Source organism: Salmo trutta, chromosome 27 (genome assembly GCF_901001165.1).
Source record: "Salmo trutta chromosome 27, fSalTru1.1, whole genome shotgun sequence".
NCBI classification, from domain to species: domain Eukaryota; kingdom Metazoa; phylum Chordata; class Actinopteri; order Salmoniformes; family Salmonidae; genus Salmo; species Salmo trutta.
In genome coordinates this window covers 21,654,343-21,723,695 of record NC_042983.1, presented here as the reverse complement: position 1 = coordinate 21,723,695, position 69,353 = coordinate 21,654,343, and the positions used below count along the sequence as shown (strand labels likewise).

At 42.0% G+C, this 69,353-nt stretch overlaps 2 protein-coding genes and 1 non-coding gene across 5 annotated transcripts; 1 reads left to right on the top strand and 2 right to left on the bottom strand.

Moving 5' to 3' along the window:
• The first annotated feature begins 23,216 nt into the window (after nucleotides 1-23,216).
• LOC115164589 (uncharacterized) lies at nucleotides 23,217-24,921 on the top strand. The gene is made up of 2 exons (XM_029717239.1): nucleotides 23,217-23,461; nucleotides 23,673-24,921. Exon 2 carries the CDS (start codon nucleotides 23,673-23,675, stop codon nucleotides 24,468-24,470), a length of 798 nt encoding a protein of 265 aa, XP_029573099.1. The 5' UTR covers nucleotides 23,217-23,461; the 3' UTR covers nucleotides 24,471-24,921.
• A 5,593-nt stretch (nucleotides 24,922-30,514) lies between these two features.
• LOC115164587 (zinc finger and BTB domain-containing protein 34-like) lies at nucleotides 30,515-45,900 on the bottom strand. 3 transcript variants are annotated; one of them, XM_029717237.1, is made up of 2 exons: nucleotides 45,702-45,900; nucleotides 30,515-34,801 (listed from the first exon to the last, which is right to left on the bottom strand). In XM_029717237.1, exon 2 carries the CDS (start codon nucleotides 34,766-34,768, stop codon nucleotides 33,245-33,247), a length of 1,524 nt encoding a protein of 507 aa, XP_029573097.1. In that variant the 5' UTR covers nucleotides 34,769-34,801; nucleotides 45,702-45,900; the 3' UTR covers nucleotides 30,515-33,244. The 3 variants fall into 3 exon arrangements, with proteins under 3 accessions (XP_029573097.1, XP_029573096.1, XP_029573098.1); XM_029717236.1 differs by lacking the exon at nucleotides 45,702-45,900 and adding an exon at nucleotides 45,250-45,695; XM_029717238.1 differs by lacking the exon at nucleotides 45,702-45,900 and adding an exon at nucleotides 45,022-45,181.
• A 13,751-nt stretch (nucleotides 45,901-59,651) lies between these two features.
• On the bottom strand, nucleotides 59,652-59,727 carry trnastop-uca (transfer RNA opal suppressor (anticodon UCA)). The gene has a single exon. It is a non-coding gene; the product is annotated as a tRNA-Sec (tRNA).
• Between the last annotated feature and the right edge of the window lie 9,626 nt (nucleotides 59,728-69,353).

Below are 69,353 nucleotides of genomic sequence, written 5' to 3'. Positions count from 1 at the left end.
TTTAGATCATTCCACTAAACATACTGCTGGCGTGGCAGAGTGCAAGGTACAGGGAATAATGACAACTGACTTAATCATACAGTGCATTCGGAAAATATTCAAACCCCTTGACTTTTTCCACATGTTGTTACGTTACAGACTTATTCTAAAATTAATTAAATAGTTTTCCGCTCTCGTCAATCTACACACAATACCCCATAATGACAAAACAAAAACTGGTTTTTAGAAAGTTTTGCAAATGTATGAAAATTTTTAAAAATGAAATATCACATTTACATAAGTATTCAGACCCTTTACTCAGTACTTTGTTGAAGCACCTTTGGCAGTGATTACAGCCTCGAGTCTTCTTTGGTTTGATGCTACAAGCTTGGAACACCTGTATTTGGGGAGTTTCTCCCATTCTTCTCTGCAGATCCTCTCAAGCTCTGTCATGTTTGGATGGGGAGCGTTGCTGCACAGCTATTTTCAGGTCTCTCCAGAGATGTTCGATCAGGTTCAAGTCCAGGCTCTGGCTGGGCCACTCAAGGACATACAGAGACTTGTCCCGAAGCCACTCCTCCGTTGTCTTGGCTGTGTGCTTAGGGTCATTGTCCTGTTGGAAGGTGAACCTTCGCCCCAGTCTGAGGTCCTGAGCGCTCTGGAGCAGGTTTTCATCAAAGATCTCTCTGTACTTTGCTCTGTTCATCTTTCCCTTGATCCTGACTAGTCTCCCAGTCCCTTCCGCTGAAAACATCCCCAAAGCATGCCACCACCATGCTTCACTGTAGGGATGGTGCCAGGTTTCCTCCAGACATGACGCTTGGCATTCAGGCCAAAGAGTTCAATCTTGGTTTCATCAGACAAGAGAATCTTGTTTCTTTAGGTGTCTTTTGGAGTGGCTTTCGTCTGGCCACTCTACCATAAAAGCCTGATTGGTGGAGTGCTGCAGAGACGGTTGTCCTTCTGGAAGGTTCTCCCATCTTCCCAGAGGAACTCTGGTTTCTTGGTCACCTCCCTGACCAAGGCCCTTGTCCCCTGATTGCTCAGTTTAGCCGGGCGGCTAACTGGTTCCAAACTTCTTCCATTTAAGAACGATGGAGGCCACACCTTCAATGCTGCAGACATTTTTTGGTACCCATCCCCAGATTTGTGCCTCGACATAATCCTGTCTCAGAGCTCTACAGACAATTCCTTCGACCTCGTTGCTTGGTTTTTGCTCTAACATGCATTGTCAACTGTGGGACCTTATATAGAGAGATGTGTGCCTTTCCAAATCATGTCCAATCAATTGAATTTACCACAGGTGGACTGCAATCAAGTTGTAGAAACATCTCTTTGGATGATCAATGGGAACAGGATGCACCTGAGCTCAATTTTGAGTCTCATAGCAAAGGGTTTGAATACTTACGTAAATAAGGTATTTTATTTTTTTATTTTTTATACATTTGCAAAAATTCCCAAAAACAGTTTTTGCTTTGTCATTATGGGGTATTGTGTGTAGATTGATGCGGAACACAAAACATTTAATCCATTTAGAATAAGGCTGTAACGTAACAAAATGTGGAAAAAGTCAAGGGGCATGAAATCTTTCCGAATGCACTGGAAGTCTAGATGGTAGAGTGATATTCTATAAAATATAATGGTTACCTGCAGCAGTCATATTTTAATATTACTTTATGACATGAAACCTCAAATGTAAGGCCAGGTATTCATTTGCTTGTAACAAAGCAACCAAGCAATGATGTACTGTATAAATTAATTGTTGGTGTAAATTGAGCCAACACATTTTGTCTGTACATAAAATATATTTGTAATATAACGTAACAAAGCTAACATGTATCACTATACAGTTGCAATAAACAAGGTGCAGCTTCTTTGAGAGTTTTTCTGTATGTACAGACACAACTGTAAATGTATATTCTGTTGTATTACCTTGTATATGTTCACGTGTCTTGGATGTAGTATTATAGGCCATACACACACATACAGAGAGAGAGAAAGAGAGAGAGAGAGATACAGAGAGAGAGAGAGATTGTAAGTCTGAGAGTCCAAGCCAAGCAGGGCCTGGGTTCACAGGAGCCATGGAGATTAGGATAATTACAGGCAGTCTGCGATGAAGATGTCAGCTATCAGCTCTCCTCTCCTGTGTACAATGTGTGATTGAGGAGATAGAGACAGTCTTTGATATAGCATTTATCAACATGGAACATGGGATGACGAATGAAACATGACAGCCTGTAAAACCTCTGGCATGCCATAGTCCCTTCCCCTCACAGGGCTTTTATTCGACTGCACCAGTGATTTCCAATCCATGGTGAAAAATGGAGAGAGATTGAAGGGGAGAGAGAAAAATGTCATTTGTATTGCAGTCTGAAAATATTCCCCATCAAAGGTGTAATGTGCAAAACTTGCGCCGCCATTTCCTGGTTGCTAGAATTCTAATAGTTCAGCTAATTTTATGTAATAAAACAAGTATAGAGAATCATTGTATTTTCAGCTGTTTGAAGCTGGTGTACAAAACTGAATGTACAAGTTGTTAAAACTAAACTTAAGAATGGGAAGCATAGAAATAGTGCACATACAACATATTTACTGCTTCTTAGATTTGCTTTCCATGCGAATGACAGATCTATAACTCACATTTCTATGCGAATTTGGTCAGGTTTCCCAAAAAGTTACATATTGCAGCTTTAAGATGTATGACAGAGGACATTTAATGCATTAAGACATTTAAGTGGTATAACAAACTTTGTAGTTGGATATTGCCTGTCTGTAGAGAAAGGAAAAGCATGTTAACACTGCAATGAATCTAGTTCCATCAGATGTTTTTCATCTGAACATCCTTTTGCAACCACTCGATTAAATGTATCCAAAAATAACCAATGAGACGTGTCTAAAACAAAAGCTTGTTGAGAGTGCTGAGAGTGTATATTTGGAACAGCTCTTTAAAGATCTAGTCCACATTTCTTTTTCTGATGAAACGGAGAGGAGCGTCCGGCATCACCGTAACAAAACCAAAACAACTCTCTTCGTTGTTTGTAATAGGGCGGCAGGTAGCCTAACGTTTAAGCGCATTGGGCCAGTAAGCGAAAGGTCGCTGGATCGAATCCCCGAGCCGACTAGATGAAACATCTGTTGATGTGCCCTTGAGCAAGGCAACCCTAATTGCTCTTGTAAGTCGCTCTGGATAAAAGTGTCTGCTAAATTACTAAAATGTAATATCGCAAACGGACATGACAGTTTCACTTAATAAGGATTCTAGTTTTAAAGCTAGAATCCTTATCGGTGAAACTGCCACGCCGGTTTGCGATATAATAATAACAAATAAGTTACTGCGAAGCCAATGTTAGTCATGTTTGTAACAATGTTTCCCCCCCTCAGATATCATTGCATGCGCAATAGAACAGCAGCATATGTACTGCACTTTTCCCCCCCCCACGATGTGCAACGCTCCTCATCTCTGCTTCGTCAACAAAACTAAAACAAAAACAATAACAACGGCCGTGGGGCAGACAGTGGCCCGGTTTCCCCTATTGCGGATTCCATCTTTAATAATAAAATAATCTAAAAGTATTAGGCACTGCCAGATAGCATGCTAATGGATGCTACAGAAAGAGGGAGCAGCTGTGCTTTTTTTCCTGGCTAGAAGACCATGAAAAAAGAAAAAGATTCAGCAGTGAGTGTCACTGAACTGGCTCTCAAATCTGCAGCTTTGATGCCTTATTCCAATAGAAAATTGGTTTTGGATCAGCTGTGTGCTCACAGGAAATGAATGGGACAGCAAACCATGCATGCTGCACCAGATCCTACTCATGTTGTTAAGAGAGGAGCTATACACATAAAGCAATGTAAGTCACATACATTTTTCTGCCTTTTTTGAGTCTCCATTTCTGTCGAATTCAAATACACATCTAGATTATAGGCATTTAGGAAAAGTGGAAAAGCCATTCCCCTGTGCTGTATTCACTCTCTACATTGTCACGCCCTCTGTTGGAGGTGAATAAACCTGGGAAAAAGAAAGACAGTCCGCTCAAACTGACCCATATCTATAACCATACACTTAAAAAATAACTGAAGTAAAGTCTCAAGTAAGCTCTAGAGCCATACAGAATAAAGTAGACAAAGACATATTGTTTGGTTTTATAGGCAAATAATACATCTGAAACTTATGAAAGATGACTCACTTGCGAAGCTTTTTGAATTCCTGGCCTTCCCCCCCCTCAGTGTCCTCCAGACAATCATTAAGGAATTTTAGGGAGTTCTCTTTTGATCATTACTCACAGACATGACTAACATTAGCTTCAGGAATGCTAACACATTATATTAATTATGAAACAAAAATCAGTTAAGCACATCTCACGATGACTCAAATTCAGACTGTCATGGGCGTCGTAAGGATTGGACCAAGGCGCAGCGGGTAAAGTGCTCATCTTCTTAATTTATTAAAGAAAACACTTAAACAAAATAAACAGACGATGAAAACAGTTCCATAAGGCACACAGGCTATACAGAAAATAACCACCCACAAAACACAAGTGAAAACCAACCCAACTAAATATGGCCTCCAATTAGAGACAACGACAATCAGCTTCCTCTAATTGGAGGTCATTGCCAAAAACCCAACATAGAAAACTAGATAAACACATAGAAATAGATAACATAGAACATAAACCAAAAACACAGAAACACACAAAACAAACCCCCCCTGCCACGCCCTGACCAAACTACAATGACAAATAACCCCTTTTACTGGTCAGGACGTGACAGTACCCCAACCCCCCCCCCCCCCCCCCCCCCCTAAAGGGAGGGAGGGTGGCCACCGTCAACAACGGTCCCTGTGCTACACCCCCCCCCCAATCCTCCCACTACGGAGGTGGCTCTGGCTCTGGGTGTAGCTCCCGTTCCGTAGACTCCAGGCTGGGAGCGTCGCTGGAGACTCCGGGCTGGGGAGCGTCGCTGGAGACTCCGGGCTGGGGAGCGTCGCTGGAGACTCCGGGCTGGGGAGCGTCGCTGGAGACTCCGGGCTGGAGAGCGTCGCTGGAGACTCCGGGCTGGAGAGCGTCGCTGGAGGCTTCAGACTGGAGAGCTTCGCTGGAGGCTGCAGACTTGAGAGCGTCGCTGGAGGCCGAGTGCTCACAGCAGGCACTGGCCTGTACCTGGTTATGGAGGCGCACTGGAGGATGAGTGCAGGGAACAGGAACAGGACGTACTAATGGCAGAGTGCTCACAGCAGGCACTGGCTGTACCGGGTTATGGAGGCGCACTGGAGGGTGAGTGCGCGGAGCAGGAACAGGACGTACTGGACTGGGCAGGCGCACTGGAAGCCTGATGCGTGGGGCTGGCTTTGGAGGCACCAGACTAGTAACACGCACCTCATGGCTAATACGGGGAGCAGGAACAGGACGTACTGGACTGGGCAGGCGGACTAGAGGCCTGATGCGTGGGGCTGGCTTAAGAGGCGCCAGACTAGTGACACGCACATCAGGGCTAGTGCGAGGAGCAGGAACAGGATGTACTGGACTGGGCAGGCGCACTAGAGGCCTGATGCGTGGGGCTGGCTTTGGAGCCCTTATTGACCGCACCGGACTGTGCACGCGTATGGGCGACACAGTGCGTATCTCCGCATAACAAGATGCTTGCTTGATCCGTCGCTCCCCATAATAAGCACGGGGAGTTGGCTCAGGTCTCCATCCTGACTCTGCCCAACTCCCCGTGTGCCCCCCCCCCAAAAAATTGTTTTGGGGGGGATGCCTCTCGGCCTCATCTAGCTCCCTTAGTTTCCTCTCCCAGAAACGTCGTTCTGCCTCCCACGTCCATCCTTCTCTTCGGTGCTCCAATTCCTGCTGCTTGGTCCTTGTTTGGTGCTCCAATCCCCGCTGCTTGGTCCTTGTTTGGTGGGTGGTTCTGTCATGGGCGTCGTAAGGATTGGACCAAGGCGCAGCGGGTAAAGTGCTCATCTTCTCAATTTATTAAAGAAAACACTTAAACAAAATAAACAGACGACGAAAAGAGTTCCATAAGGCACACGGGCAATACAGAAAATAACCACCCACAAAACACAAGTGAAAACCAACCCAACTAAATATGGCCTCCAATTAGAGACAACGACAACCAGCTGCCTCTAATTGGAGGTCATTGCCAAAAACCCAACATAGAAATAGAAAACTAGATAAACACATAGAAATAGATAACATAGAACATAAACCAAAAACACCGAAAGACACAAAACAAACACCCCCTGCCACGCCCCGACCAAACTACAATGACAAATAACCCCTTTTACTGGTCAGGACGTGACACAGACACACATTTCAGTAGTCATTTATCAACAGAGATGGGTCATTCGACGAAAAGAGTGCCTTATGGCATCCGTTTGATATTTGAACTAAACTGTGCACCAATATTGAATGACGTGCCATTTAATTCAATAAAACAAGCTTCAATTCCCCGTCAAAAGGAGAGTTATTGCTGATTTAAGAAGAAATCGTCAACGCTGTTAGGGTCAACCCTGTTAGGGTCAACCCTTTTACTTTATTTGTCACTTAATATGCACTTACTATAGTAATTTCTTTATTTAACCTCTTTAGATGGGAAAACATGTTATTTTATTAAGTTGAACATGTGCTCTTTATGAATGTTACAATTAGGTGAATTACATTTTTCTTTTTACCAGGTTATACTTCTCAAAAGGCACCGAATTGGTAGAACGACCCAGATGCCATTCTGGGATTCCTTGATTGCAGCCACTGAGAATAAACTGTGTGATCCTCCTGTATGGCTTTTCTTTGTGAGGAGTTCCTGTATGTTTTAGCAGTCATCAACTAAAATGTTTTCCCTTTGGAATTTTCATTCCTCTTCATCATTTCAAATCCATCAGAACAGAATTTCCACAAATGGAAGTTGGATGTTCAGAATGAAAGGGGTTATGCTTGAAATGTAGGCCTACACTACATTCCAGTGTATTTTGACATTTCATTTCCTTCAGAAAGTTGTTTTAAGGAAAGATTTCTACCATGCAGCTACAGCAAAAGTTAAAAACCTTTCAATAGTGGATAACGTATTGTTGGAATAAACACAATGGATCCCAATTCACCAGATCATCAGTGATAATCAGACAATCTGTGTGGATTTAGCAGGCTCTATTTCTGAACCATTAAATTCCTAGTGGTGTCACCTCTATCAAGGCATATCACATACAGTAGCCTACATAGATCAGCATAGAGAGAAATGACAGGACAATTTAAGAAGAGCTCATCCTTTCATTTTCAGGTCTCTGCCAGAAGAGCACAAATCCAATTTCTTATGTAACAGCCTATTTCTACAATTACACCCAGGTCTGTGCTTTGTTCAAGGTGGAGTGGAAAGCTTCTCTGACAGTGGGCTGGCTCTCAATCAGCTGCTCACTCACACAGAGTTGAGCAGCCACAGTCAGTCCTAGCCAGCCTGGTGAAGAACCAACCAACATACTCGGCCAAGAATCTACCAGAGTGGCTCTCAGAACTAAATACATACATTTTCCTCAACCGTTAGCACAAACTCATATGCTCAGGTCACTGCAGGTCTGTTCATCCTCACATCCTTGTGTCTCATGGAGAGAGCATACTACTCGCCAATGTCCACTCTCTTGACAAAAAGGTAGACGAAATCCGAGCAAGGGTAGCATTCCAGAGAGACATCCGAGACTGTAACGTTCTTTGTTTCACGGAAACATGGCTCACTCGAGACACGCTATCTGAGTCGGTACAGCCACCTGGTTTCTTCACGCATCGCGCCGACAGAAACAAGCATCTCTCTGGTAAGAAGAAGGGCGGGGGTGTATGCCTTATGATTAACGAGACGTGGTGTGATCATAACAACAAACAGGAACTCAAGTCATTTTGTTCACCTGACTTAGAATTCCTCACAATCAAATGCCGACCGCATTATCTACCAAGACTCATTGGACTCTATGTAAACTGGAAACCACATATCCTGAGGCTGCATTTATTGTAGCCGGGGATTTTAACAAGGCTAATCTGAAAACAAGGCTCCCCAAATTCTAGCAGCATATTGGTTGTGCTACCAGGGCGGGCAAAAGCCTAGACCACTGTTATTCTAACTTCCGCGACACATAAGGCCCTCCCCCGCCCTCCCTTTGGAAAAGCTGACCACGACTCCATTTTGTTGCTCCCAGCCTATAGACAGAAACTAAAACAGGAAGCTCCCGCCCTCAGGTCTGTTCAACGCTGGTCCGACCAATCGGATTCCACGCTTCAAGATTGCTTCGATCACGTGGACTGGGATATGTTCTGCATTGCTGCGAACAACAACATTGACGAATACGCTGACTCGGTGTGCGAGTTTATTAGCAAGTGCCTCGGTGATGTCGTACCAACAGCGTCTATTAAAACATTCCCCAACCAGAAACCGTGGATTGATGGCAGCATTCGCGCAAAACTGAACGTGCAAACCACTGCTTTTAATCAGGGCAAAGTGACCGGAAACATGACCGAATACAAACAGTGTAGCTATTCCCTCCGCAAGGCAATCAAACAAGCTAAGCGTCAGTACAGAGACAAAGTGGAGTCGCAATTCAACGGCTCAGACACGAGAGGTATGTGGCAGGGTCAACAGTCAATCACGGACTACAAAACAAAAAACAGCCCCGTCGCGGATCACGATGCCTTGCTCCCAGACAGACTAAACAACTTTTTTGCTCGCTTTGAGGACAATACAGTGCCACTAACACGGCCCGCTACCAAAACCTGCGGGCTTTCCTTTACTGCAGCCAACGTGAGTAAAACATTTAAACGTGTTAACCCTCGCAAGGCTGCAGGCCCAGACAGCATCCCCGCTGCGTCCTCAGAGCATGCGCAGACCAGCTGGCTGGTGTGTTTACAGACATATTCAATCAATCCTTATCCCAGTCTGTTGTCACCACATGCTTCAAGAGGGCCACCATTGTTCCTGTTCCCAAGAAAGCTAAGGTAACTGAGCTAAATTACTACCGACCTGTAGCACTCACTTCCGTCATCATGAAGTGCTTTGAGAGACTAGTCAAGGATCATATCACCTCCACCCTACCTGACACCCTAGACCCACTCCAATTTGCTTACCGACCCAATAGGTCCACAGACGACGCAATCGCCATCACACTGCACACTGCCCTAACCCATCTGGACAAGAGGAATAACTATGTAAGAATGCTGTTCATCGATTACAGCTCAGCATTTAACACCATAGTACCCTCCAAACTCGTCATTAAGCTCGAGACCCCCGCCCTGTGCAACTGGGTCCTGGACTTCCTGACGGACCGCCCCCAGGTGGTGAGGGTAGGTAACAACATCTCCACCCCGCTGATCCTCAACACTGGGTCCCCACAAGGGTGCGTTCTCAGCCCTCTCCTGTACTCCCTGTTCACCCATGACTGCGTGGCCATGCACGCATCCAACTCAATCATCAAGTTTGCAGACGACACTACAGTGGTAGGCTTGATTACCAACAACGACGAGACGGCCTACAGGGAGGTGGTGAGGGCCCTCGGAGTGTGGTGTCAGGAAAATAACCTCGCACTCAATGTCAACAAAACAAAAGAGATGATCGTGGACTTCAGGAAACAGCAAAGGGAGCAGCCACCTGTCTATATTGACGGGACAGTAGTGGAGAGGGTGGAGAGTTTTAAGTTCCTCGGCGTACACATCCCGGACAAACTGAAATGGTCCACCCACACAGACAGCGTGGTGAAGAAGGCGCAGCAGTGCCTCTTCAACCTCAGGAGGCAGAAGAAATTCGGCTTGTCACCAAAAACACTCACAAACTTTTACAGATGCACAATCGAGAGCATCCTGTCGGGTTGTATCACCGCCTGGTACGGCAGCTGCTCCGCCCATAACAGGAAGATGTGTCGGCATCGAGTAATTGTCTCTGGCCCCCTCCCAGTTAGGGGGAGTGATGAGCTCTACAGCAGAGTCTCACAACTCAATCGCTGGATGAAAACTGTGTTCTGCCCCTCCCAAAAGATAGAATTTGTAGATAACTGGCCCTCTTTCTGGGACTCACCCACAAACAGGACCAAGCCTGGCCTGTTGAGGAGTGACGGACTCCATCCTAGCTGGAGGGGTGCTCTCATCTTATCTACGAACATAGACAGGGCTCTAACTCCTCTAGCTCCAGAATGAAATAGGGTGCAGGCCAGGCAGCAGGCTGTTAGCCAGCCTGCCAGCTTAGTGGAGTCTGCCATTAGCACAGTCAGCGTAGTCAGCTCAGCTTTCCCCATTGAGACCGTGTCTGTGCCTCGATCTAGGTTGGGCAAAATTAAAAATGGCGGTGTTCGCTTTAGTAATCTCACTAGTATAAAGACCTCCTCCATTCCTGCCATTATTGAAAGAGATTGTGATACTTCACATCTCAAAATTGGGTTACTTAATGTTAGATCCCTCACTTCCAAGGCAGTTATAGTCAATGAACTAATCACTGATCATAATCTTGATGTGATTGGCCTGACTGAAACATGGCTTAAGCCTGATGAATTTACTGTGTTAAATGAGGCCTCACCCCCTGGTTACACTAGTGACCATACCCCCCGTGCATCCGGCAAAGGCGGAGGTGTTGCTAACATCTACGATAGCAAATTTCAATTTACAAAAAAAAAAACAATGACGTTTTCGTCTTTTGAGCTTCTAGTCATGAAATCTATGCAGCCTACTCACTCACTTTTTATAGCTACTGTTTACAGGCCTCCTGGGCCATATGCAGTGTTCCTCACTGAGTTCCCTGAATTCCTATCGGATCTTGTAGTCATAGCAGATAATATTCTAATTTTTGGTGACTTTAACATTCACATGGAAAAGTCCACAGACCCACTCCAAAAGGCTTTCGGAGCCATCATCGACTCAGTGGGTTTTGTCCAACATGTCTCTGGACCTACTCACTGCCACAGTCATACTCTGGACCTAGTTTTGTCCCATGGAATAAATGTTGTGGATCTTAATGTTTTTCCTCATAATCCTGGATTATCGGACCACCATTTTATTGCGTCTACAATTGCAACAAATAATCTGCTCAGACCCCAACCAAGGAGCATTAAAAGTCGTGCTATAAATTCTCAGACAACCCAAAGATTCCTTGATGCCCTTCCAGACTCCCTCTGCCTACCCAAGGACGTCAGAGGACAAAAATCAGTTAACCACCTAACCGAGGAACTCAATTTAACCTTGCGCAATACCCTAGATGCAGTTGCACCCCTAAAAATTAAAAACATCTGTCATAAGAAACTAGCTCCCTGGTATACAGAAAATACACGAGCTCTGAAGCAAGCTTCCAGAAAATTGGAACGGAAATGGCGCCACACCAAACTGGAAGTCTTCCGACTAGCTTGGAAAGACAGTACCGTGCAGTATCGAAGAGCCCTCACTGCTGCTCGATCATCCTATTTTTCCAACTTAATTGAGGAAAATAAGAACAATCCGAAATTTATTTTTGATACTGTCGCAAAGCTAACTAAAAAGCAGCATTCGCAAATGGAGGATGGCTTTCACTTCAGCAGTAATACATTTATGAACTTCTTTGAGGAAAAGATCATGATCATTAGAAAGCAAATTACGGACTCCTCTTTAAATCTGGGTATTCCTCCAAAGCTCCATTGTCCTGAGTCTGCACAACTCTGCCAGGACCTTGGCTCAAGGGAGATACTAAAGTGTTTTAGTACTATATCTCTTGACACAATGATGAAAATAATCATGGCCTCCAAACCCTCAAGCTGCATACTGGACCCTATTCCAACTAAACTACTGAAAGAGCTGCTTCCTGTGCTTGGCCCTCCTATGTTGAACATAATAAACGGCTCTCTATCCACCGGATGTGTACCAAGCTCACTAAAAGTGGCAGTAATAAAGCCTCTCTTGAAAAAGCCGAATCTTGACCCAGAAATTATAAAAAACTATCGGCCTATATCGAATCTTCCATTCCTCTCAAAAATTTTAGAAAAAGCTGTTGCACAGCAACTCACTGCCTTCCTGAAGACAAACAATGTATACGAAACGCTTCAGTCTGGTTTTAGACCCCATCATAGCACTGAGACTGCACTTGTGAAGGTGGTAAATGACCTTTTAATGACGTCAGACCGAGGCTCTGCATCTGTCCTCGTGCTCCTAGATCTTAGTGCCGCTTTTGATACCATCGATCACCACATTCTTTTGGAGAGATTGGAAACCCAAATTGGTCTACATGGACAAGTTCTGGCCTGGTTTAGATCTTATCTGTCGGAAAGATATCAGTTTGTCTCTGTGAATGGTTTGTCCTCTGACAAATCAATTGTAAATTTCGGTGTTCCTCAAGGTTCCGTTTTAGGACCACTATTGTTTTCACTATATATTTTACCTCTTGGGGATGTCATTCGAAAACATAATGTTAAATTTCACTGCTATGCGGATGACACACAGCTGTACATTTCAATGAAACATGGTGAAGCTCCAAAATTGCCCTCGCTAGAAGCCTGTGTTTCAGACATAAGGAAGTGGATGGCTGCAAACTTTCTACTTTTAAACTCGGACAAAACAGAGATGCTTGTTCTAGGTCCCAAGAAACAAAGAGATCTTCTGTTCAATCTGACAATTAATCTGGATGGTTGTACAGTCGTCTCAAATAAAACTGTGAAGGACCTCGGTGTTACTCTGGACCCTGATCTCTCTTTTGAAGAACATATCAAGACTGTTTCAAGGACAGCTTTTTTCCATCTACGTAACATTGCAAAAATCAGAAACTTTCTGTCCAAAAATGACGCAGAAAAATTAATCCATGCTTTTGTTACTTCTAGGCTGGACTACTGCAATGCTCTACTTTCCGGCTACCCTGATAAAGCACTAAACAAACTTCAGTTAGTGCTAAATACGGCTGCTAGAATCCTGACTAGAACCAAAAAAATTGATCATATTACTCCAGTGCTAGCCTCCCTACACTGGCTTCCTGTTAAGGCAAGGGCTGATTTCAAGGTTTTACTGCTAACCTACAAAGCATTACATGGGCTTGCTCCTACCTATCTTTCCGATTTGGTCCTGCCGTACATACCTACACGTACGCTACGGTCACAAGACGCAGGCCTCCTAATTGTCCCTAGAATTTCTAAGCAAACGGCTGGAGGTAGGGCTTTCTCCTATAGAGCTCCATTTTTATGGAATAGTCTGCCTACCCATGTGAGAGACGCAGACTCAGTCTCAACCTTTAAGTCTTTACTGAAGACTTATCTCTTCAGTAGGTCCTATGATTAAGTGTAGTCTGGCCCAGGAGTGTGAAGGTGAACGGAAAGGCTGGAGCAACGAACCGCCCTTGCTGTCTCTGCCTTGCCGGTTCCCCTCTTTCCACTGGGATTCTCTGCCTCTAACCCTATTACAGGGGCTGAGTCACTGTGCTTTGGCAAAGTGGGTGGGGTTATATCCTGCCTGTTTGGCCCTGTCCGGGGGTATCATCGGATGGGGCCACAGTGTCTTCTGATCCCTCCTGTCTCAGCCTCCAGTATTTATGCTGCAGTAGTTTATGTGCCGGGGGGCTAGGGTCAGTCTGTTTCATCTGGATATTCTCTTGTCTTATCCGGTGTCCTGTGTGAATTTAAATATGCTCTCTCTAATTCTCTCTTTCTCTCTTTCTTTCTTTCTCTCGGAGGACCTGAGCCCTAGGACCATGCCTCGGGACTACCTGGCATGATGACTCCTTGCTGTCCTCAGTCCACCTGGCCATGCTGCTGCTCCAGTTTCAACTGTTCTGCCTGCGGCTACGGAACCCTGACCTGTTCACCGGACGTGCTTGTTGCACCCTCGATAACTACAATGATTATTATTATTTGACCATGCTGGTCATTTATGAACATTTTAACATCTTGACCATGTTCTGTTATAATATCCACCCGGCACAGCCAGAAGAGGACTGGCCACCCCTCATAGCCTGGTTCCTCTCTAGGTTTCTTCCTAGGTTTTTGGCCTTTCTAGGGAGTTTTTCCTAGGGAGTTTTTCCTAGCCACCGTGCCTCTTTCACATGCATTGCTTGCTGTTTGGGGTTTTAGGCTGGGTTTCTGTACAGCACTTTGAGATTTCAGCTGATATACGAAGGGCTATATAAATACATTTGATTTGATTTGATTTGAAGGCTCTCCAGAGCCTCCAGGTAGTGAGGTCTGCACAACGCATTACCGGGTGCAAACTACCTGCCCTCCAGGACAGCTACACCACCCGATGTCACAGGAAGGCCAAAAAGATCATCAAGGACAGCAACCACCCGAGCCACTGCCTGTTCACCCCGCTAACATCCAGAAGGCGAGGTCAGTACAGGTGCATCAAAGCTGGAACCGAGAGACTGAAAAACAGCTTCTATCTGAAGGCCATCAGACTGTTAAACAGCCATCACTAACATTGAGTGGCTGCTGACAACATACTGACTCAACTCTAGCCACTTTAATAATGGAAAAATTGATGTAATCAATTTATCACTTGACACTTTATATTATTTATATTAGATAATGTTTACATAACATACATTACTCATCTCATATGTATATACTGTACGCTATACCATCTACTGCATCTTGCCATCTTGATGTATTTGATGTATCACTAACCACTTTAAACAATGCCGCTTTATATGTTTTCATACCCTACAATACTCATCTCATATGTATATACTGTACTCCATACCATCTATTACATCTTGCCTACGCCGTTCGGCCATCACTCATTTATATATTTTTATGTACATATTCGTATTCATTCCTTTACACTTGTGTGTACAAGGTAGTTGATGTGGAATTGGTAAATTACTTGATAGATATTGCTGCATGGTCGGAACTAGAAGCGCAAGCATTTCGATACACTTGCATTAACACCTGCTAACCATTTGTGTGACAAATAAATTTGATTTGATTTGAAATCATATGTAACAAAGTTCCATTTATGGATCTGTAAATCTGAGGAGCAAGGTACATGTAGATGTATCAATCATGGACATGAATGTGAGTGTAGCCTGACTGCCAGTGAGCTGTCCCCGCCGCATAAGTCTAATGAACCACCACAATGGAAAAGCCCATTCAAATGTGGCTGACAGAGCCCCGAACTCCACCTCCTCCCCACCAGACAAAGCCGTGTTGAATTTGCACACATACACATTCTGAGCAGAGAAACGCTGAGAGAATCAGTTCAAATGCCTCATCTTTTGAATAATGACGGCTCGGCTGATCGACTCGTATTGCGGTGCAGACTCATTGAGGGCAGTCAAGGTTCCAAGACATCTTAATACCTCATACATCAAAGGCTGTGGCAGGGAATTAATAAGATGGATCCCTGCAGTTAGTCTTTGTGGCTTGGGGCCTAACGGCTATGTAGCAGGTGTGTGTCAGTGCACTACTCTCTGTAGGACAGTGTACATGTAGTAAAGATAAGGAGTGGAAACAGGACAATGTAATATAGTTCTAAAGGCATTTGACTCCATACACTGCACAAATCTGCCAGCAGTAGTATATCATCTAACTTTGTTATAGCACCCTCCTCTCTCTTTATCGCTCTCTCCATCTTTATCTATATCGTTCTCTCCATCTCCCTCTTGCTCCCTCTCCCCTCCACCTGATGAGCATCACTCCACAATGAGCTCGCCCTCCTTCTTCATTTACACAAAATCGACAGGCGGTCAGACGGACCTTGATTAAAGGGTCATGTTTATCTACTGGCATCTGGATTAACCCTCACCTTTAATTCTCCTATCTTTCCATCTATTCCACTCTTAATTGTACCATGTGAAGAACATTCCTCAGACATAGTCTGGTAATATTACAGACTGTTCTATTTCTTCGACCTTTATTTCCATATATAGCCAAATAGACCTATAATGTACATCAGCCTGGGAAAAGGAGACTGGCTTTGACATGGAGCAGAGCTTTTCCCATAGAGGTGGCATATAGCATGTCGCTGAATAGTGAGCAGAATGGTACACTTCACTGACTTATTGCAAGTCAGCAAAAACACAATTTAAAACAACATGGATGGAATAATTATAATAATAGATTGTGATTGCAATAAAAACCTAACCAATATATTGTTCCGTATGTATATCCAAACCAAACCAAATTATTGTCACAGAAGTATTATCATCAATGTGGTAGTCATTGGAAACATTTAGAAACAGAGAGTCACACATAGTATATAGGCTAATACAGTATCGCTGGTTGAAGATGAAATATCCTTAGTTGTTTATTGCATTCTTTGGTATCAAATGTGGAATAATTCAGCATTCCCTAAGACCAAAACCATGGAACTAAGCTTCAAATTGTGGTGATGTGTAGATCTACTAATAGCTTTTAAGCCTGGGGTAAAAACTGATGCCATGACCACTGTTTCAAGTTCTTCCAACCCACTTCTGTGCACTTTTCTGTGTATAAACTCTGTCCCGGGTTTAATTCAATCATATACTTCTTCTAAAAGTTAGAGCAGGGTGTGATGCAGAAAGCAACCTCTTACAGTCCTACCATGTCTTGCTATCCAAGTCTGTCGGACTCTGGAGATCTAAATGACAGAGATTAAAGAGAGCATAGGTCATTCACTTCCAGGAAAAGTATGAACCTTTCAGAACGAGACAGCTATTAATGCATTATAAGGCTTCGTATAAGCATTCACAATAAAATATGACAAGTTTAAAGTGCATTTAATTCTAATACTGAGACTCTGCTTTCATCCCACTTCCTTACATCCTCAATAAACTCAATGATTTATTGACCTCTGTGCAGCTCCCATCTTCAGTTGTTTGTTCCCTTCCAGATTTTGGGGGTGTATGACGTCCTTATTTTTCCACGTTTTTAACTTCCACAGGGTGACCCGTCTGTAGCACTGTGCTGGCTTTCCCTGTATTAGAAAAGTCAGAAGGAACTCTTTGTTTTTGTCATCAGTGTGCCTGCTTTAGCTATTACCTTTAGCCCAATCATGCTAACTGACACCTGATGACCAAAAGGAGAAGAGGTTAGGATGCAGATATAGTGTACACTGTTGTTGTACCCTTTAGAGGTGACTTTTCAATGGTATACCGACATGTTACAGATAAAAAAAATATTTGGAACAAGAATTTGCAATCACCTCTTAGTCCGTTGCTAACATTGAGCACATTGTTGTACTAAATCCCATTTTCACAAGTGTTCCCATGACAGCTACAAGTCATATAAAACGCATGAATTACATCTCTCTCAAAATGGAAATAACACTTGAAAAATGATCACATGAATTCCAGGAATGTGGAAAAAGAGAGGATACAAGATCTACAGTGTAAGACCATGTATGGAACCCTTTTCTTGACCTATTTCAATGTCCAAAGTATCAGTTAAGAGCAGAAAGTGCTGCTGTTTTCTGTCACACTGTAACCCAGCAGGTTGCATGCAGCTAATAGGGACTGAAACAACATGAATGTGCTATGGGTCATGACAGCAGTGCCACACGGCTGAAGGTCTGCGGGTTTACTGGAAGTGTTGGAAACTTACGCGCAGCCCATGGTTCTCTCCATCCCAGCCTGTACAGAGTCAGGAGGGCTGTAGCTTTTACGACACCCAGTCGCTGAGGTAATGCAGACAGTGTTCGAGCAACTCATAAACGTCAGACTGGATCAGATTTATGGGACTACATTTATAATTTGACAAGGGCAAATGCTCTGACCTGGACAAGTCCAGTGAGGACTAATACTGTAGGGTCATACTGTTAGGGGACTGTGGGTCGTACTATCTGACACAATTTTTAAAAAACTCATATGCCTTACTGGAAACATCTAAGCACACCATTACAAACCTAGCACAAATGTAGCAGGAAGTAACTCACCTTGGTGGTTTTAAGAGATTACTCATTATTTATTTTCGCATTTTGTTGTAAATATGTCTCTCATCAGCCATAAACTGACTTGCAGGAAATGGAATAGCCTATGCATGAAATTAAGACGACAAATCGACAAGTCACACATTCATTGATTCACTAGCCATCATCACTATACGCATCTACAGGAAGAGATGCTGTAGAAGCCAAAAATCAGTCCATTGGTCAAAGTGTTTCTATTACAGTATAATACAGTTGTAAATTAGGCCTACCTGATGGAATGTGAGGGAGAGATGGAGGCTCAACAAGACACCTAGGTCTCCATCTTACCCTCTTATTCTGTCATGTACAAATTATAAGTCGTCTGAAATGCACTCTTACGAAAGCAAGTGAGGTCATCCACCCTTCTACACGAGGGTATTGTGCAAAGGGTTGGCGTGATGTGGGCTACATGATTCTGGGGCACAGCTGACATGTGGTTATGATGACATGGGATTCAACATTTCCAAATAGTTTAATAGCCTACATCAGCATCTATTCCCAATGGGGTTGGAATTTGTGTAATTGTGGAAATGGTCTGAGACCAGCTCAACATATGCCACAATAAATAACAATAACATGTTAACTAAGAAAATGGACAATAACATTCCACTCCATCTTTGGGTTTGCGTGACATCCCAACATCAGTCAAACATATATTTGCGGTTGTGAGGGTTTGGGCAATTCAGGCAAAACGTGAAAGATGACACAGAGCGGTTAAACAATGGTTTTAATTCAACAGCTAATTTAAACTGTACAGCCTAACATCCAATCAAAGTGATGTTTTAATGTGCCAGTGGTGAATGAGCTCATATTTTTAGATGTGAATTCACATCAGTGAACCATTCATGATTTTTTGCACATTGCTGCAATAACTCTGTCTGTCAAAGGCAAAGAAATACTGTTAGCACTGTCCCTTGTTCCTTGTTCATACCTAACATTTACAGCTTTCATTCATGCAATATCAATGACTGATTGTCTCAAAATATTAACTCCATGAATTTATGACATGGTAGATCACTATTAGGGTGATGCTTTCTATCTACTTTACTATTGTACTAACACAAACCTTCACAGCCACTTCAATGTTATCATGCATGTACTGATGATAAATATACATCTTAAGAGAGTGCTAAAGACAGGAATGGGGTGAACCAATAGAGCCACATTGAATAGCGCTGAATAGAGGTCTAATAAGGATTTAACAGGCAAAATTGGAGGGTGGCATCATGTCTATAATTTCAGCACAACCTGTCCTCCTATTAAGAAGGCCATAAGTAATGCCTGTTTCACTGAACAACAACAAGTACAAATCTGAAAATGACAAATAAAACGTGGTTTACAGAAAAATATGGAAAATATGACTGGAAAAAGTGCTAACATCGGGTTTATGAAATCAAGACACCTTTGTAATGCCGCCAACTATCAAAGTGGAATAACCAGAGAAATTAACCCCTTCATTTTAGTGCCATCAGAAATATTGCACCAGCAGGACCCATAAACATACTGTACTGGAAAAGGCCAACCGTAATTTAACATCTAGGTCCAATGGCTCTTTCTTATACTCCTTCGGCTTGGGCAGAGCTCGAACACTGATAAGCAGTGCATGGATTCATGCATGGATACTACTTAGCTTATTGCCTTTCATGTCTTCCATATTTGGCCACATTCTCCAATGAAAAAGACTGGAGGCACAAAATCTATGCTGTGCTCTAACAGTGAGAGTTCGTCAGTATGGGCCACAGGAGATATGCAATAACATTGTTATAAAACTGCACAGTCAGAGTCCAGAGATAGTAAAAAAGAAAACAGACCAAGATGAGGTATTCAATAGGAAGGGAGGTGTAGGCCTGTTCCCCTATTATGGGGTTATCAAGGATTTTTATCATAAAGCTACATCTGAATCAAAAATATATACATCATGTACTTAATTAGCATATCATTGTTTTACTTTTAACAGTGGAAGTCCCACTTTTCATCCCGTCGAATCCAGATGACCAGATGATGAGATTTGAATTAAGATGTCACAAATTACCCAGAGAAAATACATACATTTTAGTCAATATTAGTCTCCTAGTCTCCTGGTACAGTGTTTTACCATGTCATAAAGAACTGCTAGGACACTCGTTACTGTTCCTCTGAGGTCCTGAAGGAAATATTTTAAAATGTCAGCCAAACATAAATCCAACTCCATAATACACTGGCTACATACCCTGCCAGTTGTTCCATGGTTAAGCTACTATAACAATACATACAGTAGGTCTATAATGCCTACTCATCTTTGAGCTGAAAGCTGAAATAATAATACAATAAAAAAAATACTTGTGTATCATCAAGTATATTGATCTCATAAATAAAATTGGACAAAAGAAATCTACGAAAAACACGGTGGAATCGTAAGTGACTAATAGGGAGACCCAACCACAACTGCCATTGACTGTAACCCTGGCCTGGCTAGCTAGCTTGAGCAGGTCTGTTAGAACCAAACATAATGTTTACAGTATGTAATGTTTAGACCAGCCATGGCCAGTACATCACACTCAGAGTGTGTGCTTAGGTTATTTAAATCACAGCTGTTTGCTAAATAACACACCACTACAGGGTTTCCTGGACTTTCATTGTGTGATGCGTTTTAATCTTATATTTCACTGCACAGAGCGATTTAACGTGTTATTTCAGGATCAACGTTTACTGCTACGCACTATCCATTTTATTATCTATTAATAACTGATTTAGTATGCAACCAACTATGACTAAAAACACATTTACATTTATACTGAACAAAAATATAAATGCAACATGCAACAATTGATTGATTTTAGTTACAGTTCATATAAGGAAATCAGACAATTGAAATAAATTCATTAGGCACTAATCTATGGATTTCACATGACTGAGCAGGGGCGCAGTCATGGGTGGGCCTGGGAGGACATCGGCCCATCCACTTGGGAGCCAGGCCCACCTACTGGGGAGCCAGGCCCAGCCAATCAGAATTAGTTTTTCCCCACAAAAGGGCTTTATTACAGACAAAAATACTCCTCAGTTCCATCAGCTGTCTGGGTGGCTGGTCTCAGACGATCCTGCAGGTGAAGAAGCCGGATGTGGAGGTAATGGGCTGGCGTGGTTACATGTGGTCTGTGGTTGTGAGACCGGTTGGACATACTGCCAAATTTTCTAAAACAACGTTGGAGGTGGCTTATGGTAGAGAAATTAACATAAAATTATCTGGCAACAGCTCTGGTGGACATTCCTGCAGTCAGCATGCCAATTGCATGCTCCCTCAAAACTTGAAAACATCTGTGGCATTGTGTTGTGTGAAAAAACTGTACATTTTAGTGGCCTTTCATTGTCCCCAGCATAAGGTGCACCTGTGTAATAATCATGTGATTTACTCAGCTTCTTGATATACCATACCTGTCAGGTGGATGGATTATCTTGGCAAATGAGAAATGCTCACTAACAGGGATGTAAACAAATTTCTGCACATCATTTGAGAGAAATATGCTTTTTGTGCATATGGAATATTTCTGGGCTTTTTTATTTCAGCTCATGAAACATGGGACCAACATTTTACATGTTGTGATTATATTTTTGTTCAATATACTTTGTCAAATGGACTGTTGCTGACATGTAACTAAACAGTGATGATATTACATAATATAATGCCAACAAAAGCATAAATAAATAAAAAACATACTTTTATTGTACCCATTTTCAGGGTTGCCAAACCCTTCTATGGTAAAGAAAGTTAGAATGGAGTCAGCACTCTCAGAAGAGAATAGGCCTCGATTTTCAAACCATTTAATTAAGATTGAATACATTTACATAATATATGGCCTTGTGGTATGGCATAAGTAGAGCATCACTAATCAAATAAGCTAGAACAGTAGACGTAAATTAAGATGCAAATCTTTATCCACTTCAAAACGATGAACTCCCAAGACTACTAAGCTTAGTAGAAACAGATTTTTTAGCAATTAAACACTGGAAAACTATTGAATACAAACTGTGGGACATCTACTGCTGACAACTGTGAAACCCACTGCTGTAAAAGTGATAGAGAACCATTTAAACCCAGATGATAGATGAGGGGAGGCCTCCCTGCCATTTACTCCATTTTAGTCCAATTCATTCCCAGATGAACAATTTGAACCCAAACTCACAAAACACTAACACTGTCTGCATTGGCCTCTAGCTGTAGCACAGCTGTATATCTCCCCCTGTAGATGCATATTTGAACACTATGGGGCCAGCAGCAATAACACTGCAGAACATTAAACAGAACATTCAACTGGAGACTGAGAAGGAAAGAGGGCTGCTGGTAGTAAATGTACTTTGTGTTACTCAGAGTCAGAGTATGTGGGACAGCTCAATGCCAGCATGGCTCCTTAACCAAAAGCTCAGTGAATGAGATTCCACAAACTCAGGTTTTTAGCTGCTTCTGGTTATGTTATCCTGCTATTTAGGAAACAAATTGATACTGAATTTCACCATCAGCATCTATATATTTTAAAAGCTAAACAAAGAAAATCGAAGTACAAAACTAATAGGACTATCGGTTTAATAAGTATTGTACCAAGTGAATAGTAAATGATGTAATCTTCCTTTTCTCTGATCTTGAATACTTAAATCAGTGCCATCGCCTCCTCCTCTGGACTCAAACAGAAAAGAGAGCAGTAAGTCTATCCATGTGCAACCACTTTAAAATCAAAGATCTATGTCTTTCACCTTGTCATACTGCCTTTGAAGTATATTATATTTAACTAGGCTTAATAAAACCACAAGAGGAAGAGTAGCCTATAGGGCCAGGAGTTTTTCCTGACCGATCCTCTTATGAACATGGTCCTGTGCACCTTCACAAACAACAAGCGGAGAATAGCATGAAATCTCTCCTGTTGCTCTCCTCAATCAATGCATAGTAAGTAAAGTTGCATACACTACTGACATACAGGTATGCTGCAATTCTACATCAATAGGGCACTGCCATTCATGTTAATCCTCTAGCCCCCTCTGGTGGCATTGTCAACACATCAGCTAAAAAGGAGGGGCATACTTCAGACAAACACTACCATGGTTACTGATCACTGTTCTATTGTATTTGTATTTAACCTTTACTTATTAACTAGGCAAGTCAGTTAAGAACAAATTCTTATTTTCAATGACGGCCTAGGAACAGTGGGTTAACTGCCTTGTTCAGGGGCAGAACGACAGATTTGTATCTTGTTAGCTCAGGGATTCAATCTTGCAACCTTCTGGTTACTAGTCCAATGCTCTAACCACTAGACTACCTGCTGCACCGATAGAAGGGGAGGAGCACTAGACACACACAGGGGAGGAGACATGCAGATGAAGCTATGTTAATAAAGATGATATCATGGTGATGGATAATGCAGGGAAGATAAGCTGACCTCTCCATGACAACCAAAGCAGTATCCATAAACACTAAACACAAGAAGGCAGTGGCTTGGACTCACTATAAACTCGAATAACGCCATGACTGCCATTAGCTCATTCATCATTGGTTCTAGTCACCCAGCAGAGGCTCAAACGGTTTAAAACAACAAACCTTCATTCTGTGTGTGAGCTGAGGACGGCAGACAGGTCCTCCTTCGTGCTTCAAGCTGAGGATCTCTGCTGTAGAGGTAACAAAACTCCTGCAACCATATCAACCCAGAATATAATTTAGTATACCTTAAAATTATAATTCCACTATCACAAGACATATATTTGTCCATTTGTAACATACACTGAATCTGCTTAAAACTGGCATGTAATCTGTGCTGTACTATGAGATGGTGCACCACTGATTTCTCTTCTACTCAGAACCTCTTGGTGTGGCTCTTGCTTTGCTAGATGTTGCTGCACAGACCACTAGCAGGAACAGGTGAAGAGGAGGGACCCCAGGGGTCCATCAGAGTGAACGTGGAGCTGCAGTACAAGCTGGGAGAGAAGACCGAGGCACGGCTGCAGGAGAAGGGGGCATGGTGTATCAAAGAGGTCACCATTAGAGAGCATTACTACGACACAGAGAGCTTCCACCTGGCTTCTCAGCAGACCTGGTTAAGCAAACAGGGCAGTCAGTGGAGAATGATCATAGGTAACAATCCATACTCTTCCAACAATATGCCACCAGAGCCAGAGAATCAGGCTGCTGGCTCTGGATGTCCCTCTACAGTCTGGGGAGAGGAGCTATGTGTGGATAGAGATGAAACAGAAGGGCCAAAGGGCTGTGAGGACAACCCCCTTTCTATTCCAGAGATAGGACAGATCCAGGGCCAGCCCTGTCCTCCTGCACCCCAGTACAGGGAGCTGACTGGCCACACTCCCATCATCCAGCACCTGGCTCACTGCTTAGGGGTCCCAGTGAGAGAGCAGGAGAGCTGCAGCAGCACTGAGGCCATGAAGGCCTTCCTGGAGCTGGCTGGGATCCAGAGTTATGGCAGCTGGACAAGGGCCAGGAGGCTGGAGTACAAGCTGCCTGGTGATGACTGCACACTGGTGGTGCAGAAGAACCACAGCGTGGGAGGATCTGCAAACAATGAAACTGCACTGCTGTCCATGAGGGCAGACATTTTACATATTGGCCATGAACTGGAGAAGATGGAAAAAGTAGCTGCAGAGCTTGACCTAAGGCCCTTATCTCCCAACTGACCATGTGTATCGGTTATCTAAGCGTTTCAAACAGAAGTTCATGGCAAGAGGACAAATGACCCAAATTATTAGATGTTTATCTAGGTTGGTGTCTAATCTATTTTACAGTTTAGGATCGTTATTTTCACCGTATGCAAGCCATCATGTGGATGTTGTTAGTAGGCCCACCGACGAATGATAACAGCATGCACATGATGATCAACGTGTTGCATGATGCACTTGCTTTTGTGTTGCGCGAGAAATTATCGCAATGCCTGTGGATAAAAAAAAGTCAGTAGCTAGGTTTACATCCAAATTGCGACAGATTTTCATGCGAATATTCTAAAATCTACATAAAATATTTTCCCACTAGAGATGTTTCCATCAAACTGACTTATTGTGGATAAACGTCTGTGCATGATGACGTAGAGCACATAAAAATACCTTTTGCGGTTACATTTCCTATGTAATAATGAAAAATAAAAGTTAAATGGGTTCCCATCGCATTTTCAACACACATTGATGGGTTTTGTCACAAACTGTTGCGTTATATAGCAAACGTGCCCACTCTGGCCTTGGGACGTGCGCTCTAGCCAACACCTCACAGATACAGTAGGTTACCTACATTTAAAGGAGCATCAAGCATATCAAGTGCACTTTCACCACCATGTGAGTTTGTTATGTTCTGTTAATTACTGATGTCCCCTTTAAGAACGGAGCGCCCTTGGTCATGCGCAGTCTTTTGCTCTGTCATTCTTGTACTAACTAGTTCTAGTAATTGTGAAGCTACAGTTCACTTTCTTGTATTCGGGGTCTTTCTTGTTATATAAATTAGTAATTAGAGCTAAGACACCACAACTTTAATAACATTTCATGTGTAGCCGAATAAACTGCTTGGCTTCTCGAGTCGTATTGGGAGGACCACAACATTGCGTGACTTCAAGTTTATTTCGATATGGTTATTCTATAAATATGAGCATAAAGTTGTTTCCACTGTCATTTCTCGCATAATTCATTTACCGACACAAAAAGATTCCACCTTGTCGAACGAACAAATTGTCACTACCATCAGCCAGGTAATGACTTTTCATGCATCAGGTAATTCATCCTCATGAAATGGTTGGATTGAAACCTGGCTAGTGAGAGTGACTGCCTGAAATCAGTAAAACTGTCTAGTAGTCTTTTCTTTTTAAATTTGTTTTTATCTTCGGTAATGTAGCTAGTGTTTGTGTGCAACATTTTTTTTTTTTAAATAAAATGTTATGTCACATGCGCCGAATACAACTGGTGTAGAAACTAAATTGTAAGCGGAATAAAATACACAAGAATTAAGTTATATTCAGGGAGTACCAGTACCATATCAATCTGCAGAGGTACGAGGTAGTTGAGGTAGATATGTACACGAAGGCAGGGTAAAGTGACTATACATCAGGATAGATAACAGTAAAATAAACAGAGTAGCAGCAGCAGCAAATGAGTGTGTGATGTCCCTCTGCTGGCCAGGTCGTATCTGCAGTTTCTGCACCCAACAATCTCACCTACAACGTGCTCGCCTCCACCTTTAGTACAATAAAATTACTGGACAAGAGTGCCAAATGAGCATCTTTATTTTACAAATAAAAACACATTTTCTATTGACATTTCATAGTATCATAAAAAAGCAATTTACAAGCTTAAGAACCAAAATAAAACAGCACAGAATGATCATGAGTAAAATATAATTTGAATAAATATATTTTTCATGCTATAAAATAAATTCAGAAATGGCAAGTTAACAGTTAAAGCATCAGCTCTAGCTAGCTTCATTTACTTCATCATTGTACAAAACAGTAGAGTTGAGGTTCACAGTTGGGTTGTGTGGTTGTATGTAGAATGGACTAGAGGCAGGTGGACGGACAATGGGCCAAACTAAAAGGTCTCCCCTGTTCCTCAGCATTGAAGCTCGTCACATGCATGCAGAGCGGGAATGGAAAACATGGGTTCAGTGAGACCCTTGAGGCAGAATGTTTGGGAACCACTGAATGAGGATTTGTTTCCCCACCTGAAGATAAGTGCACGTTGAATTCTACACACGAGCTGTATGCCCAGAGTGACCACTTTATAACACTAGTATAAACCCTGAGTTCTACTTAGTTTTTTGCCATATGACCACATACTTAACCAGATAGCACAGAATGTCAGAGACCAAGGAGTTTCACATCAAAGAGAATGAAACGGGTCAGTCTAAACATTTAGTTAAAGCAGCACTGACCACTTCCACTCTGACCCGCTAAAACTATAGTCTCAGTACTCGAGGGGAAAGGGAAGACCTTGAAATTTTAGCATGAAAACAGATTGCCACTCCCACTATGTGGCTGTGCAGCCCAAAATCCCTTTCAGTATTTGACACAGACGGAGGTGCAACTTTAAAACCAGTGCCCTTGGGGTTTGACGGAATCACATGTTTTGCTTTGCATTTCAGTTCACTGATAGTTTTAGGCTTTGGATGCCTACTTAAAAAGACCAGCAATACCAGTCTCAACTAATGAGCATTTTCACCTAACCGGTCCAAAGATTCACAAAATATATAAAAATAAATCTATATCAAATTGTCCTCGACCTACTTTAGTTCTACAGCTCCCTGACATTCAGAATTTGTTTGAGAAGTGAAAGGCCAAGAACTAGATTAGTCTCATTGATACCAATATATCCCCTTTAAAAAAAGGTTATTGCTTTTGTATATTACACAGTGGAGAAAGGCTGAGAAGCTATGGAAATCTATACCAGTGTTCATAAACTACCTGAAGTTAATCAGTTTTATAAAAGTAATCGAACGAGCTGCAAATTCAAAAAGTAGTCCAACAGCCTTCCCTGTAAACACTTCTGGCACACAAATATCACTCCCCCTGCCTTTAATATGAATAGTTTTGAACAAACAGAGTGAATGCAAACAAGTGTCAGGTTCAGTTGGTTGGTGAGTGTTGTGGCATTAGTAACTTAAGTTTATAAAAGCATTTAAACAAAATTACCCCTCCATCCCCCTATAATGTGTATATATATGCATGTATATAGTCTTTTGTATATAAAAATCCATAAATAACCTGACCAGACTAAAAGCACCATTTAAGGGGAAAAAAAAGGTCCCTAAAGATAAAGTAATCCCTTAAAAAGGATGATATATCCCTCTGGAACATGAATGTATCAAAGACAGGTTATGCTATTTCTAAGTACATGCCAGATGAGACAAAAACAAGAACTAATGTTAAGTTCCAAAAACTGCCATCAGCATTTCTAAACAATTTTGTGGGTGAGTGATGTGCAATACAGCTATAACCGAGCACGTTTGCACTTTTTTTTTTACCTGCTCATTCTCAACAAGCTGTCCCCCTGGCCAGATGTAACAAAATTAATCTTGAGAGGGAAGAGTCTAGCTGTACTCTCCTCTCTCTGAGACTGAAGGAGATCTTAGATTGTCCTCAGTGCTAACAGAAAGGATACAGTACACATACAAAATAGCCTCTGCAGAGAGGAACAGAACAGCTCATGACTGTGATTAGATGCCATGCAAGTCACGATATAACAAAAGACAATCCATCACATTATCAAATGGATACAAGTATCAAAAAGGGTCTGATGACAAGGAAATGGTATGGCTGACTGAAAAAACGAGGTGCCCTTTACCCTGCTAACTTAAGAGAGCAACATGGGCATGTATCTCAGACATGATTCTCTGTGCCTATTCCCTTGTAGACATTTCATTTTTGCATAAACGATAACATTTTTTTTTAAATCCGAAGAAAATCAACAGTACTTTATCAATAGATATACCTTGTCCTCGATCCTTTTATTCTTTCCATTGAAGGCAGGCACAAAACAAATGTCTACTGAAAGTGTCAGATGCTTTATATCCACAGGGATATACAGTTAGTTTGTATGGCAAGGCACAGATCAAGATTCAAAAGCTTATTTTTCTTTAAAATATTTCTAGGATTTGTATGGTTGGCATCTTAAAATGACAATGAAACAATCTCAATTTTAGTACTTATGGCTTCATACATTTCTTTCATGATATGACTATCATATCTGGCAACATCCTGTGTGGGATTCAACTGCATTGTGTTGTAACAAGATCAGTTGGAAATAGCAAAGAACTGTGAAAAAAAAGTATAATCTAGAATACTCATCATGCCTCTTATCAGCCAAATGTATAGACATACCTTTGGAGAATTATCTACTGGGATATCTTCAATTTGACTCCTGGCACAATAACCTATTATTAAGGACCATATTTTTACATGGTATACTGAACAAAAATATAAATGCAACATGTAAAGTGTTGGTCCCATGTTCCATGAGATAAAATAAAAGTCCGCAGAAATGTCCCATAAGCACAAAAAGCTTTTTTTTTTTCTTTTTTAAATGTGCACAAATTTGTTTACATCCCTGTTGGTGAGAATTTCTCATTTGCCAAGATAATCCATCCACCTGACAGGTGTGGCATATCAAAAAGCTGATTAAACAGCATGATCATTACACAGGTGCACCTTGTGCTGTGAACAATAAAAAGCCACTAAAATGTACAGCTGTGTCACAACACAATGCCACGTCTCAAGTTGATGGACCGTGCAACTGGCATACTGACTGCAGGAATGTCCACTAGAGCCGTTGTCAGGGAATTCAATGTTAATTCTCTATCGTAAGCTGCCTTTGTCCTTTTAGAGAATTTGGCAGTACATGCAACCGGCCTCACAACCGCAGACCACGTGCAACCACGCCAGCCCAGGACATCCACAGCCGGCATCATCACCTGCGGAATCGTCTGAGACCAGCCACCAGGAAATCTGATGAAACTGTGGGTTTGCAAAAGCGAAACATATCTGCAGAAACCGTCTCAGGGAAGCTCATGTGCGTCCTCACCAGGATCTTGACCTGACTGCAGTTCTGCGTCGTAACCGACTTCAGTGAGCAAATGCTTACCTTCGATGACCATTGATTGGCACGCTGGAGTAGTGTGCGCTTCGCGGAAGAATCCCAGTTTCAACTGTACCGGGCTGATTGCAGACCGCGTGCATGGTGTTGTGTGGGCCAGCGGTTTGCTGATATCAACTTTGTGAACAGAGTGTACCGTGGTGAGGGTGGGGTTACGGTATTGGCAGACAAGCTAAGGACAACAAAGGCAATTGCATTTTATCAATGGCAATTTGAATGCACAGAGATAACATGCTTAAATACTGATGCCCATTGTGGTGCTGTACATAATTCTTGCAAGCTGAAAATGTCCCAGTTCTTCCATTACCTCACCAGACATGTCACCCATTGAGCATGTTTGGGATACTCTGGATCGACGTGTACGACAGCGTGTTCCAGTTCCCGGAAATTCCAGCAACTTCGCACAGCCACTGAAGAAGAGTGGGAAAAAAATTCCACATGCCACAATCAACAGCCTGATCAACTCTATGCGAAGGAGATTTGTCACACTACACGAGGCAAAACGGTGGTCACACCAGACACGGATTGGTTCTGATCCACGTCCATACCCTTTTTGTTAAGGTATTTGTGACCAACAGATGCATATCTGTATTACCAGTCATGTGAAATCCATAGATTAGGGTCTAATGACTATTTAAATTGACTGATTTCCTTATATGAACTGTAACTCAGTAAAATCAAAAAAATTGTTGCATTTATAACTTTGTTCAGTGTCGATTCCCCATTCTAAATCAGTAGGGGGACAGAGGGACAGATTCAATAAGAGCAGGGTTAAAGACTTTACAGAGATGGTTCTGCAAATGTGCAGAGTGCATTACCACACAGAGCATAACATAAATATTCAAGACTTAGCCTAGCAGGCATTCTGACAGAAAAAAATAGATTGTGGCTGACTTTGGACAACACTGTCAAGCATATGTTCTGTTGATGGAGAAATACAAAAATAAAACAAAAAGGGAAGGGCCTGTCACTGATCAGCAACAAGACATGGAGACAGTGAATCAGATAACTCCCTGAATCACAGAAGGGTCCTTTTGGTTGTAAACGGAACAGTTTCCAACAGCATCTGGTAAAACAATGAGCCAACCACCTGTGTAGTGAGCATTCAGTGGAGAAAAGACTGCATTGGTGACCTAACATTACACAATATGGAAATACATACAAAACTGCACAATACCAATATGAAAACAAAATCACAGCAAAATAATGAAACCAAGTTCCGCCAAAAGCAAGGGGTTGGTAATGTGATAAAAAAGATGCAGCAAACAACCCAAAAAATAACAAACAGGCATAGTAAATGGTGTTGCTACATTAAATGAAGAGGAAATTATCTTGCCCGCACCCATCTGGACCTCCAGGCTTTTCAGGACATTTCTCTCTAAATAGTGAGCCTGCTAGCTCCTTGCAATACTGTAATTATGGTTTTGTGTGTTCATGTGTAAAAACTAAAAGATAACAGGATACAAGGAAGGCAACTCACTGCTGAAATAGCAAGTCAGCAAGCAGAGGGGTAATGGAGCAAAATTACTGTCGCCAAAAAGTGCTTTTTAAGGATCAGCTTTCCACCTGATCTTAACCGCATCTACCAAATAAAGAGCTTGATCTGGGCTAGGACGTTAGAGCAATAATTATCAGAATTTAGGCCCATATTATTAAAAACTACTGCACTTAGAAGCATTTTCACCCAATATTGAATATTGAAATCCCGTTCGCCACCTAAACTATGCCATGGCATTGTGCATTGCAATACTTAGCCATGTAATGCAATATACATCTGACAAACATAGCCTACCTCCCATCCCAACCATATTGTGTGCATTAGTGACTTATGACGATGTGAAAAATGGAATCTTTAACAAAAGTTGTGAAAAGTGGTCAAATGACATTCATCCAACTGCTGAGGCCTGAGAGCCCAGCTAATCTCTAAACAAGCAGAGCACCATCACCGATGCCAGCAGCGCCCTTTGATTATTATTTACCAAATAACACTGAAAAGGCTAGCTACCAATCTGTTGTCAAATGGACTTACACTGACTGATGCAGTTCTAATTTGATCATTGGACTTACCAGTCACCACTGCTCTTAAAAACATTGAAAAAATTAACATAGGCCTAACTGCCACTATTCTACTTACAAAAAGTGCACCATTACTTTGGTTCACAACCCTCTACCCTCTGTCCATCAAACTCTTAATTTCTAATGAAGCATCAATGAGACTACGTACTTTCCCATTTTATCCCCTCATCTCAACAGTTACGTCTGATCAGGGGCAGAAACAGTAAATGAAAACAAGGGAGCAGAACAAGAGTTGTCATGAAATGGAGTGAACAGAGAAATGCCATGACAAGATGGCGGATATTCCCTTCTTCTCCCTGTTTGCATACTATGAGCATATTGATTCTATGCACAGATCCAGGGCAGCGCTGCGCCTGCTGTGTCAAGCTAATGAGGGAAACTCTGCACTGAGCATCATCTCCACACAGATAAAAAACAGATCCACATAAACAGGTTGAGAATAATTAACTAAACACCATCAGAATGGAAGACACTCCAATGACTTCACTGTGTCAGGCTCAATCATTGATCCCATGTCAATTAATAGATAGAATCACATCTGTAAAACACACCGTGGCCAACTGCATGTGACCTTCACTGGGTAAAAAAGAGCCAGATAAGTGGAATCTGCTCCTGTGTGTTCTGAAAAGCAAACTAGATCTTGGCTATAGAGTCAGTGGAAATCATGTAATGTATTGTGTTCTATTATTGTACTCTATCCACTGTCCTTGAGCTTGCTCAATGCAAACACACATACTTAATATTTCTTATACACCATTATAAACTGGATGGTTTGAGCCCTGAATGCCGATTTTCTGAAAGCTATGGTATATCAGACCATATACCATGGGTATGACCCCTAAAATATTTGTAAATGTTGTAATTACATTGGTAAGCAGTTTATCATAGCAACAAGGCACCTCAAGGGTTTGTGGTATATGGCCAATATACTCACGTTGCGTCGTGCGTAAGAAGAGCACTTAACCGTGGTATACTGACCTTATACCCCACCTCCTCGGGTCTTATTGCTTAAATATAGCAACTCCTTTCTTCGACCACATTACATCCTTGTTGACCATGAACTGATGGACAAGGTCCAGAGTTCATGCAACCAGCAAGGAACATTAGTCTACAGTATCAAGGCTTTGTGTTGAGACTGAGGATTGTTCTGCTTAAGAGTTTGGCAAATATAACACAGACTCTAAAACAAAACTGTGTTTTTTTTTTAAACGGAAAACACTTCTGTTCCTGTTAGGTTCTTAGCTATGAGGTAGAACCTGGTGGAGTTTCATAAAATACTGTCTGTTATGAGTATGTAGTTGTATCATGAGGTATTGAACAGATATGTCACATGAAGCTTTGCACTTGCAGAAAAATAATTCCTTGTGAGTAAAGTGACCACCTTCGGCCACATGTGCAAAAACAGGTCAGGTAAAAACTTGTGACAAGCAGCAGAGCTTTCATATTATCAATTATTGCAACATGCCTATATTACTCTGTAAATATGTTTAAAAAACATGGAAAGATTAAAGAGAAAACAAAAACAACAAGAAGGCCTTGATTATTGAGGCCACCTTATCAATAGCAAGTTGATTCGCCTTCCTTTTGAAATAATCTATTTTTAAAAAGCACCCTTTTCTTTTCTTCTTCTATGTTTCTACTTTCACTAAAAGTACAAGGTAGGTTCAACATTTGAAGGAGCCGCTTCCAAAAGAAATCCAAAACATAAAAAAAAAAAAACATGTTAAAGCTTCCTCAACCAGAACAGGGGCCTAAAAATCACACCTGGACGCCTGGGCTTCCTCAGGGCTACACTTTGAGCTCTCCTCCATGTCGGTTGCCGGAGCCTCCTCAGCATACTGCGTCTCAAAGGCCATCCTCTCAGAGGCATCCTCTGGGTCTTTCTGACCAGAGCTCCCCTCCGTCCTCTCTGGAGAGTCCATGTGATTGGTGCCCTCTGTGGCCCCCAAGTGCTTCTTCCTCAAGTGCTGGTTGAGGGTTCCCTGGAAAGGGAAGCACTTGCCACAGATCTGACAGTGGAAGGGCTTGTTGTCCGTGTGGCCGCGGATGTGGTACTCCAACTGGTCCTTGCGAGTGTACTTCTTGCCGCAGAACTTGCAGACGAAGGGTGTGATTCCCATGTGCAGGCGCATGTGGCGGTCCAGGCTGCCCTTCTGATTGAAGGACTTGCCGCAGTAGATGCAGAGAAGCCTCTCATTGTAGGGGTACCACTGGCTGCGCAGACTCCGTTCCTGGACGTCATTCTCAAAGCCTGCTTGACCCAACACTGCTTCGCTGCTGTCCTCTGCATTTCCTGGTTTGATCTGACTCAGGATCTCTGCTGGGACGGCTACAGGTGGGCGCTTGGCTCTGGCCCGGCCACCCCTGAAGCCACTGAGCATGGAGCGGGAGGGGCTGGAGCTGCTGAGGCTCACGAAGCAGGGAGATGACAGGCCTGAATAAGTGTAGCCAGCTGCATGGATGACAGGACCATAGGAGCCCACACTGACAGCCAGCACCTGCTCTCCATCCACCAGCTCTGTGTGGTAGCCATCGTCGCCTGCCGAGGAGCTGTCGGAGTAGCTGGGCCGGTCCGTCTTTTCCAGCTTCACATGCACGTCTGTCACCTGGCCGTCCTTCCCAATCAGCTCCACCTGCTCAGTCTCTCCCTCCATGGCTGCCTCCTGCTCTGACACACCGTCACTGCTGCCTCGGTCTGACTGGCCCTCCTCCTGGTGCCGCACCCTGCCATGGCCTTTCCCTGCTGCCAGCTCAGAGCGGGCCTCTATGCTGTGTCTGGAGTAGTACGGGGGGGAGATCTGTGTGGGGTTGATGAAAAGGCTGCTGTCTTTGACACCGTTGCTGCTGGCCTGGGAGCCTTCCTTGTCTGGGCTGGTGGCGCTGCTGATCTTAGAGTGGATTCCCTCCAGGATCTGGGTGCACTTGTCGATGACGGCCTGCATCTGCAGGAAGCTGGCTGCTGTGAGGAAGCTGATGACATCTTTGAGCTGCAGGGACATGCGGCCAGTGTAGCAGAAGGCCAGCAGCTGCTCAAACACCTCAGGGTTCTTGATGACGGAGATGGACAGGCCGCTCATGGTTCCCAGGGCTGAGTGGTCACGGAAGTACGGCGAGCTGGCCGCCAGCACGGCCTTGTGGGCCCGGAACGGCTGGCCCTGGATGTGAACGATAATGTCACATAGCTTCCCCTGCAGACGCAAGTCGTTGAGCTGGTTGAGGACGGTGTTGCTGAACTCTGGCACGTCAAACTCTATGTAGGCGCTGCCGTCATCCATCTCTTGGATATGGCTTTCCAGTTTGTAGACAACCTGGCAGAAACAGAAAATGAAACAATCATTAGGACTAAGAATCAGGATATATCTGAGAACACCTGCATGCAGTCACAGTTTAGTGACTAGTGTATTTCAAGTTTCATTTTCACATACAAAATATACAAAAGAACATTGACAGTTAACATTGAGGTTCATTTTAGATATTTTACAAATACAGTCATGGTGTGCCACAACAGCCAAATAGCAACAAGCATGCTTTATGAGAAAACTTTGGCTGTCTGTGCCAGAAATATGCCAACACTAAGAAACCTGGCTACAGCCAATAGAATTTCACATTCACACTGGCCTGAGAAAATACTGTATGCTTTCAAAATGGCCAGTACAAGTTAGACTAACCTCTCATTCTTTGCCAGAAAAAGCTTTTAAAAAAAAAAAATATATATAGCGTTTATTCAGATAAGAATCACCTGGGCAAAAATGTAGTGCATCTGACATATTGCAGTAATAGGCATTGACAGTCAAAGCCTAGTTCAGCATTGACCCGACTGACTCTCATAAGAGAACAATTTGGAAATCTGGACTTGAAATAAGATCCATTCAGCAGCTGGGCAATTTCACAGTAATTTGCCAAAGGAACGACTGTAGGGATAACTGCAGCCTCATCCAAGTTTGGAGATGGCGTGCAAGAGCATATTCATTCCACCCATTTCAGGATGTCTTTAGTGTTGGGAGTGCACAAGTTCAACGCACAAAAGCACTCAGAAAACAAGCAATATGCACCACAGAAAAACAACTAACGACAATAAAAAATACATGCAGATGTTTAATCTGGAGTGAAAATCCTCACAGCACGAACAAAGCAGGCCCTTAAACCTTGGGGGTCAGAACAGATAGACAGTGCTGCAGCATGGTAGTCTGACACAATTTGAAATGAATCATTAGAAGGAATATGACAAGAACTGTAGTCCTCCATGTGGAATAGAATGTATTCTAAAAGCATTTCCGCATTTTAATTACACTAGCATGTTGTTTTATGCGTTTTGGCAAAGAAAGACGAAATCTGGTTATTTGGCAAGAAAGTGGTAGCCAGCCCAGCCTAGCTGTAAATGTCAGAAAGTCACTTTGTCACAACCAGAGTAGGACTGAACACTGCTTTGTTAAGGAGATCAAAAGAAAAATGCTGTAGCCTACAACATAGATCGAACTACCTTAACCACCCTCTGAGGGTTAAAAATGCAGGCCAGGGCACCGTAATTACCAATGCCATGAGGCAAATGGGAAATCCAGTGTTATGGATGTGACATTTCCACACAGAATGAGAAACAAAATGTCTATCAATTCTGTGATACATTAGTAGAACCCTATAGGGGAAGCGTAGACACAAAACTACAAAATTCTAAGTAATACCACTTTGAAGTAACGGAACAACAAAACTTACGTTATGTATGTGAGGGAAATGGACAGCCATTTTGGGGAGAATGGACACACCAGCTAAAGTCAATCTCAAAGTCTTAGGGTAAAATATTAATAGCCACTTTGAAAGTATGGCTTGGCTACACACAAAAACAACAATGATGAAAATATAAAAAAATTGTCACATACTTTAGAGAGGAAAATGTACCGTTATGCATAGAAGATTCTCTGTTATGGATGTGACGCTGTGCAAAATAATTGTTTACATATTAAAGAAATAGCCTATGCAATAACTATTCAAGATACAGGTTATCAAAGCGCACTCATGTGTCCCATCTTAAGCAACCATAAATGCACAAATGTGCTAGAAAATGCATTCAGAATTCTTTATTTGGAAAAACTCTACTTTCATTCTGAATTAGAGTGCTGCATACCTCAACAATTATAGAAATATTTGCACTTTCACAATAACACTAGAGGAAAATGTTATGGATGTGACATTGTGCGCTATGGATGTAACAGGGTCCCAAAAGACAGACCGCAAATGACACTGTACAAAGTTTTAGTAATTCCATTCTAGATCATGAATGTTTGATTCAAAAATGTTGTGAAATCACCTATTGAGTAACAGAATAAACATACAAAAACTCAAACGTTTTTTTAATAAACTCATGCTTTGTGTTAATCTCACACCCTTTAATCTGCCAGCATAGGCTCTATGATACCCCCTCCCCGTTGTCCACAAAAGGACACAGGGACTGGACAACTTGACCTGCAACCACCCAAGCCTTGTCATCCTTGGCTGGCAAGATGTCCACAAATCCTGTGTGGTCGTTTCTCCTCAAGAACTGCATTTCAACAGCATCAGAGTCAGTCTTTATCCGTTACCAATCCCATAACCTGCCTGTATATATACTGAGTATACCAAACATTAGGAACACCTTCCTAATTAAGTTGCAAGTCCCCAAGAACAAAGTACACGATGTGCTATGTGATAATGCACGTAAGATGACAAAGGCTTTTGAAGAATGCGGAGTCGCCAGTTTTCCATGCATGGCAGACATGCTGTGAATGAAGGTGTTTTGGCCCAACACAGCATATCTGACACAGTGGCAACAGGTAGGAAGATAGTGGGTCATTTAAACACTCACAGCTAGCATACAGCCACCTGCAAGCAATACAGGAGCAGCTTAGAGTGAAAACGAAAAGGCTTAAGCAAGACGTTTCCACCAGAAGGAACAGTACTTTTTACATGATGGAGAGCCTGCTGGAACAAAAATGAGTGCTTGGCGTGTACGCAGCTGACTATGAGTTACCTGAAACAAATCAGTACAAACCAGTGCACTCACTGAAAACATGAACACACTCCTAGCTCCATTCAAACAACTGACTCGAGAAATAAGCTCTTCAACTGCGTCTGCAGCAGACGTGATACCCTCTGTCATGGCATTAAAATGCCTGTTCAACAAAACTTCCAACACAGACCGCGGGGTTAAAACTTGCAAAAGTACTCTACATGACGCTGTGAACATGCGATTCGGTGGTATTCTATCTGATTCTCTATACTGTGTCGTCACCATGCTCGATGCTAGGAACAAGGACAAGGACCGCTACTTTGATGCAGACAGGAAACGGGGTTTGAAACTTGGAAATGCAAGTATCTTGGTATCTCTATGTACACTAGTACATAGAGCACCTATGTACTAGTGTGGACAGTGAGCGCCTTTTCAGTGCAGCTTCAAACATTGTAGAAGAAAAAAGAAACAGACTCTCGTGACAAAGCAGAGCAAGTCTTCTATGTGAAGAAAAACTTCTCCCAAATGTTAAAACTGTAAATGGGCAGTCATATTGTAACCCAGCCATCTAGAGTCACTGGAAACAATTTTACTAAGACCAATGGCTTTTCTATTGTTCATTCATGGCAGGTATAGGTTAAGATTTTCAATTAATTTAAAAACAAAGCCGTTGTGTTTATTTTTTTTAAATTCCTAAATGAAAGATGAGCTGGTGTTGTAAATTTGCTATCATTTTACTAGTCAAGTCAGTTGAGCACATTTGAAAAGTTTAAGTTGTGCCATTTATAGCAGTTTATGACAGCCTAGAGACTAGAGGTCGAGCGATTATGATTTTTCAACGCCGATACCGATTATTGGAGGGCCAGAAAAAGCCGATACCAATTAAACCGGCCATTTTTTAAAAATGTATTTGTAATAATGACAATTACAACAATACTGAATGAACACTTATTTTAACTTAATATAATACATAAATAAAATATATTTAGCCTGAAATAAATAATGAAACATGTTCAATTTGGTTTAAATAATGCAAAAACAAAGTGTTGGAGAAGAAAGTAAAAGTGCAATATGTGCCATGTAAGAAAGCTAAAGTTTAAGTGCCTTGCTCAGAACATGGGAACATATGAAAGCTGGTGGTTCCTTTTAACATGAGTCTTCAATATTCCCAGGTAAGAAGTTTTAGGTTGTAGTTATTATAGGAATTATAGGACTATTTCTCTCTATACGATTTGTATTTCATATACATTTGACAATTGGATGTTCTTATAGGCACTTTAGTATTGCCAGTGTAACAGTATAGCTTCCGTCCCTCTCCTCGCTCCTACCTGGGCTCGAACCAGGAACACATCGACAACAGCCACCCTCGAAGCAGCGTTACCCATGCAGAGCAAGGGGAACAACTACTCCAAGTCTCAGAGCGAGTGACATTTGAAACGCTATTAGCACGCACCCGCTAACTAGCTAGCCATTTCACATCGGTTACACCAGCCTAATCTTGGGAGTTGACAGGCTTGAAGTCATAAACAGCGCAATGCATTGCGAAGAGCTGCTGGCAAAACGCACAAAAGTGCTGTTTCAATTAATGCTTACGAGCCTGCTGGTGCCTACCACCGCTCAGTCAGACTGCTCTATCAAATCATAGACTTAATTATAATATAATAAAACAAACAGAAATACAAGCCTTTGGTCATTAATATGGTCGAATCCGGAAACTATCATCTCGAAAACAAGTTTTTTCTTTCAGTGAAATACGGAACCGGTCCGTATTTTATCTAACGGGTGGCATCCCTAAGTCTAAATATTCCTGTTACATTGCACAACCTTCAATGTTATGTCATAATTACGTAAAATTCTGGCAAATTAGTTCGCAACGAGCCAGGCAATGAACGCAAGAGCAGTGACAATTTCATGTTAGCAGGCAATATTAACTAAATATGCAGGTTTAAAAATATATACTTGTGAATTTAATTTAGAGAAAGGCATTGATGTTTATGGTTAGGTACATTGGTGCAACGACAGTGCTTTTTCGCAAATGCGCTTGTTAAATCAACGCCGTTTGTCGAAGTAGGCTGTGATTCGATGAGAAATTAACAGGCACCGCATCGATTATATGTAACGCAGGACACGTTAGATAAACTAGTAATATCATCAACCATGTGTAGTTAACTAGTGATTATGTTAAGATTGATAGTTTTTTATAAGATAAGTTTAATGCTAGCTAGCAACTTACCTTGGCTTCTTGCTGCACTCGCGTAACAAGTAGTCAGCCTGCCACGCAGGCTCCTCGTGGAGTGCAATGTAAGGCAGGTGGTTAGAGCATTGGCCGAGTAACCAGAAGGTTGCAAAAACGAATCCCCCCTGAACAAGGCAGTTAACCCCCGTTCCTAGGCCGTCATTGAAAATAAGAATTATGTTCTTAATCTGACTTGCCTAGTTAAAAAAAGGTGTTACATTTTTTTTAATCGGTGGCCAAAAATACCGATTGTTATGAAAACTTGAAATCGGCCCTAATTAAATCGGTCGACCTCCACTAGAGACAGTAATTTTTTCAAGCAGTCAAAGCAAAAATGATTAACTGCATTTTAGTTTAAACCAATTTCTTTCAAAGCATGTTTAAGTTTCTCCATACAGTCAATATTGGATAGTAAGAAGAGCCACCAACAACTTAACTATCTTTGTAATGGGGGGCAGCTAAAATATTTGTGTCATGAATACCTGTTGTGTGATAAAATACATTCATGGATGTGTAAGTTCTCATTTCCAAGTTATTAAACAATCTGTTCCTAACTGAACATATACATTTAAGTCATTTAGCAGACGCTCTTATCCAGAGCGACTTACAGTAGTGAATGCATACATTTCATACATTTTTTTCTCCGTACTGGTCCCCCGTGGGAATCGAACCCACAACCCTGGCGTTGCAAACACCATGCTCTACCAACTGAGCCACACGGGACCGAACATATGACACTTTGTTTAAAACTATTTAACTGTACTAGAATGCTTAAAAGGCTGCTAAAATGTTAAATATTGGTATTTTCCTTGCCAAAGAAAACGATATCAGAATCGGCCAATATGTAATATCAGCGCATCCTATCTTTAACTCGTCTCCTCCCCTTCATCTACACTGATTTGAAGTGAATTTAACAAGTGACATCAATAAGGGATCATGGCTTACACCTGACCAGTGTAAGACATGGAAAGAACAAGTGTCCTTAATGTTTTGTAGACTCAGTGTACACCTCTAACCCTAGACTCAAGGATTGATACACCCATTTCATTCCCTGGTATTTGAGCTAGCTGGACTCATTCCTCACTTATCCCTACTATATCATCTTTCCTCTGAAGGGTTAACTTCTTCCTTTTCCTTACTGAAATGGAAAAAAAAACAAAAAAAACAATCTACCAGTGGCACAGGGTTTGCACTTTCGTAGAGATTCTGAGACTTGACAGCTGCAGTTCACAAGCATGCGCATTGCAGACTACACAGATACAGATCAATATTGTCACTGGGGGGTACCCGTAGTTACTCGAGGAAGTAAACAAACTCAGCATGACCGGTGAAACTTTGTGATGGATTTTTAAGACCTTAATTATGTTTATGAATTTAAGACCTTTATAATGCCATGTGATCACATGCAATGCTCCAGTTAGCAGAACGCATGATTGCAGTTCATATGAGAACGTGAGTACATGCAAAACAGATCACACACACAGATAAAGATTGTCCGCTAGCCTGTTTGCAAACAAACACACTTTGGAAGCAGTAGGAAGGGCATGAACATTCTAACATGATCGTGTTATGCAGTGTTGCTGACTAGTGAGTAATTGATCAAGTTATGAAGCGTCCATAATGGTCACATCCGTTTTGCTTAGAACGAGTACTGAAAATACTTATTTTGAGAGTTTGTATCCTACTTCGTAGTGACAATAACATTCAATTTGGCAAATATAAAGGTCAAATGTAGTCATCAAAATATACACATTCAAGGTAAATATGAAAGTAGTTTAATTAGGAAATAAGCTATTTCGCTTTTTCATGCTCAGGTTGACCTTAATATGGAATTGCTCAAATGTATCCTGTTTGAGCCACTTGGCCTGAGCAATTTGACAAAAACTGGTTTGTCTGAGTCCGTTCTCAAGCTCTGCCCTCTTCTGCACATTGACTCGGTACTAGTACCCCATATATATATAGCCAAGTTATCATTATTCATTGTGTATTTATAATTACGTGTTATTACTTTTCTATTTTCTTTCTCTCTGGATTGTTGGGAAGGGCTGTAAGTAAGCATTTCACTGTTAGTCTACACCTGTCATTTACGAAGCATGTGACAAATACAATTTTATTTCTCCCCCCCAATCCATCGGCCCTCTCTCCCATCTCTCCCCCTCCCGGCCCGCCTCTCTCTGGCAATTCAGCATGATCTTCTGTCAGCAGTTTGAGAACGAAAACACTTTCTCCAATTGCCAAGGCTTGCCAAGACACCTGTCACATTACCCATATGTTCTCATCCTGGCACAGGAGACTGAGGGTGAAAGAAGCAAGACGGAGAGAAAGGGAAAATGGAGGTGCAGTCCTACATTATTTTCACTCTGCCATCATGAGGCTTGCAAATATTGTGTGCATATTAAACCTATCAGTGGCCTCTGCCAACACTATGCATTGCAAACTGAACTGAGAGCCAAGTTGAAGGGCAGCCAAAGAATGTATGCTCTGTGGCTGAGCTGAACCCAAAGGGGTGCCGGTCACATAAGCAATGCTAAAATGGACTGGATGGGAAACACAAAACACTCACTTTAGTTTAGCAGGTCTGATTAAGCCCAAAATTAAAGATTCAATATATTGTGGGCCTGTGACTTATGGCTGAACAAAAGACTACACTTCAAAGACAACCTCCAAAACCTGCCCATCAGCACTGGCAAACAAGCAAAGAATGCTTACTTCAAGATAAGCAGTATTTTGCAAAACAGCATGCAGCCCGAACCAAGCAAGACATGATAGAGCAATATGAGATGGGCAACAAATAGTCTGCAGAGTGGGAGACTTCTGAGAAAAATGTATTTTGTGAATTTGGAGGGGGATAATGTGTGGGGATTATCTTATCTGCCCTGGTGTGAGCAGCATAACATGCAAGAACATTGATGTATTTTAAATTTGTGCATTGGAAATAACAAGGAATGAATTAATAAATGTAGCACTGACCCACATGAAATTGGGTTTCTGGGTTGATTAAGACATGAGAAAGAGTTCCATTATCCATTAGCCTATAATCTCCTATCATCTGTGTAGCAGGCCTATTAGAATTCCCCATGCATTGGAGAAAAAGCACTGGAAGACAACGCAATCCTTTAGCTACTAGCCTAATCAAAAGGTAACCAACACCATGAAAATAACACCCCCACTCGGGATGTCACTACCTGCCTCATTCTATTGGCAGGTCATCACTCTAACCTCTGTTTACTTCTATTACTGACATGGACTACTATTCACACCATTCAGCCATTACATTTAAATGTTTTCACATTTACGTCATTTAGCAGATGCTCTTACCCAGAGCGACTTACAGTATTGAGTGCATCTATTTTAATACTGGTCCCCCTTGGAAATCGAACCCACAGCCCTGGCGTTGCAAGCGCCATGCTCTATCAACTGAGCTACACGGGAGTACCATGTCCATTCAGTCCAGTCCCTTTGGGTAAAGAACATTTCAATGACCAGAAACTGATAACCAAGCTGCCGTGGAATAACTGCAGTGAAATTACAAGTAGCAAAGGCCTAATTAAAAAATGGCTATTACAAAATTAGCAAGGGAAATCAGGCTTTGCTAGGCCTATTTGCTGGTCATAGCCTAATCAGTACAACAACAAAAAACTACTTCCATGTAAGTCGTTGGGCAGAGAAGTCAAATCCTTCTATTTTACACTCACCCAAACGGAGCGCTGAGCTGCGCAAATCCAACACTATGCTAACTAGCCTACTGGTAATAACTATAACTTCCTTAACCTGTTCTCAAAGACAGATGACCCAATACAACTTCAAGCATATATTTAGCCTAAATAACTACTCACCATTGTGATATCAAAACAGACAATGTTAATAAATATGTTTTGATAAAGGAATTAAAATGAGAACCTCACATCAAGGCTATTACTGCTTTATTCAGAGCCAGACCTTCGTCTGGCTATTCCTAGCAGCTTGCCCTTGTAGTGCTCAATCAACACTGATGGTAGAGGCAGACTAAAACCTTTTAAAGCTTATCCTGATGAGAACCATGACTATAAATGCAGGGTTTAATGTGTGCAAAGTCAATGCTACTCACGCACAAGGCTTAATTGGTTTGTCTCTGTATATTCTGACAAGCAATTCAGTGAAAATATTCAGTGGTTGAGTAACTCCTATAATACTGCAGCACAATAGAAAACCCTAGAAGGTTGTATGGGCTTCTAGGGTGTTGTTTTACTGTCTTCCCTTTCATTAGAAAAAAAAATAAACTATTACAATGCACTGCCCTTTGAGCTTGTGGTATGGTTCTCGACCAAGTCATCGACAAAGTACTGTATGTGTATTAGCTAGTGAAAGGGACACACAATTGTACTGTCTAACAAGTTAATATAATTACCCTTGAATTCAAGGAAAACTCAGGTGAACTGGATGACCCCAGATGACAATGCACTTTGTACTGCTGTGTCCTTACATCATGTCCATAACTAGTGTTTTTACAACATACAACCAGACTACCAGTGGTTTTATCTGGCCTTTTATCGAGGTCAGATGCTCCACGTAAAGTTGACTACCGAAAACACAGACCCATCTAAGCCAATAGCCTACATTTTATATGTCTGTATTACTATTACAATGTTTGTTTACAATCACTGTAGCTAATTTGCATGCTATTTAGCTAAATGCCTAGCTAACTATCAACTGACAATGCAGGAGACTAGGCAACTTTACTTGCAACACAGTAATTTAGCTAGATAGCTAGTTTATTAGTTACTTGTTCTACAATATTTCCCCACAAATGGCACCTACCTACCTAAAGGCAATCGACCTTTCCATTTCCACAAAAACACGAACGTTAATAATGCAATAGTGCCATTGCTTAGGATAGATGCAAATGAAATGGAATGAACATCGTAACGTCATCTACCGTTAGCTACATGAACTGGGCGTTATCTTGATACACTGACAAGATAATTATGTTGAGAAAAAGTTTGATTCGAGCGAACGTTAGCTCCAACTATAATTATTATTAGTTGCCAACAAGATAGACATTAGCTTCGAAAAGTTGCAAAGGCATTATTCCTTGTCTGTCTATCTAGAGTCGAGCAAAGTTTGCTGCCGCCCGAACGGACGTTAACGTCAGCCTGCAACAAATTCTGACAGGCTAGCTAGCTTCTAGCTGGATACATCCTACCGCATAAAAACACAAGACTGACACACTTGGGGCTATCCAAAATAAGTTAATGTTGGTTAGCCAGCTAACTAGGTCTAATTGACGTCATTTGGCTAACGTTAGCTAGCAAGCTATGTAATGCAGAACAAACCTGTGCGGGCTGAGACCATGGCTCTTAACAGATATCGAAGAGAACAGGCAAATTCCCCCAAAATGTGCTAGGCGTGTGCGTTATCTAATGTTACCCACGTTGAACAGTTAGCGCGCGCCGCTAGAGTGGAACCTTTTTCACCAAAGGACACAAGCAGCAACAACGTTTTGACGATGAGGTTATATTCGATTAGTGTCCAAATCAATGTTTTTACTCTGTCGAACTCACCTTTTCCCGATCAAACGTCGCCCATTCCCCCCAGTAGCTCGCTTTCACTAGAGGAAGGCCTCCCCCACTCCAGCTGTGTCAGTAGCCGCAATTTTTTTTTATGCAACCGGAAGTGTATTATGTTTCGAGCCCGACCTGCCAATGGTTCTGTCTGGGCAGAGATTTTGATATAATGACGAGATACCAAATATTATGGATATAATGGCAAGATGCATGCCCCTCCGCCCTAGCAATCGGAGTTGTTGTCCACAAAGCGGCACCGCGGGCTGTCAAGCTCCCGCCTATCCTTTCTTTGCGTTATTGTAATCATTTTTGAATATTCGATGAGGGTTGTTGACGTCAACCGCCTATATTCAAGGACGAGAGATGCTATGGGCTGCTACGTGGTTGGTGGTGTCCGGTGAGAGTCGCATGGTTCTTGTAGGCAACACAGATGCTGATGGTCGACCTACTTTGTGAGATGAGAGTGAAGGCGGTATGTGAGGTGTCTCCTCAGCTGTTTACCATCGCTACTCTGACAGGACATGCCATGGGACCCAACTACTCTATCATCATGGACAAGGGAGCTGCCCATCGCTCTGGCAATGCCCATCAGTGGCAGAAAGTAGGGAGGTTCTGTGTTCGAATCCAGGCTGCATCACATCCGGCCGTGATTGGCAGTCCCATAGGGCGGCGCACAATTGGCCGAGCGTCGTCCGGGTTTGGCCGTAAGTGTAAAAACGAATTTGTTCTTAACTGATTTGCCTAGTTAAATAAAGGTACAATTAAAAAAAAATGAATACAATTATGCTAGCCTCATACCATGAATATGCATAGCCATCGCGAGACAACTCCGGTATAGTGTTTTTTTCCTCAACATTGCCGGGATGTCACGTGTCCATTCGTAACAATTTAAGTATTACGAAACTTCTATTTGATCAAAAAGACCTCACGTAGCAAATAAGCCATTAATTTTAATGTTGACCAAATTAAGCACTCTCATTAACCAGGTTTGCATTCAACTATTTTATGCGAGTAAAGTACAAAGTTTACATTTTTCGGTAAACTTTCCAAATGTCGACAAAACAAAGTACGATAGACAAGGTGGGATATTTTTGTGTCTGTTCAGTGAATTATGCGAGAAGTGTGTGGAAACGCTTTTATTCGCAAATGTTGATATAATAACCATCATATTGAAGGAAACTTGGAGTCAACGATGATATGTTGTGTGGTCCTTCCACTACGACTCGGAATGCAGTTTATTACAGTAGTACAGTTGAAATAAGTTATGACGACCTTCACAGGGTGGTGAAATTGCAGTTGATGAGCATTATGCTCCTTTAAATATAGAGGGTCATATTCTGGTGACATGATGATTGGTGCTTGGCTGCCGTTTGACAAATAAAAATAATATCGCTCGCTCTTATCCATAATCTCATAGTGTAGGTAGCCTACCTATACTGTATCAGCGACCTGTTAGCTAGAGCGCACGTGCCAAGGCCACGCAAAAGTTTTTGTGAGAAGACCACCAGTAGCGTTGAAAATGCAATGCAAACCCATTTAACTTGCATGTTTCATTCGTACATTGGAATTTAACAGCAAATGTTATTTTTATGTGCACTACGTCATCATGCACATACTTTTATCCACAATAAGTCAGTTTGATGGAAACACATCTCTGGTGGGAAAATGCGCATATTGTTTTATGCATATTTTAGAACATTCGCATGAAAATCTTTCGCCAATTGGATGGAAACCTAGCTATTGACCTCCATACAAAAAATCCTCGCTTGGTGAGCGAAAGAAACAAAACACCGCCATCTGCTGGTCCAGTTTCCCTGTTGCTTCGCCTCTTCCTCTGGTCTGAATCTGCTAGTATCGATAGCTAGATTAATAACCATAATAAAACAAAGATGCCTACACATGGGATAATAAAACTCACGGGGTTATGTCGTCATTATTATTATCCCGTACCTACACAGCCTACTGCATCAAATACCTGCTAGGCACGTTTTTTTTATGGTGACACATTTGTAGCATATCCTATCCATTTTTTTATGTTACCTTTATTTAACCTGTCAAATCAGTAAGAACAAGTACTTATTTACAAACGACAGATTTGTACCTTGTCACCTCGGGGATTCGATATAGCAACTTTTCAGTTACTGGCCCAACGCTCTAACCACTAGGCTACCTGCCGCCCCGATCACATTACGGTACAACAAATAATTATCTGTTTGAGTTAGGTTCAAAGTTGTTAATCACAGTAATTAAGAAGTTTATGTGTGGGTTGTGGGATCACAAAATGCATTTCTGTACTGCTGTTTAGATTCCATCTCTATGCGCAAGCACATGGCCTATGGGGCCTGCCCTACAAAATCTATGCTTCATACACTGTTTAAATTCTATTAATAAGGCTTGCCTACAGCATATCACAACATAAAACTCAGAGAAAAATAACATTTGGGATTTGTAAAGAGAATCCTCTCTCACAGTTGAATATTTTCAGAGAAATGCACATTGGGCCAGGGGTGCCAAACTGTTCGAAAGTAGGGGTCAGAGGCTGCATTTGGACAAGAGGTCAAGGCCAATGCCTCTATATTGGGGACACATGGGCTGCGTTTAGACAGGCAGCCCAATTCTGATATTTTTTCACTAATTGGTATTTTGACCAGTCATATCAGCTCTGAAAAGATCTGATGTGATTGGTCGAAAGACCAATTACTGGGAAAAAGTTATCAGAATTGGGCTGCCTTTCTAAATGCAGCTCTCCTTTATCATACCACATATGTGGTGATCTATTTCTGCCCAGAATAGTTAACCCTAATTTCAAAACACAATGTCTCTCATATGTCCTAACTGCAATGATATGTGATAGGCTATATTCTACTGTCTGGAGATTTTTTTTACTTAATGGAAAATCTAAAACAGGTTCAGCCCCTGGTTCGACCGTGATCTTGCAGAGTTACTCCACCTCCAGAATTGCATTTGGCGAAAGGCTCGGCACATGCATACTCAGGCTGACTGGCTATCGTTCAGGCAAATGAGAAATGAGTGCACTCAGGCTGTCCGGAAGGCCAAAGTTAGTTACTTTAAGGAGCAGTTATCGCTCTGTGGATCTAACCCCAAGAAGTTCTGGAAAACCGTTAAAGACCTGGAGAATAAACCCTCCTCCTCACAGCTGCCCATGTCCCTTAATGTTGATGATGTGGTTGTTACTGACAAGAAGCACATGGCTGAGCTCTTTACTCACCTCTTCTTTAAGTTAGGATTCCAATTTAACTCAGCCATGCCTCCTTGCCCATCCAACATTCCCTCATCTCCCACTCCTAATGCGACTATCCCAGATGCTTCTCCCTCTTTTTTTCCTGCCCCGCTACAAAGTTTCTCCCTGCAGGCAGTCACTGAGTCTGAGGTGCTAACTTGACCCCAACAAAAACATCTGGGTCAGATGGTTTAGACCCTTTCTTCTTTAAGGTTGCTTCCCCTATCATAGCCAAGCCTATCTCCAACCTTTTTAACCTGTCTCTCCTTTCTGGAGAAGTTCCCATTGCTTGGAAGGCAGCCACGGCTCATCCTTTATTTAAAGGGGGAGATCAAGCTGATCCTAACTGTTCTATGCCTATTTCTATTTTGCCCTGTTTATCAAAAGTGTTGGAAAAACTTGTCAATAATCAACTGACTGGCTTTCTTGATGTCTATAGTATTCTCTCATGTATGCAATCTGGTTTCTGCTCAGGTTATGGATCTGTCACTGCAACCTTAAAGGTCCTCAATGATGTCACCATTGCTCTTGATTCTAAGCAATATTGTGCTGCTATTTTTATTGACTCGGCCAAAACTTTTGATACGGTAGACCATTCCATTCTTGTGGGCCAGCTAAGGAGTATTGGTGTCTCTGAGGAGTCTTTGGCATGGTTTGCTAACTACCTCTCTCAAAGAGTGCAGTGTATAAAGTCAGAAAATCTGCTGTCTCAGCCACTGCCTGTCACCAATGGAGTACCCCAAGGCTCAATCCTAGGCCCCACGCTCTTCTCAATTTACATCAACAACATAGCTCAGGCAGTAGGAAGCTCTCTCATCCATTTTTATGCAGATGATACAGTCTTATACTCAGCTGGCCCCTCCCCTGATTTTGTGTTAAATGCTCTACAACAAAGCTTTCTTACTCTTCAACAAGTTTACTCTACCCTTAACCTTGTTCTGAACACCTCCAAAGCAAAGGTCATGTGGTTTGGTAAGAAGAATGTCCCTTTTCCCACAGGTGTTATAACTACCTCTGAGGGTTTAGAGCTTGAGGTAGTCACCTCATACAAGTACTTGGGAGTATGGCTAGACGGTACACTGCCCTTCTCTCAGCACATCAAAGCTCCAGGATAAAGTTAAATCTAGACTTGGTTTCCTCTATCGTAATCGCTCCTCTTTCACCCCAGCTGCCAAACTAACCCTGATTCAGAGGACCAATCTACCCATGCTAGATTACGGAGACATAATTTATAGATTGGCAGGTAAGAGTGCTCTCGAGCGGCTAGATGTTCTTTACTATTCAGCCATCAGATTTGCCACCAATGCCCTTTATAGGACACATCACTCCAGTCTATACTCCTCTGTAAACTGGTCATCTCTGTATACCCATCGCAAGACCCACTGGTTGATGCTTATTTATAAAACCCTCTTAGGCCTCACTCCCCCTTATCTGAGATATCTACTGCAGCCCTCATCCTCCACATACAACACCCGTTCTGCCAGTCACATTCTGTTAAAGGTCCCCAAAGCACACACATCCCTGCATCGCTCCTCTTTTCAGTTCACTGCAGCTAACAACTGGAATGAGCTGCAACAAACACTCAACCTGGACAGTTTTATCTCAATCTCTTCATTCAAAGACTCAATCATGGACACTCTTACTGACAGTTGTGGCTGCTTTGTGTGATGTATTGTTGTATCTACCTTCTTGCCCTTTGTGCTGTTGTCTGTGCCCAATAATGTATGTACCATGTTTTGTGCTGCTACCATGTTGTGTTGCTACCATGTTGTTGTTATGTTGTGTTGCTTTCATGCTGTGTTGTCATGTGTTGCTGCCTTGCTATATTGTTGTCTTAGGTCTCTATGTAGTGTTGTCCTGTCTCTCTTGTTGTGATGTGTTTTGTCCTATATTTATATTGTATTTATTTTACATTTTTTATCCCAGGCGCAGGTCCCCGCAGTAGGCCTTTTGCTTTTTGGTAGGCCGTCATTGTAAATAAGAATTTGTTCTTAACTGACTTGCCTAGTTAAATAAAGGTTAAATAAGTAAGTCAATGATCCACCCTTTATGAACCAGTCATAAAGGTACTGCATGTAGTTCTGTAGTCTCTCCAGCATGGGGTGCCACTGACTAAAGAGAAGGCTGTGAAATAACAATCTATATGGAGCAATAGGGAGCAAAGAAAATAGTAAGGATACATAGAGATATAGTTATTTGAAAGCAAAACAGAGGAAAGGAAAGGTCACAATAATTATATTGTGGCATTACTTTGATATGTTTCTCTTTAGAAATACATGCTTATCTGAAAATTCGATGGAATTGCAGTCGTTGATATCTTATGTGTAGCCTAATGCTACAGTATGTCTGCGATACTGTAACTTCACCACAATCTGATTTACAGTAGGATACTGCATCTCAGAGCTATGCAATAGTATGAAACATTACTGACAAGGAGTCCCTCCCTCCTGATTTAGAGTGTTGAAATGCAAAAGTGATTTGCAGTTTTAATTTCCAATAAATCAGTCTAGCTTCTTAATAATTTGTATTTTTTATTTAACCTTTATTTAACTAGGCAAGTCAGTTTAGAACAAATTCTTATTTACAATGACGGCCTACCCCGGCCAAACCCTAACGATGCTGAGCCAATTGTGCACCGCCCTATGGAACTCCCAATCATGGCCGGTTATGATATAGCCTGGAATCAAACCAGGGTCTGTAGTGACACCTCTAGCACTGAGATGCAGTGTCTTAGACCGCTGCGCCACTTGGGAGCCACTTATAATTACAATTAGAATTACAGTTAATGCAGTACATAGTGTTGTACATATGATCTAATGTAGCAATTGCAGATAACAGAGTTGTGTCAAATGAACTGTGTCACCTCAACCAAATCTATTTTTACATATTAACCATAATACAAAATAAACATTCATCCAAAGAACAGAAGCTACATTTAGTTTCTCTCTACTTGGATATTGACCAATATATGCAAAGAGGCGAGTTTGAAATCTTGCATATGTATGAAGCTATGTACTGTATATAACATGTTTATTTGTCAAAAGTAAAGATTTCTGTAAAAGACAGACATCAATACATCAATTTGGAGTCAATTTGGAAATGTGATAACACAACATAATGAACATCTTTCAAAACAGAAATACTCTTTGTGTACACAGTGGACTTTGGAACATATCAAATGGACAACCTTGTTGTCATTGGCAAGTTAGTGCATGGCTGCAACTTTTTCTTTTTGATGATGAACAAACTAAAGCTTACAAACCTGAATTTCTAATGATTGTAAAAAATAAAATAACAAACAACTTTATATCTTTCCTATAAAGCAAGAATGGAAAAGCTCTTTTCTTTTTGACTCTTTTAGACTATGGTAGTCTCTGTCCTTCCTAGCCTGCAGTATTTATGGACGAGAGAGCTGAATGTGATCCTGTGTGTATTTTTTCTCATTCTGTGTGAGTGACAGCTTGGCAGCTCTAGTGAATATCTTACCTAATCTGGGTGCAGGTGGATGATCGACATAAGGAACAGAATCGCTTTGTCATTGCACATGCTCCTTGTTAAACAAGTTGCTCCTCTATTCTCAACAGTAATTTGCTTTTTTCAAGAGATCGACACAGAACTGAAGGTGCTGCCAAGGTATGGTGATTAGAAATTGTTTTGTTGACCTGCAGGGCTGATCATAGTATTGATAACATTTCAAGCAGCCTCCTAATCAAAGGGTTTCCTGTTGAAGTTGTAATCTTTCTTGAAAAAAGGCTTTGTTTGTTTCAGTTCCATTTAGGCTACTTGACCAATAACTTTTTGGCGGTAAACTAATGGGACTGGGTTTGAGTGGTGTTGTGGCAAGGATCAGGAGGGGGCTCCAGGTGGGGTGACTTGAGGCTCTGAGATGCCTCACTTTATTTTTATTATTCCAGATGAGTTAGCAAATTCCCCAATGACCCTCCCTCCTTAAATCTTTGGGGAGCAAAGGCTGCTAGGATCTGTTCAAGGTCATGATCTCAGGTATCAGTGTGAAGGAATAGGGAGCTCTACTGTTTTGTTTTGTCTATAGAACATTCACCCCCCCCACCCCCCCCAAAAATGAACATATGCCAAAGTTCTTTGTTTCAGGATAAAAACAGAATAACCTGAACCATGAAATCCTATCATTGTCATACAACTGTCACTTTAATTTTCAATATCAAACATAATTGAACTACAACATCTTGACATGCAAGAAAATGGTTTACACTTTAATAACATTTAATAGCAATGGAGGACATTCCATTTGTCTCCTTGTAAATATAACATGAATAACACATTGTTCTCCATGTGCAGCAAGAGTCCAGAAATAACTTGGCTGTCAGTACTCAGGAGGAACAATGGCCTCCCAGTCCTCTAGTCCAGAGAGAAGCTATAGTTCACTGATGGAGAACATATTTCCCAATAGCAGGTGTTTGAGTCTGTCAGTGCCTGGTCCTCACCATGACTGTCAATGAAAGGGCCAGCTCGGCCAGGTGTGGGAGCACCTCTCGGCCCTCTCAGGTTACTCCTTGAAGACGTTGAGGGTTTGGGGGAGGATGTAGCTGATATCAGCAAGGAAAATGTTGCCATTATATATAAAGAGAGAGAAAGCACACTGCATATTTCCCCTGTCATTGTGCAAGACTAGAGAAAATTATTCTAATGATTCTAAAACCAAAAACCATGCATTTGCATCTTTTGTTTAGCGCTTTATCTGTCCCTTTAAATATTTAGGCGCCTCGATGAAAATGAATAGCTTAGATATCTTAATTTGATCTGAAAATCTGAACTACCAAAGATGAACAAAGGTACTGCACACTAGTCTCAGAAAAATCATAATTAGAGGTGCATGGATACAAATGACAATGAAGCTCTAAATGTTTCGTCTTCAAATGTATCATATTGCATTTGCCTAAGAAATTAAGGCAAATTGTGGAAATTATGGCCTGGGCTTTCAGCGAACACAGAGAGGCCTGTGGGGATGAGTGATATCTGGCACACCATGAAGAGAAGGAGAGGTGTGCTGTCCGGTGCTTAGCCCAAATGAAAGCCCTGCTTAGTGGAGCAGAGATCAAGATGACGGACTGGTGGAGGGTTCAGCTGGGCCTTTGTTATTGATAAGTCTGTCATCCCTGCTGATATTGGAGCAGTAATGGCAGCTGATGATTAAGCCAATCCTGAGCTATTAACTACATTTCTTATCCCTTTATTCGAGCCCAGGAGAGCAGGCTAAAGAGACAAAGGCCGCCTTTATGAAGCCAAGGACTTAAACGGCATCCACCTGACCTGAAAGACACAACTGTAACGTATTTCTGCCAGGCCAAAGAAGTCAGGGATGAGGTACGTGTCAAAGGTTGCTATTTTAAATGAAGGGGTTCTGAGTGACTGGGCTGTTGAAAGAAGGCTGCGATGAAATTAGAGAAAATTGGCTGTTTTGTCAACATTTCATCGGCAGATTTACAGAAAGCTGACCTCAAACCTCTCTCTCCCCTTTTTCGTTAGGCTAAGGGGATTGGGTCACTCAGAATTGACTGACAAATCTCCTCTTTATTTCTCTCCCTCTCAAGAAGTGATATTTAATATGATCTCTTTTTAATGATCCTTAGCTGGCTGAAATTACATCTCCTCCAAAACATGTAAAAAGACAGGCTTTAGCTTTATTTACCAAAATCTTAAGGAAATGTGCCTCTTAAAAATGTTTACAACATATAACCTAGTTTGATTACAATTAAAACTAAACAGTAATACAAAGTAATATTTTGCCTACAAATATAGACATTAGATATTATAGTGAAACCGGCAAACAATGTTGTCAATCTTACAAGTGAACCAACCTGGAAATGAAATATTACAGAACTGAAATGAAAATATAGCTACTGGATTGGTTGCCTATGAACACATCACTTTACAAATTTTGCAACACAGCATTTCCATCTCAAATCCCTATCCTTGTCCCTGACCCCATACCTGTCTTATGTCTTTCTCTGGTATTCCCTGACAAAGACCAGCAGGAGTCCTGGTCTAGTTGGTTTAGCCACCTGCAGCCAGAGGCAAAGCATCTTTCATTAAAGTCTAAAACTTCAGGAATATGATACTGACCCTGTGATAAGATCTGGTAATGCAGTAACATGGAATTATGAAGAAAATTGCCATTTTGTAAATAAGCACCTGTGATCTCTTATGAAAGCCCCCTGTTTATGGGCCGGGTCAGTACAGGGAGAGAGGTGGCCCTGGAACCCAATCCGTCCCCGTGTGCAGACTCAGAGGGGGGATTTACAGATCAGGGGCCATGCAGGGGCCCGGTGGCAGTAATATTGGAGCTGTGGAAGGTCAGCCCAGGGAGGACAAGACAGTGCTCCCCCTTACAGGGGAGAATGGCCTCCTGTAGATGGTCCCTTTCATAACCACCAGTCAGTGGCCTGTGTTAAAGTCATGTTGAGAGTCGTGTTGTGGTGGTCAATGCTAACAGGGAGGGAGGCTCTACAGGGCAGCATTCCATCCACTGTCTGTAGTGTGTGAACCAGGCTGACCACATCACTTTATTGCATTGATCCCTGACTTCAGTGTGGAGGTGTTGTCCTGTTATCATAGACGGAAGAGGAAGCGAGACACCCCACTCACAGTTTGTTTTCCTGTTTTTTTTTGTTGTTCAATGAAAGTCAATTAACTAGGTAGATCAGACCCAGCTGTTTTTGAGGGAGGGTGATCTCTCACTCGCCAGCTTAACAGGTTCTGAGACAGCGAACAGCTTAACAATGTCAGACAGACAATGAAAGGGACAGTTCCAACAGAATGGCAGAAAAAGGCCTAATGTTTATCAGCACATTTTTTTATAGTTCTTTTTTTGATATCATACCTAGAGGCCCGGGCCATGAAGCAGCTATGACATTGCCGTTATTCTCTTATCCTCATTGATTATCCACATACACAGCACTTGTGGAGCTTTTAGAATATAGCCTCCCGAGTGGCACAGCGGTCTAAGGCACTGCATCGCAGTGCTTGAGGAGTCACTACAGACCCGGGTTTGATCCCAGGCTGTGTCACAACCAGCCATGACCGGGAGTCCCATAGAGCGGCACACTTATTGGCCCAGCAAAGTCCAGGTTAAGGGAGGGTTTGGCCGTTGGGGCTTTACATGACTCATCGCTCTCTAGCGACTCCTTGTGGCGGGCCGGGCACCTGCAGGCTGACTGCGGTCGTCAGTTGAGCGGTGTTTCCTCTGACACATTGGTGTAGCTGGCTTCCGGGTTAAGCGGGCGGGTGTTAAGAAGAGTGTTTTGGCGGGTCATGTTTCGGAGGACGCATGACTCGACCTTTGCCTCTCCCGAGCCCGTTGGGGAGTTGCAATGATGAGACAAGATTGAAAAGGGGGTTAAATAAAGAATATAGGCTACCCAACAATATAATGCTGTCCATTGTTTTGTTTCCTCTGTCACTTGTCAGTTCTTTTTAAAGGCTTGTAATGGGTTGTAATGATCTAGTGATTGATCCCACAGAGGCATGTCTGTTCTCCCTCCCCTCCATCCCTGAAAGTGCATGTCAGGTGCGATAGAGTTATGTGACATTCTGACAGATTTGACGAAGGAAATACAGTGTTGTACTTACACTCACCCCAAGTTCAGAACCATCAAAAGAGCCCACCAAGCATGCAGGTGTCCTGCAAAAAAATTATGCTACCCTCCCCCACCCCTTTGGCTCTCTCTTTTCTCTCTCCGAGCAGCCACAAGCAGAGCTATGCTTAATACTCACATAGCAAACCTGATGAACATACTGATATCCATGATCAGGGCTGGCTGTAGCGTTTTGGGGTCCCAAAGTTTGGTTGGGGGCCGTCCCTACCTCGCGGCAAAACATTTTAGTGGCTCCCTTCTTTGTGAATTTTCTGCAATTAAAAAAACTATTTTATGGGGTGGAGAGAAAACGTTGCAGTTTTATAGCAAATTTCCTGAAATTCTACACATTTTTCCATCTGAGTGTAAAGTGACTAACATAATCAGGGACCCTGGGCACATGCCTTGCGTGCCCTGTCAGTAATTACGCCATGATTACTACAAGGTTTAGATAGCTGTCTTGACTAACTTACCTAGCAATCTATAAAATGTTAGCTGACATGGGCTAATTGAGTGACTTCTAGTGACAGACATAACAAGAGGCAAACCGCTGATGCTCTACCAAATTTTGAAATTGCAACTTGTGTATTCTATTATTCTAACCTAAACAGTAAGTTGAAACCACGACTGACTTGTTTTCGTTTTTGGTCTGGGGCCCCCTAGTGGCCCGCGGGGCCCTAAGCGGCCGCTCATGTCGCTTAGTGCCATCACTGTCCATGATACAGTTTCCAACAAGGTGTCATTCTCATATACTGTGGTTGAAATCTTCAGCCAAGAACAGGCTGCTGGTCGTTCACACCTCATAGAAGCACAGGACTATCCGTGGACTGCCACCTCTAAGGATTTGTTCTGTTTCACCTCATTATACGCAGCTTGCTTTGACAAATTCTTGATTTCCGTTTGTAAGTGGAGGCTTTGGTGAAATTGAAGTCAGAATGCCCAGTTCTCAGTGCAATCAATTTACCCAGGCTTTCCTTAAACATAATCCCCACTGTTAGTTAAGTGTCCACTGACTCATGACTACATAAGTCCCCCAACACAAGAACAGGTTAAAGTCGCTGGAAATGAGTGCTCAGGAGGTTTGCTAAAATGGAGAGGTTGGATGGAAGAAAGAGAGAAGTCTTATTGTGCTAGAACTGATGTGTTTCTTGTCTCCTCTGGGTAGTTTCCTCATCACCTCTTTAAATTTGAAAGCGATTGGCACACAGCCCACAGCAGGTTCTCTTGAGGAAGCCAGCAAAGCAATGAGGGTCAATGGTGGCCATACATTTTAAACTCTGCAGATTGGAATCGGCCATGGACGCACTGCAGGAATACTAACACAATTAGCTTGATCATATTATTGTCATACTACCCTCTTCAAGGATAACGTCAATTAAGATACTCTACCATGAAAGGTGATTGAGATATTTTGTATGTAATAATCCAAGTATCCGAATGTCTGTCCAGGACATTTTGAGGTGTCAGTTTTAATATGGGTGGCTCTGTGCAGTAAGTGCGAAACCAGCAGTTACTTTTAATTCGTTCCCCAAAGATGTCTTGTGAATGAACATGAAAGACTGGAAATGTAATTTAAGTGCTCAAATTACTTGGCAAAGGCTAATCAAGGAAAAATAAATTATTTGAAATATCAATTTTGGAGAAATGGGTCTTTCACGGAAATTCATTTGGACTAGTGTCTTAAATCACAAATAAGTGAAATTAAATAATCTTGTCAAGAGATTTGGGGACCAGAAATGTAAAGCCAGTGTGACCACAAAACAGATTTTGAAAAAATACCAATCTTGAATAGCCATAAACTGCTTTTGACCTGCAGAGTACAATGTGTAACATGCTCAAACTCCCCATAACTCTCGCCCTCGGTGGAAGGGCTGGAGAGGGAGTGGGGTTGGCAGACATTTTTTCGCAGCTCATTCCAGAACGATGTAATAAGTGACATGACTGTGGCCTTAACTAACACTCACAGACAAGTGTTTTTTCCACCAAGCCTCTGTCCTTCCTCACCTAAATCATGCCTCTAGATTACACTGTAAAATGTACTGTATGACCTCATATGGTCATCATAATTGGATACATATTCTTAGGCCTTCCAACATAGAATATATCAGGGGCCCAAACACAGCAACTGTTTTGTACTGTAGACCCTGGCAAGCCTGTACTGTGCCACATGTTCAGACATACAGTACTGTGACTTACAGTCTGTGTTATATTTTTATATACCATCAGGGGGTGATGTGAGAAAGCTGAAACAAAATATCTAATCATTTGTCCATTAGTCCAATAAACAAGCAACCAATGCAATCGTTAATTATAGTAAACTAAGAATTTATTTAAATCTAATCTCTCTTGGACAGATTTTGTGTGTTAACCGAAAAATCTGTCTGTTTGGGTTTCTCGTCACTGGTTATTTGTATTTCGCAGGGGTTAGCATCTTTCAAATTTCTGAAGGGGAGGGGACATTTGGCCCGTAGACTTGCCGGGAACTTGCGAAGAAAGAGGGTGGAGCTCCTTGTTCCGGTTCTGTTCCTCACTCTAGCATCTCTTAATCCCTTCTCTTAACATGTATGGTCCCAGAACTTAATTGAGCAGCTGACCAATTACGCAAGACTTTAGTTCTGGGTTAACTAAGATTGTTTTAAACTTAATCAGGTGAAATACCATTATAGGGCTTATATCATTAAATAAAAAATATTTGACCATTTACTGTTCTTATTTTGCTAATTCAAAGTTGAGGTAAAATCATGTGTACTGTGTGTAATAGTCTCTGAACTGAAGACACTGAGGGGGAGAAGTTCAGAACAATATTTACAAGCTGGGAGTGTGATTAAGACAGTAATTCAATTAGACAAGTATCCCCGCCCACTCTGTCTGTGGGTCAAAGTTAACCTCCATTTTCATCATGGGAGACCGGAGATGCCTGAGCTCCACTGGTTTCCTTTTTGGGTTAGTCAGTTTCGACAAACAATGGCAATTACATACATTGACTATCACTGCTAGAAATATCAAGAAAATATGCTACTGATGTACACATACAAACCCCAGTGAGGATTATAGGCTACAGGAGGAGGGAACAAAATATTGACTTCAGTTTTTGCAAACATTTTCAAGCAGAGCAGTTTCACCTGAAACAAACCACAGCTGCTTTGCCCTGCAGGAGAACATGAAAACAAGTTATATGCAAAAGATAATTCATTGCATAGGGTAAAGAGGCATGACAGCGCACCGAGGGACATGCATAAATCAATAGATTGTAACCACCACTGTTCAGTGTAGCTCTTCCCTTGTTGGAAAGCACATGTACACCATGTTCATCTGCTATTAATCCAACCCAGAGAGAGACACTGTGTCATACCTTGAGTCTGATAAAACACTCATAACAAAGCAATACAATCTACAGGACTGAATATACTGTGCATTCAGAAAGTATTCAAACCCCTTCACCTTTAGTTACATTTACATTTTAGTCATTTAGCAGACGCTCTTATCCAGAGCGACTTACAGTAGTGAATGCATACATTTCATACATTTATTTTTTTTCCTGTGCTGGCCCCCCGTGGGAATCGAACCCACAACCCTGGCGTTTGAAACACCATGCTCTACCAACTGAGCTACAGGGAAGGCTACAGCCCACAGCAGGTTCCCTTACGTTACAGCCTTATTCTAAAATTGATCAAGTGAATTATTTTCCTCATCAATCTAAACACAATAACCCATAATGACAAAACGAAAATAGGTTAGAATTTGTTTTGTAAATAATTACAATAAAAAACAGTATTCAGACCCTTTGCTATGAAACTTGAAACTGGGCTCAGGTGCATCCTGTTTCGATTGATCATCCTTGAGATATTTCTACAACTTGATTGGAGTCCACCTGTGGTAAATTCAATTGATTGGACATGATTTGGAAAGGCACACATCTCTCTATATAAGGTCCCACAGTTGACAGTGCATGTCAGAGCAAAAGCCAAGCAATGAGGTCGAAGGAATTGTCCGTAGAGATCCTAAACAATATTGTGTCGAGGCACAGATCTGGGGAAGGGTACCAAAGAATTCTGCATTATTGAAGGTTCCCAAGAACACAGTGGCCTCCATCATCCTTAAATGGAAGAAGTTTGGAACCATCAAGACTCTTCCTAGAGCTGGCCGCCTGGCCAAACTGAGCAATTTGGGGAGAAGGTCCTTGGTCAGGGAGGTGACCAAGAAGCCAATGGTCACTCTGACAGAGCTCCAGAGTTCCTCTGTGGAGATGGGAGAAACTTCCAGAAGGACAACCTTCTCTGCAGCACTCCACCAATCAGGCCTTTATGGTAGAGTAGCTAGACGGAAGCACCTCCTCAGTAAAAGGCACATGACAGCCTACTAGGAGTTTGCCAAAAGGCACCTAAAGGACTCTCAGAGCATGAGAAACAAGATTCTCTGGTCTGATGATACCAAGATTGAATTATTTGACCTGAATGCCAAGCATCACGTCTGGAGGAAACCTGGCACCCTCCCCACAATACAGTGAACCATGAACCACATAATGCTGTGGGGATGAATTTCAGCGGCAGGGACTGGGAGACTAGTCAGGATCGAGGGAAAGATGAACGGAGCAAAGTACAGAGAGATCTTTGATGAAAACCTGCTCCAGTGTGCTCAGGACCTTAGACCTGGGGCGAAGGTTCACATTCCAACAGGACAACATCCCTAAGCACACAGCCAAGACAATGCAGGAGTGGCTTCAGGACAAGTCTCTGAATGTCTTTGAGTGGCCCAGCCAGAGCCCAGACCTGAACCCGATCGAACATCTCTGACATTGAGAGGATCTGCAGAGAAGAATGGGAGAAACTCCCCAAATACAAGTTTGCCAAGCTTGTAGCGTCATATCCAAGAAGACTCGAGGCTGTAATCGCTGCCAAAGGCACTTCAACAAGGTACTGAGTAAAGGGTCTGAATACTTATGTAAATGTAATAGAGTTTTTTTAATATACATTTGCAAAAATTTCAAAAAACCTGTTTTGGCTTTGTCATTATGGGGTATTGTGTGTAGATTAATGAGGAGGGGGGACGCAATTTAATGCATTTAGAATAAGGCTGTAACTTAACAAATGATGGAAAAAGGGAAGGGGTCTGAATACTTTTTGAATGCACTGCACCTTGTTCTCCAAACTGTTTGTTTTGTGGGCTTATGAGACTTGATGCACCTGCACTGTAACTTACTGGCAACCAGTAAAAGAAGATACAATATGTTACCGTAAATTCCATAAAGAAACTTTGTTTTAACAGTACATTCCTGTAAAGTTTTGTATTTACGGTAACATACTGTGCCTTTATTTATAATAACTTACTGGATGCCATTTTTTTTTTACAGTGTGGTGTTAATTGATATAAAATTAATGAACAACTTCTTGGGCCTGTTGTATTTATTTCAAGGCTACCATATAAAATGCATCTTTAGCGAGACAAAAAAAATCACAAGTTAGTTAGCACTTTGCCCCAAGCCATACTCACACTAAACCCTTTCTGTTTTGACAGATGGCAGTCTGTCCTCTCCCCTGGCTTGTTATTTCTATTCCCAACTTAACAACTTCCCATTGAAGCCTTTGAAACATTCCAAAGGCAACTTTAATAAGAGCTGGGTCTTCATTGGATGCACAAGTGTATCTTAAACTGGATTTCCGTACCTTCCTTTACCGTCTGAGACCTGTCTGAGACCTGTCTGAGACCTGTCTCTGCACCATGCATCTTCCTGTATGTGATTTCATACCGCCTTATCTTTTCAATAACTAAGTGCAAACAGTCCCTTCCCCTCAGTCTGAACCATTGCCATCAGATTGAACCTATGCTGGGGGCACCTGCAGGACTTTGCAATAAAATATCTCTGAGCTACATTACAGTCAATGACACAAGAATGTATATACCAAGCTTATACAATTTGACTTGGACTTGTTGGACTTTATTACCAGCTTATATAGACCTATATATATTCTAGTATGGCAATACATATGCAGGTCATGTGACAATAACAACAACAAAAAACGTGTGAACATGGATGCCAATAGTACTACCATATAAATTATTAAAAACAATTCAACCTGGGACAAAGGGGAAAAAATCAATGGGAACAATATTCCAAAATCAGTAGGGATATCTATCAGTAATGGCTGTATGTAGCTCTAATCTAAGGTGGTGAAGTGACAAGACTGGTATTGGCAGCTGACACTTTGTGAACACTGCAAGGCCCTATGCATTATTAAACATATTGTGTGTTGATCTCTCCAGTGACCTCTACAACCCTGTAGTCCTGTCCCTCCATGGTGCTCTAATGAAAATCACCAAGCTGTCCTCATAATGTGGTTTCGGTATGACGACACAGCCAGCATCAAGTACAAGCAGTGGAATGTTGAAATGATGGTGTATTTGTGACCATATAATTCCACAAACTGTAGAACTCTGTGATGTGTAGGATCTCTGTGTTTGTGACAGCCTCGTGATAGACAGCCTATCACATTTTCTGAAATCCTTTTAAGTCTTATTTTATTTCAAGAACTCAAAAAAGATGGTTGGATATCTCTGATTCAAACAAATTATACAATATTTGCTGTCAGTCATTTCATGTCATGTGGGCAACTCAGGTGACCAATTTGTCCGTGGACTGAAAGTGCCTGGGTGCAGGGGAGAGAGAGGGTGGGGACAGCAGGGTAGACAGAGAGAGGGGGAGGAGAAGGACCATGCAGGCCTGTCATCCTGACTCTGAGATGAAGTGGGGAATTAGTGTGGAGGTGAAAGCCTGCTGAGGACCATGGAGAGATAGGATAAAATCTCCTGGAATTCACAAATGGTGTCGGCATGAGTAGACAGAGTGAGGGAGAAAGAGAGAGAGAGAGGCAGAGAGAGAGAGCGAGAGAGAGAAGATAGAGAGATATTTTGTGTTGTTCTAACCTCTTGACACCAGAATAGGCAGATATTACTTTCTTCACACAAAAAAACACAGGACTCTGGCCTCCAGGTCATTACAGTATGACACCAGTACATACTACATACCTGGTACAGATCACTGTTGACCTTTCTGTGTGATAACCTGAGAAATCACATCTTATGATATACAATAATGAAAGCTGTCTGGAAGAGTGGATGATGTGTTTGTGTATCCTGCGGCTGTGTGTGTGTGTGTGTGTGTGTGTGTGTGTGTGTGTGTGTGTGTGTGTGTGTGTGTGTGTGTGTTGTGGTACAGCAACACCAGGCATTCCTCCTCCAGCAGACACACTGACTAGGCGAGAGTGGGCTCAGGTATCTCCAGTAACCTCCCTTTTGTCCTGCGCTATAATAGAGCCTTTTGTCTGCTGGTTTCTGCAGGTCATTGTGAGGAGCACTTCTTAGTGTCAGCTTTAATTTACACTGTAATCCTAACCATGATGCTCTGGGGAGCACTGCGGCAGCATTACCTGATAACTGCACCCAAGGGGGAACTTGTAATGTTTGTTGCTTAAATATTTAAATACCGGTTCAATTGACATCCGTTAGACCTCACCCAGAGTAACGGCAGGGTCCACAGGGTGGATGGTTGTCTGGAAACTTCCTAAGATCCCAGCCAGGAAGATGGCCCTCGGGCTCTGTCTGCCTCAGTGTCCTCAAAAAAGAAAAGAAAGAAAAGAAGACAGATCCTCACTTTAAAACAGCAAACATTATAACCTAATACAGATACTCAGCTTGAGTCAGACAGTGACTGGGACATAACACTGTCTGTACCGTGCTTCTCTTCGGAATTACATGATCCAGCAGGAAGAGTGTTTCTTCAAACTTTAGACATCTTGGCTGAAAATATATGTTAAACTTTCAAAGCTTATTATGATAACATTTACTGTTGAGAAATGGTTAGTAAAATGTTTGTCTTACTTCGCCATTCAATTATTATGTACTGTAAATGCAATATGAATGGGCTGGACTATAACCAACCAATCAATCAGTCAATATAATAATTGATCACTACTGAGTCTGGCTGTTTCTAATATCTCCTCTTAAATACTTTTTGTAAATAACACAATAACTGACAATTTCAGGAAAGATCTTCGAGTGTAATGTATACTTATAGTAGCCATACCAAAACCCAGTTTTCCAGCGACAAGCAAGTAAAAACATAGGGAGGTTCAAACGGGCCTGTTGACTTGTGGAGTAGAGGGTTGTGGGAGCCAGTCTCAGCCCTGTTCCCCGGCACGGCTCACGTTCTCTGGGTGAACCCGTGTCCAGGGGCCCTGGGCCAGCTGGGCGGCTCTGTCTCATGTCTCAGGTCCTCACAGTTCACTGAGCCCTTTAAAGTGAACACACCCACCAGGGGCACTCAGGCCCACAAACACAGACAGGGCAGTCTTGGCTCCCATCTGAGACACACACACACACACGCGCACACACACACACACACACACACACACACACACACACACACACACACCAGACAGGCATCCTTTTATCTAACTCACTTTCCTTTGATTTAATTAAGACACACATTTTTGTATTTCTTGTTGTTGTTTTTTTCCTCTGCGAGAGATGGATTCTGAGATGGTTACTGGAGGGAAATGTCCAGAGTGGATCAGTTTTCTGACATGGCACACTCCAGTGAACATATGCATGGAGATCAAAGTGACCCCTGTACCTACCACAGTGCATCCCCGACAGATCTGACAGTGCCCCCATTGTGCAACCCTGACCTGTTACTGATAATGGAGAGCCGCCACAGCCGCCCCCTTTGAGAACCGGTCACACACAGAGAGCCATGCAGAGCTATGGCTGCAGTAGCTATCCCCCTGAATCATCACACATGACAACAGGTCAACTCTCATGTAGTATGACAGACAGGACTATGGACAATACACTCAGTGCTGAGTCCTTGTATCTTCGTGAATGTGATTCATTATCATTCACTAGATTCATAGCTTCCTCCCTGTTGCAGCCATTTTAGTCTGTAATCTCTCCCCCGCATTACTGTTTATTTATCGTAGTGCAGATACTCTTGGAACATCAAAGAAAGGGAACAACTGAGTGTGAGTTCCGCACATAGAAATATTATCTGCAGTTGTTTGATATTTCTGCTTAAACAGCAATGCACAGGATTTGGTTTCCATCAGGTCAGAACAGAATTCTCCCCCCACATCTGACTCTAGTCTGTGTTTTCAATTCTACTACGTTTTAGTATCTTGATGGAACTTTAGATTAGTCTAAAACAGACACTCTCTCCTTCAGGCTGGTGATAATTACTTTGTTTTGGTACTTGCATGGATCTGTAAACCTGTTCAGAAAGGTTGTATCCCTGAAAGTGCTTTCAGCATTCAGACAGTCTCAGAAAGTCTCCCTACCAGCCTTGTCTTGGCGCTAGGCTGATGATCTCTACGTCAGGCCCCTCACAAAACAAATTTGGATGATCAAGGCCAGAGCAGTAGTAAAGTACACCAACTTTGACCTTCTCATGACCTCTGTCTTCACTGTACCTTGGAGATTGACACACATTATTGGTTCTGTGTATATTAGAGACCAATCCATGACAGGTTTGTGAATTATCACTGGCATGAATGTGTAAGATATACTGAAGGGCTGCTGGTGGCTCCATCTAACCCAGACTGACTCCCCTGTAGCAGAGACAGTGGGACCATGAGGGGGTCAAAAATGCACAAGTTATCAAATTATCCCCAAAAGCTCCTCCATACCCCCCGCCTGGGCTTACAGAAGCAGGCCAGACTCCCACAACGCACCCTGCCAGCCTGCCAGCCCTGAGGGCTCCTCCAGACAGCTCAGGAATTTAGGATGGGGATCCGACAAGGCCTACAGCTGGGATGGGAATTTCTCTCCTCCTCTGTTTCAGCTTCTTATTGTCTGGGACAGGGATCCTGGTGTGCTCCGTCTGCCTTTATCTTCCTCTGAATCACATGTTTGGATGACCTGTTTGTTGGGGCTCTGGGGTCATAATCCTAAAACATCACTGTCTGTCTTTCAGAGGAAAACTAGAATGTCACTAGAACAAAGGTGCACCAAGCTGAAACATTACAGGAAAATGGAGGGGCACAAAACAGAACTAATATTTCACTTCAGGGGGACCCTTGATGGAATTAATTGTTGTTAAAAACAATTGTAAATGTTACACCAGTTTGTGAAGTTGAAGCAGCCAAGGATGGGTCTGTACTGATTCAGTTCCATAACAGACAGTAGTTTAATTTTGTATGAAATAAAAATTTGACAAATGTGTCTTGCAATGTGAAGATAAATATAGGTATGCAAATTATTTATTTATTACATAAACACATGTTGCAACTTTCTATTTATGGTCTGGAAATGATCAACAACAACAATATCTAAAATAGTAATTATTTACATAATTACATTTGGAAATATTACTTGGAATAAATACCCTCAATAGGCGAAGGAAGGTTTTAGCATTCTCAGTTTAAAATCATTATAGACAATCCATCATCATACTGAACCATGCATGTTGGTATGGTATGATATGGTGATGAAACATAGCTTATTAAAAACTGCAGTAATAATTTCGGATAATGAAGTTATCAACACATGAAAACCATCACCAACACATAGGCAAAGTTATGAGTCTGATGCTTAGCATTAATTATGACAGTAAGAAGTTACCACACTACATTTTAACATGTGCACTTACTTCTAGAATGATTTCAGAGATATGGTTTTAACTTGATATTGATTAAGTACAAAAGGATTACAAAATATTGACACTTACATTTCATTATCTAACTGCTTCTAATTAATTCACAATTCCATTTTAAACATGATTGCAGTACAGTGAATGGGTTCCAGGGGGCAGTATTAACCTGGCAGAGATACATTTGGCCCCACCGCAGGTTGACCACAGAACAAATCAAATCAAATTTTATTGGTCACTTACACATATTTTGCAGATGTTATCACGGGTGTAGCGAAATGCAGACAAGACAGTAAATAATGAAACTCTTATCTATAGCTTAGACAATATCACCACAAATATTTCCCCACAAATTGACTGTTTCATGAAAACTGTATTAGTAACACCCATACAGAATCCTACCAGAAAATTATGTTCTCAGGCCTTACTATATTACCAACTTTGGAGTGTAGCATTGACATTTGATTGGTCATTATTTTCACCTTCCCTGTGGCAGGTAAATTAAGTCAACTAATCTTGGAAGATACAGCGTGACAAGAATGTGTCACAGTGCCAATAATGTATTTTAAAAATATATATATATATATTCTTCACTTTCATCTTTAATTAAGACTAGATCTCAAAGAGGTATCATGAAAGTAGTTCTAATAAATATTTTCTTTGGTATTTCTCATTTCAGGTGAAGCTATTTTACTTTTAAGAAGGTAGGCCTAGTTGGATTTAAGAAGGAATGAGGGGTGTGTGTCACTATGTTGAGCATAGCATATTTTAAAATATATTTCAATTGCTTTTCTCTCAATTAACTGGAGAGGGAGAGCTGCAGTGTAGTTTGATCATATGATTTCAACTCATTGTTTATAAAATTCATCGCACAGCTTATACAATCAAATATAAAAGCAACCGTTATTTTTTTACTGCGTTGGCACAGCTAAGAACGTTCCTCTGTTCCACTCGCTGCTCATTATATTATCAAAATAGGATTTTGCATATCTAAGATTTTAATAAAACATTCACATCATGTTTCAAGTTTTAGTGTGACGTGCACAAGTACAGTGAAATGCCTTTCTTGCAAGTTCTAAACCCAACAATGCAGTTGTCAATAACAATGTAATACTAAAAACAACAAGGTAGAACAAAAACACATGAGAAATAAAAACACACAAGAAAGTAACACACTGTATACAGGGTCAGTCAGTTGTCACCGCCCCTCTTTTCCTGTAGTCCACAATCAGCTCCTTGGTCTTACTGACATTGAGGGAGAGGTTGTTCTTCCGGCACCACCTCCTTGTAGGCTGTCTCATCCTCACCGGTGATCAGGCCTACCACTGTCGTGTCGTCAGCAAACTTAGTGATGGTGTTGGAGTCATGCATCGCCACGCAGGCATGGGTGAACAGGGAGTACAGATGGGGACATAATGATTGTCGGAGGAAAAGTAAAATGTACAAGATAGTTTTATGACAGATTCAGTAACTTTCTCTTGTTTTGTAGCAAACCTTATATAATTTCTTTGAAGACAATGGCAATCAACACAATTCACACCACTGCATTAACAAAAACAAGCAATCATTTAGGGTCTTATGAAATGAAATTGTATGGATATTAGATAAGCCTAAAGTGAAAAGATCAAAAGGCCATATGACAACAAACAAGTTGCACAGTAAAACAAACAGCAAATAACAAATACCCAGCTAATCCTTGTCCTGGCTAGCCTCATTGTTGACCACACCATATTGTGAAAGCTGAAAAGCAGCTGAAAAGAAGCCAGATCAAAAGGCCAGATCACAGCTGAGGCCATGACACTCGTCACATACAAACTCAGCCGACGAGATGGACAGATGAGATGGAATGAGAAGATATTAGAGTAGGAGAGAGCAGGATATGGCTGGGCTGCAGATGAGGCCTGGCAGAGAGAGGCAGGCAGCTCCAGGGAGAATAGGCCAGCAGTACCATGCAGGTGGCTGGCTGGTTGGCTGGCTGTTGGCCCTCAGATGGGCCTGCCGCCAGTCTGGCCACAGGCCACAGGCCCCATCCCGACCTCCTGCTCTCTATTCAGCCCTTTGTGTTGCTGTGGGGCGGCCTAGACAAATTCATGTCCCATCATCATCACACACTGTGATAGCAGTGACTCAGCGAGCGTCAATATCCCCTGTCACCTAAATCAATAGTGATGACTGTATTACACAACACGCATGCCCGTACGCACACACACACACACACACACACACACACACACACAGACACAGACACAGAAGAGTGATAAATACACAATTAAGCAAAGGCTAAATATTGTCCTTGCATTAATATATTCTTCTCATTTACATGAAGCCTTAAACCCAAATAGGAAGTAATATACCCATACAAAGCCTCGAGTGTCAAGCAATAATGCAGTTTGAAATGTACGCAATGTCTTTGGATTGGCTCTCACAGCTGATATCTGCAGATATCAGAGGAAGTGTCTCACCTTCTGTTTGATTGTTCTCTATGCATACTCTACACAAACACTCACTCACACCCACACACTGTCACACCCTCATCTGTTTCACCTGTCTTGTGCTTGTTGCCCATTTTCCCCATTATCCCCTGTGCATTTATACCTGTGTTTTCTGT

Coding starts and splice junctions, on each gene's coding strand:
- LOC115164589 (XM_029717239.1), top strand. CDS start 23,673: ATGTTGCTGCACAGACCACTAGCAGGAACAGGTGAAGAGGAGGGACCC.
- LOC115164587 (XM_029717237.1), bottom strand. CDS start 34,768: ATGGATGACGGCAGCGCCTACATAGAGTTTGACGTGCCAGAGTTCAGC.